Raw genomic sequence first — 60,948 nt, 5'->3', positions numbered from 1 at the left:
AGTTATGAACACCGAATCATAATTGAAGAAATAAAGTTGAAAGAACTGCATGTCTCAATTGAAAAATAATAGAAACAAATTCACTCATATAGATACAACTAAAATGTAATATCACGTAAATCATGTTTGAGAAAATCAAGGGTTATAAAGTGGTCCCAACATTCAGAAATAAGATAACATAACCTAACTAATAAATGAAGCAAATGGTAGGAGAAACTTGGTAGAATTAAGATTTAAATTGTTTCATAAGTGGAGAGACAGTAATAGATATTATGTTCAATGTAATTATATTCTGATTTATGACATAAGATTTTAGTCTATATGCGGCTCAAATGACATTGAAATATAAAATATAGATCAACAAGAAACAACAATATACATGGTTAAAACATAAAACTACCACCGGATATTCCGTCAAACTTCACATACCCAGGTCAATCTTCGCGATTTTTCTTCTTCTCTTTAATACCTCAAAACTCAGGCACCAAATGTCTTGAAGGGAATAGAGAGGACACGCTCATATGATTCGCTCTTCCGACTTATTTATGCCCATCACTACCTTGTAATTACCTGCATACCGCACATTATTCATTGAACATGAAGCAGTTGAAATACTGAACCTATTGATAGAAAATAAATAGAAGGAAAGGTAAGTTTATAGAGAATAAAGAGTAGGAGAAAGACTATACTTTCTTTTGGTCATTATCGGAAAACTCATTATACTCTAGAAAACCGTCTTTGTGCTCAGAGATGACAACTCGGCCGTAGACCACTTTAAAATCATCCTTTCACCGAAGTGCTTGGAGTCTTCCATTTTCTTCCTCCTTAGACCTTTCACTCCTACATCCTTCATTTCCAACGAATTTGTATCATGTTTTTTAAGGTACTCGGCAGATGAGCACCGTCAATTCTTGCACAGTAACTCAATCTTCAAATTTGCCTTACTTGAATTCCACCAAAGTTTTCAAACTATTGAAGATCTATGTATAAACTGGTTTATTCATATGATCTTTGAGATTCGAAGTTCACTCAGCAGGAGCTCCAACCTTGCAAGCCGATTCTCACACCAAAATGGGTAAGTAATGTTCGACATCCTAAAGTAGGAGACCATACAGGAAAAACATCCAAATACTCCCCCCCCCCCCCCCCCCCCCCCCCGCCACCACACAAAGCCTACTCGGAATTCAATCCAATCCATTTTAATTCATAGTAGTTAAAGCACAGTCCCCTTGGTCTTATAAGCGGATTGAGTGATTTATATGACCTTATGACTCCAAACTGTGGGACTTCAATGGAAAGAGATAAGTCAACAATGGGAATTGGTATCCATTTCTTAGCAATCTCTAGGTATGGTAGCCCCATCATCATCAAGGGAAAATCTGCTGATCTGCTGCACCAGGAACTAAACCGTTACCTATGTATGTAACAATTGTGATGTATAAGTGACAGCTGAAATATCTTTGTATCCTTACTTTCATGATCAACCAAGTTCTAATCTGCATATCGTGGATAAATATTTACTATCTAATATTTGAGCTAGGTAGAGAATAAACAATACTGTAAGAAATTGTACTAAATGGATTGCATATAGTATAGTCAGAAAGTAATGTTGCTAATAAACACATAGTGACAGAAAATGTATAAACTATTATCTCATATTATACTATTACGATAAAAAGTAGTTGGGAAGAAAAAATTATCACCTCAATCATAGACATGTCCACGATCTTGTGAAGAGTCATTGTATTGGTTTTGTCATGCATAGTACATCCATCCGAGGAGAAGCTTATAACCTCAATCATAGATGTGGTCTCAATAGATGTTTGTTATTTATTTAAGCTCTCTCAATAGATGTTTGTTATTTATTTAAGCTCCCTGTAAAAAGTACAAACAGAAAAAAAGCATATTAGGTTAGAAATCTCCATCTGTATATAGACGAAGCTTGGATGTTTTCTTCAATGTAACATAATTACGCCGTTCGCATTCTAATACTCTGAATGTAGTTTTATAGACCTGCTAAGAGAGGCAGTAGAAACCAAAAGCTTGGATTCCACCAATCAATAACACACCGTAGGTTGTCAATAACATTCATCACGTAAAACCACTAAAGATGAGTAAATACGAAAAAAAGCTGCAACAAACAAATTACAGAATGGGGCAGAAGATAAACCAAAATTCAGTTGGTAATAATAAATAAGTTAATGTGAAAGGCAAAGTCCAATGAATTAACTTTGTAGGAGGCAAGGCAAAGCTCCGAAGGAACGAAAAAGAAAAACTTTGTTTTTTGAATAATCGGGGCATAACATCGGCAACTGCATTATCAACATTGTTTTCTTGATAGAATTGACAATGGAGTTATATCATATGCCTAACAATCACAGAAAGAACGAATCATCAAAATATAATCATTTGAGATAATGAAAAAAACAACTGAGGAGTGATGATTGGTTACATTGGTATATAATCACAACCCAAATCACTAATCTTGAGAGAGACATACATATAAAGCAACTCTGAACTTCTTCTTTATCTAAGAAATAAACGCATTTCTTTCAGAACCATAATTTTTAGTGACCGTCGTCATCTCTTGAGACATACATATAACGTTTATTTATATATTAACATGTAAATAGAGATGGATAGAATAGTAAGATTAGATTTTCCATCACCGATGCAAGAATGCTTATCTTCTTGTGATTGTTAAGCATATTATTATTTTTACGCTTGCTGGATGCAAGAATGCAAGAATGTTTTATCTTCCTTTGTTTGATAAACTTCTGATAAGAAAAAAATAACAAAAACAATCACAAACGCAATTGACTTCAAACCTCTATGAAACATTCTCTCAAACAGTTAATGTGTAGATAAATTTAAGTGGTCGAAATCTATTTAACTTGCAGAATTATAATACCTTAAGACAGAAATTCATTTTGAAGAACTGTTCTCCCCCTCAAAATAAGAAAAGAAAAACCTTATTAATTTTTTTGCGACTATCATTCATTAGTTTGAGACTTTAATCAGATCAAATCAACATAAAATAACTAAACAAATTAGATTTAGATTAATCACAATCTCTCTAATTTGAACTACAAATTAGAAATTATGAAATAAACCAGTAATTCTCCCATTCAAGATAGAAGTTATCAAATAAACCAGAGTTAAGGAATTCATGGGTTATTGGCCATGGTTGATTGTACCCCTCAAATTTTGATTTCTCCTGGAAAAGAAATTAACCCTTATTTTGATTCCTTATTTGATTTAGAAGGAATGGAAGAGAATAAGTGAGGAACAGAGAAGGAAGATGAGAGAATGAAGGAATTCTTTGATAAATAGACAAAAAGAATTTTGACAGAGACGAAGAGTTTCCCGTTATGAGGTAATAGAGAGAAAACGAAACTTCGTTTTGGAGACGAATGGTCTTCTCAATCAAGGTCTAAGGTGGATTGGAGCCTCATTTATTTTGTCCTAGTCAGCTTTGACCAGTTATGTTTTGTTATATAGACTATAACCCGTACCTTCGGTACGGGCGAAATTCATCAGAACTTAATGATGTTCCATTAATTCAATCTTTGTTATAAACGCACAACTTATTTATGAATTGTTAACACTGAAAATAGAATATTATATTTGATTGCAACATAAGAAACATTAATAAATATTGATAGTGACGAAAGAAAGCTTGGGGGTGGCAGAGCAGAGTATTTGTAGCAACCCAAACTTGTATTCAACTATTAAGTAATCAAATATGAAGACAAATGTGTAATAGGCCACTGATTAGTTTGAGTTGTTACCGACTGTAAAAGAACTTTGTTAATATTTTACCCAATCCAGTATTTCATGAACTTTTGCTGATATTTCTCGTCTCATATTTATGATTTGGTGTTTTCCTTAAACGCACGCATATTTATAGATATAGTTAGTCCATATAAATTGGCAAAAATTAGTACAAATAAGTGTAACCATGGTTAAAATCAACAAAATTTCACACCTAATTCTGCCAAATTCATAGGGTCCAAAGTAAAGAAATAGTGTCTTAATTGATAAGAAAGCAGCACTTATGACTTCGGATAGAAATCTTGACATACGTCCCAGCTTAAGCTTTGAAGAGTGTCACTACTAATACATTACTGACCATACAACAATTCTCCACCAGGACCAATAACAAATATGTAAAAGAGATCAAAACACACTTGTGTGACATATAACTACAATTATATATAGAGAGATCTGTCATAAGTGTAAGCTTTCTACTTTCTCCACCAACTTCTCGTTGTCTCCACTACCGTAGAACTTGATTAAAAGAAGATACCTTTGAAGAGTGCATCTTGCCTGATAGTTAGTCCGGAGTTCAGCCTCTAGGCTGCCTAACTTCCCATTCACGTTATCCAAAAACCTTCACAAGCTCTTGCTTAAACTCCTACAACGATTTGTATTGAAGACGTGGCATATAATATCCGCCATATTGTCTTATATAAAGTTATACCACATACCTGCCATTTGAGCATGATAAAAAAGACTGTGTTAAGATGATATTATTCCTAATACTACCACAATGGAGACCAAAAATATAAAATAAATGGAAAAATTACAAAGATGTAATGATAATAGAAATATATATTAGAAGCAACTATGGACAATGCAAAATCCTTTTGTCAATATTTTAACCTTTGTTGTGACCAGTTTTTGTGAGAGAACCACAACGTAATGTTAAAGTAAACAGATCAAAGGTAGCGCCTACTGCAGTTAAAAAACAACAAATCAGAGCATAGATACATGTGTTGCTTTAACCTAACTTACGAGCTACTCAGAGGAACGATCTAGTATAAAATTTTTTAACTATGCTTCTTTAGTAAATGATAGTACTGCTCCTTTCGTTTCCTTAACTTCCTTCTCTTGCCCCTAGTGTATCTAGGTATTACTTCTAAGCTACAAATGAGATAACCAAAACCCAACTTTACGATTAAACAACCACAGTAGAGATTTACAGTTGCCTTGCTTATTCGAGGATTCTCAAAGAGGAAGAAACAATGGTGATCGCGGAGAAAATCCAACACCCATCTCTTCAACAATTCACATGCTAATCACAATGCAGAAAGACTACCACAGACCTCCATTAATCGAGAAGCTACTATCCAATTCTCACTAAAGATTAAGACTCAATTTTCATGGAAGAAAAAAAAAATACTAACCCGTGGTTGTCCAGGTCAAAGATTATGAAGTCCACAGAAAAGCTTAACTCAAGAATGCTAAGGAGAACAAAGAAGATGCGCCTATAACAAATCAACTAAAAAGATTAGAACGTTATATCTCTGTTAACCAACTTACGCCCTCTACTTTCTATATGGGGGTAAAATTGATGAACTGATACAAAGGATATAAGCCCATCATTGTTAGCATTAAAAAGCATAAGAATTGATTATCAAAAGGATAGTCAATACAGACCATCTCTTCCTTCTCTCACTAATACAACCCATTTCTCTTGTTGTCAACAAAATTGACAAGTTATAATTAGTCAAAAAAAGAAAATAGCAGTTCATTTTTGTACACTCTACACTTGACTATCCAGGTGGTGTGAAAGAAAATCATGTCATGAAAATTGTTATACAGGGTTTTGCTTCCCGAGAACTTCAACGAACCACGCCTTCCAAGCTTCCAGTTAATGACTAAAGAGATAAGAAACTCATGGGGAAAGATTGACAAATGATTGATTGGACAAACATTATCAAGATAATTTCATCAACAGGATAGCTCGGGTGGATGAGAAACTAATCTCAATCTGAACTGAAATTCTGGGAAACTGATCATTCTGAAATCATTTGTGCCAGGATGCTCAAAATGGTGGATTTCCTCAGTTTCGAGGGAGTTAGTGACGGAATAGTATGTAAATGGATTCTCAACACCCATATGAATAGTTTGCCTCCAAAACGATTTGGAACTCCAAGTTGCATCAAACAGTATTGTCCTTTCAAAGGCAAGTTTGTCAATTATCACTATCACTTCCATCCTGAAACAAGCTTACAAAAATTGGCAATTATAGTTTGAAATTAAGCAGCAATCACAAAAGTACGAAGGGAATGCTTTTCTATGGCAGGGTACTTAATCTAGAAATGGACCTAACTCAGTTGCTAAAGAGGCAAAAGATTTACACAACTGAACCTTTGAAAAACTTCCTACTCGATGACTAACATTTATACTTTTGTTCAACTTGTCATGTCCTAGGGATACTTCCTTTCGATATAAATGTTTTACGAAATGAATTTGATAGCATAAATATACTTATTTGCAATCGAGGAGAGAAAATACTTTGGTTATGATATTTTAGACGGTAGGAAGCTGATAAACTCTCAAAGCCCTGGACACTTTTGAAATCTTTCTTTTCAGCCTCCCCAACGTTCGGAAACTCGGATCGGCTGAAAGGGCCAAATACAGAAACGTCACGCACCTATACTTAAAAACATATAATGAATGAAATAATAATACTATAATCGAGGGAAAACATTCTGCAATTTATAAGAATATAGAATCAAAGAACAAGATCCAGAGACAGAGTCAATTGTAATAACTCTTTCATTTCACTATAATGGATGAATAGGTAATGGTGGAAAATTCGAGAAAGTGCCTGCTAATCAGTACTTTTTTATCAAGAAAACAATACAAAAACGAAATAAGCTTATAGAGATTAAACCTACTTGAATGAAGATCATTTGAGCAAAATTTTAAAGATGTTCAATAAAAGAAAAATGAATCAAATAGTAATTAAAACTTCACAATCTAGGTTTCATCCAGACACATTGAAAACACCAAAGATTATAGAAACTTCTGTTTTCAGATACCTAATATTTCAAATTAGCATATCACCAACCGTAAGCAGCCGCTGCTTACAATTATTATATTTAGTAATTTCGGACCAAACCCATGTGCCAATTCAACATATCAGGGTTAGAGGTACATCTACTCTCATCAACTACTTGGTTTTCATATAAGACCTGTTTCATAAGCCACGAATATTCCTAACTTCTAAACCAGGAAGTGATGAAGGAAAAAAAATGTTAAGCCGTTGAATGGAATCGATGAGCACTAATGCACATCGAATATACATCCATGAATCCATACCTATATTAAGAGATACGAGCACAACAAAGACAAATTTGAACCTTACAATACTCGATTCACTCTTCCGTTTCTTTACAAGTATCAAGAACAAAGAAGATGTATACCCTTAATGTATGAGTAATACAGTAATAGACAGCAAATCAGTAAACCTTTTACCTAGACGAAGACAAATAGATTCTCCTGTGCTAGCATATTTCGAGGATCAAAACCCGAAAAATCAGATATTTAGGCAATTAAGAAGGTTAACAAATCAATATTCAAACATGGGAAATGAATACTACGAATATCTAATAACCATGAAATAATCTTAGAAACTCACTATTATAAGAATATAAACTAATTAAGAACTAAAAAAATACAAACAAAACTCGAATTACTTCAATCAAATCAGACCTGGTATAAACACCGACAATCTTCACAGCCATGTAATATACAGTAGAAGAGCAAATTCACTAAAATTTCAATACTATATAATATAAACTAACCTCAAATCATCCTCAACAATCTAGGTAGTCATAAACACAATAAAATTTAGCCAAGGGTGTAAGCTATTTGGGGAGTTTTCTTAAACATGTTATGTGCTCATGTTTGAAATTGAATATAAACTCTATAAAGACTAATCCTGTTTATGTGTAATTTCATTTAGGTTATGTGTAGATGTTTGAAACTCAATGGTAACTCTACCATACCTGAAATACAGATGTATAAAAATCAGAACCAAATAGAAACTCTACAAACTCCACAGAACTCCAAATAGAAACTCTATAGAAATCAAACTCCACAGAAACTCAATAATCACCAAAACTCTATAGAAACTAAATAAAAACTCTATAAAAGTTAGTTTTTTCTTACCGATGAGGGTACTTTCCAACAGATTTCGCAACTCCATTTATCTCAAGTCGAGATCAATAAGAGGACTGCACCTACTTCTTCATAGATACTTGGACAAATCTGTGCTTCTCACACCACAATGTGTACAAAATTTAAGAGAGGGTCAATTATATATAAGTAAAAAAGCATAGGAACCACTCGAACTGATAAGATCCCACCTCCCTACCTTTCTAATATAAGCATAGGGTTAATTATATATAAGTAAAAAGTTTCTCTATTTAATTCTAGGACGTCTTGAAATAAGTAGGTGGTATAAATTTTCATTTTGGAGACGACCATATGTAACCATAAAATTGTTCATGAACGTTTCTTCTTCCACCTGAAATATACAAAAACAGATTGAAAAGAAACACTTCAAAATCAGATAACTTAAACAACAGTTTAAGGGGAATACAGGGTTGCTTGAAGTTGATGATATGAATATATTTAAAGCCCTAAATAGAACAAACTGAAGGCAAAAAACCTTAGGTGGCAAGGAAGAAGCATATTGATCCGATTTGTGAATCCCCAGCAAGAGAAAAAGGAAGAGATGTTGAGGTAATACAAGAGAAAATAAAGGCAAGCTCCTAGAGGATTCATGAAGAATTTAGAAAACCTAGTTACAAACCAATTTTGCGTAATGATAAACGAGTTCCCATTAGTTAAACTTACACTATTGCTGTCTTGCTAAATGAGTTGGTGAACACAACTGTAGAGATGGGAAGAGGGCGTCGACAATAAGCAACAAATGAAAAATTCAGTTTAATGTGTGAAGAAAAAAATAAGATTACTGTGGAGATTGACGTTTCAATTGATTCCACACGGTCCAGTGTTTCACTGATTGGAAGAGATTCACAACGTCTAATTTAAGTTTCCGGTTAAATGAAGAAAGTGAAGGGTTGAAGAAGAAGCAATGGGCAAAGTCTTTTAAGAATTTTAAGGGAGAAGAAAAGAAGTGAATTCAGATGAAGGCAGTTAAGGTACGGAAGGAAGAAAATACAAAGAAATTGGAACGACAAGGATTTAATGTAGTCGTTTCAATTACCAAGTCAAGTAGGATTTAACGGATACGATCGATGTTTTCTTATGTGATATTAGTCTGAACGGCCCAGATTAAAAGAGAAGGAAGTATCTTCTTGTCCAAGTCATCATCCAACTCAGCATCCAAATCATCATTTAGGAGCATTTATTTTGTCCTAGTCACAACCTATCTGTTTTGTTATATAGATTTAAATATATTATTTAAACATTGATTATTTAAATACTGATTATTTAAATACTGATTATTTAAACATTGATTATTTATTATTTAAACATTGATTATTGATTATTTAAACATTGATCATTTAAACATTGATTATTGATTATTTAAACTTTGATTATTTAAACATTGATTATTGATTATTTAAACTTTGATTATTTAAACATTGATTATTGATTATTTAAACATTATTATTGATTATTTAAAAATTATTATTAATTATATAAACATTGATTATTTAAATATATTATTTAAACATTAATTATTTAAACATTGATTATTTGAACAATTCGACCTAAATCTTACAATTTTCTATTTGATTATTTAAACATTGAGTATTGGTTCTCACAGTTTGTATTATTTCTTATTTGTAGAGATGGGAGAAAAAATTGAGCAAAAAGACAATCATAACTATAATGGAAGGGGAACTTATACGGCAGTTAAACACTTGGGAAGTATTCAAGTTCTTGTCAAACAATTAGACAGAGAGATTAAATCTTTAGTAGCAACTGATTTTTCTCTTAAAGATGAGGAGGCAGTGAAAATTGAAATCGAGGAGATAAAGAAGAAGCTGAGTGTATTTAGTATTAGAATTAAAAATTAAAGTGAAAAGGGTGATAAGTACAACAAAGATATTAAAGAAGCAAGGAAAGTGGTTTTTCAGGAGACCATCAAACTATTGAAGATGTAAAGATACTAAAGAAGCAATGAAAGTGGTCTTGCAGGAGACTATCAAACTATTGAAGTCCAAAAGAGACTTCCTGGTGATTCGAGATATCTCTTCCACCATATTCTATTCAGTTAAACACTGATTATTTAAACATTGATTATTGATTATTTAAACATTATTATTGATTATTTAAACATTGATTATTTAAATATATTATTTAAACATTAATTATTTAAATATATTATTTAAACATTAATTATTTAAATATATTATTTAAACATTAATTATTTAAATATTATTATTGATTATTTAAACATTGATTATTTAAATATATTATTTAAACATTACTTATTTAAACATTATTATTGATTATTTAAACATTGATTATTTAAATATATTATTTAAACATTGGAATCGAGGAGATAAAAAAGAAGCTGATTGTATTTAGGAACAGAATTGAAGATTAAAGTGAAAAGACTGATAAATACAATATAGATACTAAAAAAACAAGGAAAGTGGTCTTGTAGGAGACCATCAAACTATTGAAGATCTAAAGAGACTTCCTGGTGATTTGAGATATCTCTTCCACCATATTCTATTCAGTTAAACACTTATTATTTAAACATTTTTATTTAAACAGTGATTATTGATTATTTAAACATTATTATTGATTATTTAAACATTGATTATTTATATATATTATTTAAACATTGATTATTTAAATATATTATTTAAACACTCACGGTCCGCGCCTATTAATCTTTTCAAAATGCATTATTAGCAATAGGGACGGATTCAAAATTTTCATCTAGGGGTGCGAATTTAAATACTTAAATAATTTTTTTTACAAACACGCTAATTAATAAAATATTTATATTCGTTAATTATATTAATACACCAACAATTACAAACGCGATTGACCTTTGCGAGAGTTCATATTTTACCAAAAACTTATGTTTCAATAAAGACTCCTTTAGTTTAAATGGACCCCGTTGTAGATAGTGTCTACGAATTTTATCTCTATATTTAGATTCATAACTTGAAATTGGTAGATTAAGTTCCGGATCAATTGGGAAAGACGATAAATTAAATCTGAGAGAACTCACCAATGTCGGAGTCAGTTCCGGTGTTGGAGTCGGTCCTGGTGTTGGAGCGGAAAATATCTTACAACACGGTGACACCCTCATCATTCCACCAGTTTATATTTATCTTATTTATAGTTTGCTGACTTGATCGTCGGAGCGTCCTTGGCAAGACACCATCCCGGTGTCCCCAAGACTTCACGGTCTCTGCTTATTTTTGTCTGTCTACAGGTCCAACCAGAACTTCATCCGTCTCGAAGTCTAGAGCCCAAGTTGTCGGTGGCCCACCAATCGACCTTCTGTTTATTGTGTGATTTTCTACCGTCCACAATGATGAAAAACATTAGAAAGAAAGATTAAACTTGTTACTTTAACCTTATAAGCAACTGTAGATCTTAACAAAGGTACGAACCTGAATCTTTTTTATGGAAATCGAAATAAACAATGGAGTTTTCAGCTGGTTTATTGGATTGGAATGAGATTTGAAGCTTCTTAAAAAAGAGAATGAATATAGGTTTCGGTTTTATGAAGAGAAAAAATTTTGTTTCCGATTTTGATTAGAAATGAAGATAATGGTTTCGGTTATTAAGATCGTGATTGGAAAGAGAAAGAGGGAGATAAAAATGGAAACCGAATATTGGTGGATTTGATTAAAACGTAAGTGTTTCGTTATATATAAGGTTAGATTAGGTATTATGAAATTATAAGCATCCTAGAGATTTAGGTTTTCTCTCATTAAATATCTCTTCACATAAACCAATCACTTCATCATCAATTGAGTAAGTAAGAATATTTAATTGATCTTTTCATCTTCGTCATCAATTATAGAGCATGGTCCATATTTCGGAGCTCTACAAAAATTCTAAAATGATTTATATTGCGCCAGTTGAATTTTAGTGGAGGCCCCCCGAGTTTTTCGTCAATATTCTATTACAAATTACATCTTTTCTTTGTGAAAACTATTACATTTCTTTAGTCGTTTGTATGAAGATGATTTTTCTACTATGACTAAGACAAAATAAATGTCTACCATGCTTATTAGATAAAATTCATCTCATCTTCCTTCCTCATTAAATCTCTCTCCACATAAACCGATCACTTCTCCATCAACTTAGTAAATAAGAACATTTAACTGATCTTTTCATCTTGACGTGGTGGAGCTGAAAAGGCATATAGAGCACGATCTATATTTTTGAACTCTAAAAAATATTCTATAATGATCTATAATGTTAGCAGTTGAATTTTAGTACACGACTTCCGATTTTTTTTCGTCAATATCTTATTACAAGTTACATCTTTTCTTTGTGAAAACTAATACATTTGTTTAATGATATGTATGATGATGATGATATTTCTACTTAAATTTTCTAAACGTTGTAAACAGAAATTGCAAAACATCAAAATTCTCTCAAAATCAAAACGAAAATTTATATTATTTATAAATGTGTATTTCATGAACCGTTATATTTTGTTATATCTTCATTGTTAATGTGAAATCCGTAATGTATTGTCCCATCTTTATAATTTTTTCGTAGCCTACCATTATATACATATTACATTTAAACAGGTAAGCGTCTAACGAATACGTCGTGCCGTAGGCACGGGTTATGACTAGTATTCAAATATTACAAGTATAAAGAGAAGTTTTTCAGCTGGAAGACAATCCATAATCTTTTGAGATTCTATGTGTATAAACAAGTAAATTTTATTACATGGACACAGGAGCGGACCTATGTAAAGACCAGCTTGGCCATTGCCCATGCTAGAATTAATTATTAGGGGTCTTAAAGAAAAACCTAAAAAGAAATGAATGTTAGCTTAGTGGTTAGGTTTCTGCCTAAAGATCTTAGGTTCTGGGCTCGAATGTCTTGGAAAGCATTTATGACCTATTTATGCTGGTTTTCTTTCATTTTAGCTCTACTTACAATCAATTCACAAAATACCCCCTAAATTTTTCCAACTTCTAAAATAGCCCTTTTGTGTTGCTTTTTGTTATTTTTCTTTGTTTTGATAGTGACGAAATATTAGTTTAATTCCAATTATACCTTAACTTTTTAGTTCTATGATATATAAAGGGTTATTATGAGGGAGAATAAAAGATGTGGTATTTTTATCATCTCTCTGAAGTTGTTATATTTTTTATTTCGTTAGCGAGTTTCGTTGTATATTTTTCTCTCTCTCTTTTTTTTAAACAACAATCTACTTTATTTCAAGTAAAAAAAATTAACATTTGTATATATATCTATATAATAAAACAGGTTGAAGAGTGATGACTAGGACAAACATTGGAGATAAATCCAGTCGTCCGTTCCATATCATCACTAATATCAATCGTTGGATCATTTTCGTTATAATAAACGTTATAATTAGTATTAATATCAACTTTCAAATCAACCGTCGGATCATTCCGTCAAATCTAACGGTCAAGATTTACATTTTTTCTCACTTCTCTTACATCTCTCTTTCCATCTTCCCCTCCTCTCTCTTACACTCACACTGCTCATTAACATCCATTCCTACCAATCAATTGTCCACATTTATGATGAATCAGTTTCTACAAATTAATTTATAATCCAAAATAATGATGGAATCTGTAACCACATTTCATTAATTTCTCACTTCCTTTCTTCCTTCCTTTCTAGCAAACGCCTCGTGAATCGATTGCTAGAATTTCTCACTTCCTTTCTTCCCTCCTTTCTAGCAAACGCCTCGTGAATCGATTGCTAGAAATAAAACGCATCCAAATTCATCCCACCATTCTCACAATTTCCAAATTCGTGGAAATGAATTATAAATTGATCAGAGTTTATTTCTGATTTTCATGGAGAAGAAGAAAGAGTATAGTTTCATCAAAATTCATCCCATCATTTCCCTAATTTCCCAATTCATAGAGTAGAAAAAAGAACATCATTTTCTTATTTTCCCAATTTTTAGAAATGAATTATAAACTGTTAAGAGTTTGATTTCTGTTTTTTCAGACTGCAAGCATGGAGAAGAAGAAAGAGCACAACAATGGAGCCATAGTTACAACCAGAGTACTATCAGGTAAGGTTTATAAATTTAACAAATCGGGTAAAATGTGTGTTAAGTCAAAATGACGCAGAAATGTGTTAATTTTGATCAAGAGTGACAGAGGTCTTAGATACAATATTCATTTTTTCCATGGTTATGACAAACTGGTATTTTTAGTCGAGAGGAAATAGGGACTTCTGGTATGATAAATTCAGTGTTGGTCATATCTGTGGGAGAAGAAGTGAACATTCAGTTGTGATTTTTGTGAAAGGAATTAAGCTTATAAGCCTGTCTATACTGTTTAACTGCAATTTCAATTCGATTTAGGTTTAGTATACGGGTTCCCATGTTTCTTCTTCTCTTCAACACAAATAGATCAATTGTGAATAACTCCATTAACAACACCAAGAAGATGATTACGGTTTGATGGTTGTTTACCAACATACATCTAATTGTTAGAAAGCTTTTTGTATAACTATTGGAAGCTTCTTGTATAACATTGAGATATGCTTCCTGAATGTTAGATAAAGTGGTGAGTTTCTACTTCTAGACATTGTGTATGACTGCTTGGACCTAATTTTTTTTGTTCTTGAAGTAAATATGTCATCCGTTCCACACATTGTTAACCCATCTTCTTCTTGATCAATCAAAAATTCGTTAACCCATCTTCTTCTTGACCCATCTTCTTCTTAACCCATCGTCTTCTTAATCAATCACAGATTCGTTAGTTTCCTTCTTCTTATAATTCTTCCACCACTGAAAATTACTCAGTTGAAACCCATTAAACCCATCATCAAGAACCTGATTCTAGACTTCATCTTCTCCTAAAGTAGGTATTTCTTCTCATCAATTCATCACTAACCTTGAATAACCTTTGAAATTTTGAAAGCAGTTGTAAGGGAAAGACGGGAAGAGAGATGGTAGAGAAAGACGGAAGAGAGAGAGAGCGTGTCCTTGGTGTGTGAAAACAGTTTTCACATGTATTTTGTGGGAAAAGAAAGTCAGACATTTTCCCACTTTATTTTACAATGGGAATGTTATTTTCTTACTCAACTTGACCAACCAAACGGTACGAAAATCGATTTTCTCAGCCTATTTTTACACGTATCAAACAGACCCTTAATGAGAAATATATTGAGAGATGACTCAAAATTAACTATCTTCAATTTCTAATGGACTATCACGCCGACTACGTTATGGAGGAGTTGTATTACCATATGATATACAGTGTCTAACCTACCTAATGATTCAAATTAATAGTTCTTATTTATATGATTTAAACGTAAGAGACACTATGCAATAAGAAAAGAAGTTAAATGATGGTTTTAGTTGGTACATTGTTTTTCATTTTAACCTTCGACGATGTCATAAAAGCACATGTTAATGTCCTGCTCTACGCAATCTGGGAAAAGAATTGAATGGAAGCTTTAGTTAGTACATTTTCATTCGAGCCTCCTGTGATAAAAGCATTTGCCCGTGCCCTTAGGGCACGGGTTATACCTAGTACATAATATAGTAAATTTGTTGGATTTTAGGTCTCTTTCATGTTGTTGGGTTTTAAGCCAGTTTTATTATTGGTTTGACTTAGACAGTTATCGTCTTTATCACATCTTCATGAATGCTTACTTTGTCTTCGTTAGTTATCAATAGACTAATAAAATGTTAAAGTTATGGAGATTTGTGGTTAACTAAACCACCAAAGTTGTCCATTTTTCAGGGAAGATGTTGCCAATTTTTTTTTTATGATATTTGGAAGTCGTATATGATCTTCATCTTTATGTATAGAGTTCTTGTTTTGTTTCCTTAAGACTAAAGTTACTAACTGAGGTGTTGGCTCACCGATAAGAAGATTAACATCCCGGAAATTATTTTAAATTATTGTTTCTTTATGTAATGGGAGATCATTTTTAAACTGAATGAATCCAACTATGTACAGATTGTGATACTTCAGTGAAAGAAGTATCGACTAACATTGACTATCCCATTGACAAACAGGCAATTAATATTTAATAAACTCAAATTCAATAGCAACAGAGAGTTTTAATTAACTCTAAGTGGGGGTGTGCTCATAGATATTAGTTTTGATTCCACATACCCTGTCAGAATTCAACTACAATTGTGGTTGGTTAGTTAGTCAATCGTTCTTGTAAAAAGAGATTGTCTACCGCCGTGCTAAAAAAAACGTGTCCCAATGGTCGTTGTTCGACATTACATCACCTTATTTTTCCAATTAAAATATATGATATGAGATATGCAAAATATGAAAGAGTCCCACAAATGGGAAATTTGGAAATCCCACGTGAAAATGGAAAAAATTGGATTTTGCATGAGAAAAATAGAAATACAAGAAAATTTACACTTGAATAAAAGTTAGAAGTGACATCTATGTTTATAAACCCACTTTTATTCAATAAGGGCTTATTCAAATCCACTTTTGATTGACTTGATTTATAATGAGCTTAACTCACATGATGTTTTACTTTGAAAATGTCATTTTTGTACAAATTAAATGGATAGTTTTTCCCATCTTCTTTTCTTCCTCTGCAAGTCACCCAAATCATCTACTATCTTCACCACAAATCTCTAACTTTTAGTAATTTTTCTCAGATCTGGATAAACGAGCTTGAACTCTTTCAAAGATCTTGATTCAAGCTGTGAAGATCAGGAGTTTTTTTTTGAGAGAACAGTCAGGAGCAGTTACTACTTGTTTCATCCCTTTTCCACTCTTCAATTCCACATACTCAGTTAACCCTGAATCATCCCCAAATCACATAAATAGTTTGTGACAACTTCTCACCCACTTTCAAATCACATACACAGATCAAACAAGCCCTCAATCCCAAAATAACTTATCTAGTTAGGACAGGATTTCAATAATCCCAAAAACCACAAACAACTCGAACAAACCTGTAATCCCATCTATTCCTTCCCACTCTCCCACCAAACATCAAATCCGCTAGTATTATACAATTATGAACTTATAACAATTTCCCAACGAAAATATTTTAGATAAGAATTTCTTGGGCCAATTCTGATATCTTACCCTTAATTTTAGAAATCATTAAAATAATTTGTTGAGTACAAATAACTAAATAGGGTAACCCAGAAACATCATATAGAGAGAAACTGACAATTTTTTTCTTATTTCCACGCATAGAATGCAACATAATGATAGAAAGTAGAAACTAATTAATTAAAGAATATGTAATGACATGTTCTCTTTTTCTTTCTTCATCACCTTCCCCACAACCATATAGAAATCCTCGTATGTTACATGAATTCTCCTTTCACTAAGAGCAAATATCCCTGCTTTGATGCACAGCCTACAAGTACAAGTAGCCGAGTACTGAGATTGGTATATGAAGGAAAGGAAGAGCTAAAGTAGGAAGTTGGGACAATATGAACATAATTATTTCCTTCGCATAAAAATAAAACAGAGACCAGGATAATATGAACAAAATTATTTCTTTCGCATAAAAATAAAACAGGGGTCAAATAAAATTTGGATTCAAGATCTATATAACCAAAATTATAGTAGTTTTGCTTGAGCAAATCATACAAACCATATCACTTTATGTTAGAGCAATTCATACAAACCAATTAAGTATTAGTACAACAAAAGTAGAGAAATCTTACTCCAGAGATATCACTGGAAACTTGGATTAGAGAAACTCAATATATATAATAACAAAAAGTATGGGAGGCTTGCTTGAGAGCAAATTTGGATGATGACTGGAAACTCAATAGGAGGTGTGGGTTTTATGGAAAGGGGGAGTAATGGAAAATATTGTAGAAAGGATCATTTTAGAGGAAGTGTTTGGTAACTGTTGCCCTTTGTATTCAACGTTTTGTTTTGTTGAAAGTTGTATGCAACCTTTGATATTCCATGTTTGTAGAGAAAAGGAAAGACATTTAAGAGGACGAATAGGAATAAATAGCGTTGAAGAGGAAGAGGGCGGTTTTTGTTATATTTAGAGTTGGTGAAAGAATTATCTTTGTTTTTAGGTAGGTGAGAGATCAAAGGGTCAATGTGTTAGAAGAAACAAAACGGGTGGCTAGATTAAAATAGCCAATGTTATTAGCAATAAATTAGAGCTATGCTCGTATTATTTTCTTTGTTAAATAAAGAGTCAAGATTTATCACGAGATAACGTACGACTAGATTTATCCCAATGTTTGTCTATTGGGTTTGTCTTTGAGTTCATCCCAATTAGCACCCACCATTCTATTTTATATAATAGACTAGGGTATAGCCCGTACCCGTAGGGTACGGATTTTCTATAATGATAAAGAATTTTTAAATGGAAAAATGAAAGAGGAAAAGAAATTCTTTTAAAGAGAGAAGAACAGAGAAGATGATTGTTTTGAAAACAAATTGATGAGATCATTTACGGGTGGGAGCGAGATTTATGGGTGCAGAGAGATAATTTTGATTGTGGGTAGTTAAAATCTATTATATTAAAACAGCTCAGTCGGTTATCCAGGGGATAAGTCTGACCGTCCATTTTTATTGGGATTTTCATAAAGATCACATCTGACGGCTGTTATGTAATTCTCTTTCGTGTAAATCCAGTCAAAATAGAAGGATAATAGTGTCAAGAATGAAATATTTTTGAATAGTTGGTTACAACCTCCCTAGAATAACTACACCCACAAATCTCTCTCTACTTTTCTTTCCCACGATTGCACACACTTCCCATTAATATCAATTCGGTTAGACTTTAAATCCTGTTCAAAATTCCAACTCCTATATTCTCCCTCATAAGCATGCGATTGTATCTCTCTCTCCCCCTTCCTCTCTTCTGTTTTGGATTTTAGAATTAAATTAAAGTTAATTAAATTGACTGTAATTAAATTTAGACTGTTTTTAATTTGCAGGGGATAATTTTGAAGGTGTTAATGTCAACCTCTTAGCCGTAAAATCGAGAGCCGACCTACTACAACAGCGTTAGCCAAGAGAGATCTACCGCGCCCGTAGGGCGCGGTGGGAACCTAATATAATTAGCAGAGAGATTTTAGGGAGATGAAGACGTGGGCAGTTTAAGACATAAATAACCTTTGATATTATATCTAATTACAAAATTTGTTCTAATCATCCGACGGACTTGAATATCTCATACATAAATCTACGGTCCACTTAGAAAAACACCATTGCGTTTTATATAATAGGTTTAATAGGTTGTGGTTTAACTAAAAAAAAAAAAAAAAAAAAAATCTTGAGGTTTAGTGTCTCCGTTACTAGCTGTTAGTCGTTAAAAGAGACTTTTTTCCTTGTCAAACTCAATCCCATCCACAAATTTTATAATGAGATGCTTACGTGTACAGCTCAGATTTGAAACTGATAAGTTAACAGCAAGATATGAAACAGCAAAATCACTCATCTAATACGTCGGAGATCGATTGACCAACTCACCCCCCTCGCAACCTTCCGCTTAGGTTTTCAGGGTTCTCTCGCTAGTGAAGATTTTAATGGCGAAGGAAAACGATACATTACCAATGGAAATCGACGAGAAAACCCCCCAAATGTCTGATCAGATCAACCCTAAATTCTCAGTCAATGGTTTGTATCTTAATCCATGAACTACTTATTTGCTTTGAAATTTTCCCTTTTTTTGACCTAGTCCATGATCAATTGAATCTTTTGGAGTTTCAGTGCTGCAATTATTGAAATCTGCTCAGATGCAACATGGATTACGCCATCGGGATTATACTCGTTATCGGTACATTTTCTGTAGTTTTGATTTGATTACTTTGAAATTTGGGGATCCGTTTATACCTATTTTCTCAAATCTATTCTGAATTCTGATCCATTATAAGTTCTTATTTTTTCTGGATTGGTTCACATTTCCTCAGACGATATTGCACAGCGCGATTGAGGAGGTTGTATAAATCTCTAAAGTTCACTCATGGTCACGGGAAATACAATCGAAGGGCCATCACTGAGTCTACCGTTACCGAAGTTAGGTATTGATTCTTATAACTGATCTAGAATGGTTGATTTTGAAGTACACAATGTCTCTATGTATATATATCAGTATAGATTGGTTTAGGGATTTTGTAGAAGCCATTTCTACAGAAATCTGAAAACAATAAGCTTAGGTTGGCCAGGACTTAACCCGTGTTTGGAAGAAAATTAGTTGTGTTTTTCTTTTTTACTTCATCTGAATTGACTGAATTAGCTTACGAGTTAAAATGTGTGTTTTGAGCCCATTCAGATCTCTAGTCTTCATTCAACCCAACTTTCTGATTTTGGTAAAAGAAAAAAAACAAACATCTGAAATCTGAATTGAGGCCCCGCTTAGATTTCAGATCTGAAAATTTTGAAAAACAAACACAACCGTAGACTAGAAAAGGCTCTCTTGATTAGGCAGATAGCTAATGCCGTTACCATGCTGTTGGTCAGGACTTGACCCGTGTGTTAGAGGAAGAAAGTAGACTGTTAAACGCCCTGTTGATTAAGCAAATATGTAATGCCTTTACAATACTGTTGGTCACGATTAGCCTTTCGTCTTAGACGGGGAATCCAACAACTGAATGTGATATGGACAAGTTGCCTTTCGTCTTAGTATCCAAAAGAAAAACTATTGAATGCAATATGGACGCCATGATGTAAAATGAGGTAGCGAATAGAGATTCGCTTGTTTAGTTGTATGTATCACGTGTATTGAATGAATCTCGGGGCACTTCGCAAGATTGTGGTAAACCACCATCATTAAGCTACAGAGTTGTTATGTTCTTGGTGATTTTTCTATTTCTTTAATTTTTTTGTAAACCCAGAGAATGTCAGTTGCTTGCCTTTGATAAGAAATAATAGTTGGATAAAAATGTATGAGTAACTAAATCTTATGAGATGCCTGTCAGCTGTTGCAGCTAATTTTGGTATTTACGAGTAACCAATTAGATACCTAGAGATGTCATGTTGTCGGTTTCCGTGGTTATGTTGGTTAAGTGATGCAATTTTGTCGAGTGCCACTCAAACTTGTAGTTTGGATTTGAAATAGGTATCTCCACATCGTTCTTTATACAACAGAAAGAGCTTGGAGCCATGCTATGGAGAAAAGGCAGCTTCCTGGAGGGCCAAATGCACGCCAGCGCATATATTTGATTGGTCGTTTGAGAAAGGCCGTAAAATGGGCTACACTTTTTGCACAGTTGTGTTCCGTCAAAGGAGATTCCAGGACATCACTAGAAGCTGAGGTGCCTTCTATAGTTTTTATTTGCTTGTATGTGGTTTTGAAGTTGTATTTGAAATACTTGTTCTTATTTGATACCTTCATACAGATTTATGTCCTGTCTGAGTTGCTGTCATTTGCTATACGGGTCCTAGAAAACGACGTGATTTCATTTTCCTATTCTCTTTAACAATACTGTTTTTGCAAGTGCAGGCCTATGCTTCTTATATGAAGGGGAACCTACTCTTTGAACTTGATCGCAATTGGGACACTGCGCTAATGAATTTCAAAAGTGCCAGGTGCATTAATCTGTTAGACATCTTTTATTGTGTTCTATATGCTGATAGAGGATATTCCTTAAGCAAATGATTAGTGCTTTGTTCCTTCACTTTTTCTTTTGTATTTCGTTTATCAGAGGTGACTAAATTTTAGACTTCTTTTTGCTGCTTCTAGTTCACATATTAATGTTTGCTAAGACGCTAACATAGGTAAGAATGACAGGGCTGTTTATGAGGAACTTGGAAAGTATGGTGACCTAGAAAATCAAGTATTATGCCGTGAACGTGTTGAAGAGTTGGAACCCAGCATCCGCTACTGCCTACACAAAGCCGGTGAATCAAACATACAAACATCTGAGCTTTTGGATATTGGAAAGATGGAAGGACCTGCATTGGACCTCTTTAAAGCTAAGCTAGAGGTATTATTGTTTGTGAGCTGATTCTTTCCCTTGTAAACACTAAGCTTGCATGAACTATATTCAGATTTTAGTAATAGAATTTCTCTTAATATTCACATGATAACATCAGCTTCTTCCTGCCTTAGCCTCCAAATATGTCAATCAAACTTCATTGATCTTTATCCAACTATGTGAAGCCCCAAAACTAAAGTTCCTATTCCGAAACCTGTGATTTTGTGTTCTTACTTCAGATGACTTGAATTGGATTGTTAATAATGTACAAGTAACAATTATTGGGTGCATAAGTCTGTATGATGAGTTACCCTTTCATCCAATATATGAGTCTAACCCTAACCATTTTTGTGATCTGCAGGCTGTTATGGATGAGGCTAGATCCCAACAAGCAGCATCCATGACAGAGTTTCATTGGCTTGGGCACAGATTTCCAATTGCAAATGCTAAGACTCGAGTCTCCATTCTGAAAGGTTAGTCAAAATTTTCTTCTATTAGGAGTTACTTTTGAAAATCAAATAGTTTTAAATCATTTGTTATTTAAATGTGACAAGTATATTTCTCCTTTGCAACTCCTTATATCTCATCATGTTGCTATGTCTCATTTAAATCAATGATGGATTGATAAGATGTAAGTTTGAGCAGAACCAGACGACCAGTGAGGTTCTGATTGTTGTGCTCTCTTTGGTTTTATTTGGCATCCATCATTTTTATGAGTTCATCCTTCGCTTTATGTTTTTAACAGTAACCTAGATCCCCAGCTTAGATTTTATGCCTTCTAACATTAGAAATTTGATCAGCTCAAGAGCTAGAGAAAGATCTACATGGTCCTGCAGCAGATTCACTGCCTGCTGAGAAAAAGGTAGTCATGTTTGACAAAATCTTTGCTGCATATCATGATGCCAGGAGCTGCATCCGTAAGGACTTGGTATGTACATTAATTTTCTAATGCTGTCGTGGTATGCAATTCTATTTTGAGGCCTCACGTTTCTGATCAGTTATCAAACAATGTTGCTTTTCACAGGTAAATGCGGGCAATGCTGAAAATGTGAAAGATGATTTGAATGGTCTTGATAAAGCTGTTAGTGCTGTCTTAAGCGAACGGACAATAGAGCGAAACCAGTTGCTGGTTAGCATAGCGAAAAGTAAATTTTCGAAGAACCGTGATGACAAGAGTGAAAAAGGCACAAAGCCCGAGGGACTTGTTCGCTTATATGATCTTTTAATACAGGTAGAGGAAGACTTCATACTGAATCACTGATTTATGAGTACGGCTTGCCATCCTACAGTTTATGCTTAGATCTCTAAGTTTGCATCTTAATGGCTTCTTACAGTTCCATTACTATCTTAATACTATCTAGTTACAGTTTTGTGGAGATAACATTTTGCTATCTTCATGATATATTAGATTCATTCTCAAAAGAGTGAAACAAAATGAACTATAATTAATTTTTGTCTCAAATTTTGAGCTGTATTGTTTCCTATTGCCAGAATACAACTGATCTGACTGATTTAGTGACCTCTGGGAGAGATAGAACGGCCGAGGAAGTAGCCTTTGCTGAAGAATTCGAAGTTAAGAGTTTGGTGTTTCGAGCACAGAGGTTGGTGTTTGGTTTTCCCTATTTTTTCCCTTAAAAGTGTCAGGTTTCTTATTGATTTATTTGTCAGATTGATATAGCTATAGCTATAGCCTGTAGTTCTATGATGATTAAATAGAGTGCAAGAATTTGTGTTGTTCGGTTGTTCCTAAATCACACCTGAGTATTTAGTAGAGGTTTGAACTCAATTTGATTGGATTTCCTCCAAATGATATTTCCAGGTGTTTCTACTTGGGAAAGTCCTATAGCTTGGCTGGTAAGAGGACAGAAGCATATGCATTGTATTGCCGTGCTCGCACTCTTGCTGAAAGTACCCTTAAGAAACTCGAAGATACAAGTAGTTCTAACAAGGTACATAATTTCTTTTGCATTTACTTAGGCTTTTCCTTTACCCATCGTACAGTCAACCTTTATAGTCTAAATTGAGAAAAATACCCTTCACGAGATTCTTTAAGCATTTAAGACATCTTCCATGTGATCTCCTATTCTCTTCCACAACAATTCTGCGTAGAAGAAAAATGTTTATTTACATTCTATGTTATATTTCTAAAATTACTCTTGACATTTCGTTATACTCTTGACGCGACTATTCTTATTTATCTCAATCGCGGATTTAAAGAAATGCTTCATATTGGCGGTAAATGCAAATGCAGCTAACAATAAAGAAAAGTTCCCACTGACAGTATACTTAGTGTATGCGAGCTTTAACATCGCATCTTTGGAATGGAATCTAGTTAGAGAAGTAATTCCAATTAGAGATAAGCTGCCCCATTTTCCGCATATATTGCTCATCCGACATTGCATATGTCATTGAGAATTTCTCTCTTTCAGAGCAGAAAAAACACAAGCATCTAACCCTGAAGCTTTCCGTCAGATCTAATCTAGATATTGTTTGGAAATTTGTTTGAGAAACTGCCCATCTTCTATTAAGAGTGTTCAATCAATCTTAAAATACATTCCTCCAATGAATGCAATCGAGAGTAGGATAGTGTTGCAGATTTGAGATTTCCTTTTCACAATGTGCGAGGGCTTAGTTCAGACTGCCATTAACCTGATTTTTTAAATTTTTTAACAGCTTATGATCCAAGAACTGAAAGTGCTGTGTGAGAACAGTAGATCAAACATCTGCATAGAGCATGCTGCTGGGATTATGGAGGAACAGAAGGCACCAGAAAAGCTCTCAAAGGGGGTATCCTCCATTTCACTAAATGAAAGCGCAAAGAAGGTAATGGTTGGCTTTCAACTTATTTACTGGTAGAAATAGTAGTCATGACTCACTACAACAGTGTTTGTTTCTCCAAACTGATTTGGGTTCTGTCTTAAGATCTAAACTGATTCGAGACAGATTTCAAGGATGTTTGTTTCTTGTCTGACTTGTCTGAATGACTGACTCGGCCGATCTTGAGCCCATTTGAATGAGATATAAAATAATATTCGTTAAGAGGCCCATTTTCCACAATAACCTGAAGTGACTACTGTGGTCCTGAGATCTGACCGTGACTATCTTGTATGTTTTTCTTTTTTTCTTTTTTGCATTTTTTACCTTTCTTTCTTTTCCCCCTACAGATGGAATTTGTTTTTAATTTTGGCTAATTGCAGGCAGAGAAATTCCTTCTTGAGAAACTTGATGTTTACGAGTCGTCAGTTGGTGATGCGACCACCAAAGGAGGTGCCCGTATTGAAGCCTTTCCACCAGCATTCCAGCCAGTTCCTCGGAATCCAATTGTTCTTGATATCGCGTTCAATGCGATTGAGTTCCCATCTCTTGAGAATAGAATGAAGAAAGACAAGAAAGGTTTCATCAGTAGGCTTTGGCGGTGAGGTGTTATTGATTGGACGACAAGTTAATCTTTTCCCTTTTCATACTCTTTCCGATTTTGCTACTTTGTGATGCCAAGCGGTAGTTATAGATAACTATGTCTAACTTTTTGAATTGGATTCGTTTTTTAATGAAAATCGATGAGCATTAACTTTACAATCATTACATGGGAAAACCATAAATTGTTAAGGATGATAGTTATTTGAATTCCGATTGTGGAGGTTTTTCTATTGCTTATGAAATAAATTTCCAGTTAAGAACATTTTTGCACCGATTTGGCAATCGGAATGGAGCTATCGATCACTCCACTATTTTCTCTCTATATTTTGTCATATCGAGAAACGGGTAAGTGTTAATATGTCCAACGTATGAAAATAAATACATAATTAGTTACATCACTAGCGAGCTCTACAATTATATGTACTTAGTTAATGATTACAAATACGGCTATTAACAATAACCCTTTCTGTCAAACCTTTGAAATGGTTTACAATTAACTAATGAGAAATGGCAGTTGGTTGATCCCTTCTGTTTTCTCTGTCTAGATTACATTAAGTTATGTAACTAGCATGACACAAGCAAGACCTGAATCGAACTGCATTACTAGACAGTAGAAGAAAACCGCTACAAAGTTGAAGTGTTCATCAATTTAATTCGCTGTTAATCCACATCTTCATCTTTGAGAGGGTTAATTAGTACCAAATCAGGCGAGAGATTTAGAAAAGAGTGGATTGTTATCTTCTCTTCACGATTCATCATCCTAAGATGAGAGGTGAATTTAAATGTGAATCACCAAGTGGTTGGGTACCTGAAGGCTGAACAAAGCAGCTTGGTGACATTATCTTATGATCTCCCACACCATCTGTAACTGCATCTTTAGTATCTCCAAGTCGAGCAAACTCCTCTTCGCTTGATTCATACTTCCCCGTTTCAGACATCACTCTTCGAAATTCCTTAAGCGCTGCACGCATCCAGTCATATCGGCATAGTCTGAATGCTTGTTCAACACTTAGCTACAACAGGGGGGAGGTGAGTTAAAAACTTCTAAAATGTTAGTTAGATTTACTAGTACCACAAAGATCGTATTTTAGAGAATTTCGGGGAAACCTCCATCAAATTCTAGCACATATCAGGGTTTTCTAAGGATCTAAGCTTTGGTTTTTTAGCTTACTTACCCATCTTCTACCGTGGTTTTTCTCATCCGGCCAGGTATCAAATTCCTCAGTCACTTCCAAAGCAAACATGTAACCCCTGCAAATTCCTTCTCTGCTGCAGCTATTCTCCCTACTCTTGCTTCTAAACTCCCACATTCCCAAGGGATTTTCCTATATAAATGAACTAGCTAGATCAAAATCAAGTGTTCAGAACTTTTAATTCTATGGAGAAAAAATAATACTAATTAAAAGAAAATTTTGATCTTAATTTTGGGACCTGAACCAAGAATAGCTTGGATCTTGGGCTACTTATCTGGGTTCCAAAGGAGGAAAAAAATTACCAAAACTCCTATGCCATGATTTTCTTTGTAAAAAAGAATGTATCAACTTTATAAAGTTTCCACAGAATAAGGTTTGCATAGGTTTGCTCAGAGCACGCAAGGTTTGCATCATCTGCCTATTATGTTGCACAGGCTACAAAATATTGACATGTTTTCTAACCAAGACCAAAAGGAAGTTGGGTCTATGGCTCGATTTCCTGTTCAAACAAACAAACAAACAAACAGTGGCATGATATGAACTTACATCTAGTTTTCCTTTAACTCCTACTTCTTCCAAGGCTTCACGACAAGCCGCTTCACAGATAGTCTCATCATCTTCCCATCCACCCTAAGAAACAAATTGTGAGGAGAACATCAGACTGAATGCTTTGCCTGAAAAATCAAATCACATAATGTAGAATAATTACCTTTGGGAACACAAGGTCTTCCCGATCAGGTGAAGAAACCATTAAGACTTCCAACCTACTCTTCGAGTCAACAGTTTCATCTTCAACATCTTTCTCGATTTTATAAGGAATACACCTGTTTGTGTTGAATGACGACATGGGTAAGGAGAATATTCCAAAAGTAAATTTGATATGCGGGCAAAATAATAATAGATCCTATAAACAGATTATATGGATCACATGGAGACAAGAAAACGTGCTCTCACGACAACTGCAGGGAACCATAAAATCATCAAATATTCTTTTAACCGTATCAAGATCTTGGTTGGGCCAAACCAATGAAGACAAACCACTGGACACTGATTTCAATCTTCAGTTCTGAGATATAACTGTGATGTGTCTTTGTGTCGATGCATCATATATCTTGCAATAGAAAACAAGATATCTGGTTGAAATTTGGTTATATAAAAAACTCATTTAGCATTTAGCTAAGATCAAGCAGAAAGGATATCAATTAAACAATTCAAGTTCCTCAAACAGGCAGCCGCCAACATGGCAAAATACATACAGGAAAAACACCTTTCACGAGATCTACCGAAGCATGTGACCATCTGGAACAGAAATCTAAGGAAACCTACTGTTAAGGAATGTGAAACACACATCTATATCTTCATATCTCAAGTTCACTGGACTACTGGAGATCTCAAAGAATCAATTAACCTGTCTTTCCAATCCAGGAAACAGGTCCAGTGACAGTGAACCAATTTCCTCCCGTAATGTTTATGGAATCACAGCGAAGAAGACAATTTCTTTTCCGAACAAATAGCTCTTGTTTAGTTTAACAGATTAGTTTTTCAAGATCTGTCAGGATGATCATCAACCAAAGGGAAGATGATCTAATAAACTCGACCAAGCCACTTCCTAGTTTGAACACAAGCATATTTCGATAATCCGACCTCTATACTTCTAAGCAATTCTCCCTATTCAAAGCAATCTGTGTCTCAAGTTGTACTTACAAGAAACTGCTTATTTTGTAACAAATTGTACTTACGAAATCAGCTTACGACCACCAATAATCATTTCCGCATGATACAAGAACTTCAATCTAAATTCACCTACATCTTAGGGTTCAATTTTTTGTCGTAATGAGAATAGTCCCACATAGACACACAAAAGTCCCGTAACTAAGAATATGAATAATATATAATATCTAGGGTTATCCACTCACGATTAGTTTAACTTGCAAGTCCACTATCTTAATAACAAACATCAAAGGACGACGAAATTTGAGTGAATTTGTATCTATCTGTGTACCCAAAGAAAAATCAAAAACAGGAGCACAGGAATTGTGATAACCCGCTCAAAGTATTATCAGAAACATTTTATTATGGAACCTAGAGATGCTGTTCATCAGAATATATCTAAAACAAAACCTAATTAACAAAAAGATGCCTTTTATTAGTCAAGCTTCTTGAATAAACATACTTTTTGTGAAACACCTGAACTTTACCTTCAAAACTAATAGATACAATTTGACAAAATTAAAGATGAAAAAGTGTAAGGAGGAAACAAGATGACTAATTATGAATAACAACCAATCAAATAAGTCAAAAGTAAAAGCAAAAAAACTAACATAAAAGTAGATAGAAGATAAGAAAGAGAAAGTTGTTGTGGGGAAATGAATAACAAAGACTTACCCAGCAACAAGACGAAATTCTTCATCATATCGTTGCCTTTCTCGTCCAGTTCGAGCTATCAAAGTCGTCATGGTGATAATAAAATTCAAATTTATCTATCCTTGAAACCAATCAGAAACCCTAACAATCAGGGGAAAAAACTCAACACAACCCAAAACGTTTTTACAGATATCTGTTGCAAATCATGATGATTTAAACCCTACCCTTGTTGTAAAATAACTCTGATTAACATAAACCTTTTGATCCCAGCACTGAAACTGCATTAATTGCGAAAGAAACAAATGGAGAAAACCTAAGAGAGAGCATGAAAGACGGTGCTTGGGAAATAGGAACGAATAATATACAAAGAGGTATGGTTATCGAGGGTTTGACGACCGACCAGTGGAAATTGCTCAAATTTCATGCTCTCTATCTCTCTATCCCGAGAACTGAATTTTAAATGCGAGATGGGTCAAAATTCTGAAAATTTTGATTGTTAACCATTCAAATCGTGATTCAAAGTTAATGAATTTCCACAGTAACAAGAACAAGATCACAAATAAATTTCCTTTCCAGATGATTCTTCCAAGAACAATAGATTAGTTTCAAAACAGAGAGGAGGGGGAGGGAAGAGAAAAGAGAGAGAAACAGAAGAGAGAGAGAGGGAGACAGGACGAGAGTTTTTCGCGGGACTATATCAGCGACCCATTTTTTTTTTTTGTTTTTCTTTTTTAAATCCACCTACCCAAAATTAATACTCTTATGGTCTGTTTGGTTGCAGGATTCCTAAGTAGGATTCCTATCAAAAGTAGGATTTAGTAGAATCATGAATCCTTGGTCTGTTTGGCTACCAAGAATCCTAGGATTCTTGAATTTTAAGGATTCCTAATTCTAAAATTTGTATTGGACCAAAATCCCACCCTACCCCTTGAAATTTGCTAGGATTTTAATAAATTAATAAACTTAAATCAACAAAAAAATTATTTTAAAAATATTAATTTTTTCAAAACTCATTTTTTCATCAAAAATCAGTCTTTTTTTAGAAAATTCTAGAAAAAATCATTTTTCTCCCAAAATTATTTTTTTCTTCAAAAAATTGTTTTTCTCCCAAAATTGTTTTTTTCGACAACCATCTTTTTCCCCAAAACTGATTCTTCCCAAATTATTTTTTACTTGAGATCGATTTTTTCCAAAAAATATATTTTTCTTTGAAAACAGTTTTTCCTCCAAACATGTTTTTTAAAGAAAAATCGACTCGAAAAAATCAGTTTTCGGGGGTCAAAATGATTTTCGTAAAAAAAATTGTTCACGAAAAAAGTTAAAGAAAACGGTTCTCGAAAAAAATTTACGAAGAAAATGCAGAGTTCTCGAATGAAACGATATTTGAAAAAACGAGTTTCGAAAACAAAGTTGATTCAATATTTAAAAAAAAAACGTTTGAAAATACTTAAATAATAATAAATCATAGGATTCCTATTAGTTGCCAAACAAATCAAAAAATGTTACTTAGATTCATGAATCCGCGTTCCGCCATCCAAACACACCATCATTTTTTTTTTTGAGTTAATTCCAAATTGGCCCAAAATTTGTGACCAACTACAATAGCCCCTCTCTCAACAAAAAAGAAGAACTACAATAGCCCCCATATTTGTCAAACCATCAACATTTTTACCCCCTTTCAAGAGTATGATCTTGCTCACGGTAGAGAAACCACTCATGGCCATGGTGGGTTTTAGGGAAAAGTACATTTTTTCTCCTCCCTCTGATGACCACCAACACCACCGCCACCACCACCACTACCGCCACCACCACCGCCAGCATATCTCTATATTGTTTTATGACAGTTATGTGGTTATTTCATGCTAACATAATGCTAACATAAGTACAAGTTTTATTATGTAATATCTCATTCGAAAAGAAAAGGAAGAAGACTTAATTTCACTTACCAGTGAAACGAATTTATGTTGAGTTGAATATTGTGGCTATCCAAGCATATGACCCTATGTATACAATAAATTTGGAGAAAAAGATTGATGGAATTTTAGAGAGAAAAGAGAATATAGAGGCGGAAACATATTTGTCCTTCAACAAAAACAATAATAATGATAAAAATAGACAACGAACCGATACTCACACGAAAGACAGAGTGAGAGGGCCCCAGTTTTTGACAAGGAGCAAATACAATGTTGGGTAAGTTGTACCTATGCTTCATTCAATACGCTTTTTCATTGCACATGACACATTTATTTCATGTTTTCTTTTGCTCTTCTCAATTTTTAATGGAGCTCATCTAATCTCAAATAATACAACAAGCTCATCTAATCTCAAATAATAGTATAAAATTAACTACTCACTTTGTCTTTCCCTTTTTCTTATTTAAGAAAATAATCATAGTCATCTTATAGGGGACATGAAATTATTTAGATTATAAATTTCCAAGCAAATGTGCATATGTAATATTCCCCTTCCTTACAAAAACTCATACAACAACAAACGTTCAACAAAAAAAAAAAAAAAAAAAAACACAAACGTTCTTATCTTTGTTTGTCACAGTGATGGAAGTATTTGATTATTTTACATTTTCAATGTGATGTAGATATTGAAAATGATATTTATACTATTAAAATGTTAATCAATTTTAAGAGGGTTAACTCCCAAATAACCCCTTGACATTACCTGCACGACCCGTTAGCTCTTAAGATTGTAATTCCGTTGGTCAAATTTAACTATCAATATTTTTCTTCTTCTTTCACTACAATAATGAAGAGTATTTTTATCAATCGAAACCGCTGAAAAAGGAAAATCGTCAGAAAAGTATTTCTGACAGTGAAACGTCGTCGAAAATAGTGATTTAGAAATATTTTTCCGACGGCGCTATTGATATATGCTGTTGGAAGTAGCATTAGTATCGTGGCAGGAAATCATACTGTTTTTTATGGCATATATTAATAGCCCCGCCCGTGTTTTATACTATTGTCGATGGTTTATTTGCCATTCAAATATATCTTCTTATTCTAGTTTTCCTATTTCCGCTGCTACTACTGTTGCAACCTCATAATTATCAATCACGCAAAACAAACCCGCAACATTACATAACAAAAAAATATATAACTCGTAACTGTAATCATCCAGAAACCATACAAACTAATATTTTTTGGGTTTTTAGTATATGCCCCCCATTTATTTAGCTATATTAGGGCTACACCCCTAAAAACACTTTCGTTTAGGCGTTAATCTCCAAAGCCCATTTTCCCGTCAAATAGCCATTATGTGAGGAGCGTGCGAGTCACATGCTCGATCTCGGAACAAAATACCCCGTCCTAATCCCATGGTTGGAAATATTTTTAGTAAATAACCCCCATTTATTTAGCTATATTAGGACTACACCCCCGACCAAAATACCAATTGGAGCTTCACAACCACCTATTTCTCAAGTATCTTCTTCATCTTAGCCATCAACTTCACATCTTGCAGTACATAAGGAAGGTTGTCTAACCTACTTTGGGAGGAAACTAACTAGACCTATTGGTCAGGTGTTTAGGCCATCCATGAACATGATGAGTTTGTAAACATGATGAGTTTGTAAACATGATGGATTTTATACATGGGTTTTATATGTCATGGCAGGAATCGGTCGACTAACACTTGCTTTTGCTTCCCAATATATCTAAAGATTTCCAAGTGAAGGTGAATGGCATGTCCTGGGTTTGGATTTTATAGAGGATGAGTTATGACCGTTGAAGGGGGTGAAGGGCAATATGGGAATGATGTTGCAACAACTAAAAAAAAAGGGGGGATTAGATCAAAACCCTTTATCATGTTAGTTTCCTCCCAAAGTAGGTTAGACAATCTTCATTATGTACTGCAGGTTGTAAAGTTGATGGCTGGGAGGAAGAAGATACTTGAGAAATAGGTGGTTGTGTAGCTCCAAGTGGTATTTCGGATGGGGATGTAGTCCTAATATAATTAAATAAATGGGGAGTCATATACTAAAAATGTTTCTAACCGTGGGATTCGGACGGGGGTATTTTGGTCCGAAATCGAGCATGTGATTCACACGCCCCTCACATAACTACTATTTGACGAGAAAATATTTTTAGGGGTGTAGTCCTAATATAGCTAAATAAATGGGGGTCATATACTAAAACCCCATATTTTTCTAAACATATTATATATACATACGTGTATATATATATATATATATATATATATATATATATATATATATATATATATATAGATAATAAAATGGGTGGATGGGTGCTGACTGGGACAAACCCAAAGATAAATCCGGTCGTCCGTCCCACGTCAGCACTAGCATCCACCATTGGATTTGACCACTTCATTTGAGGAAAGGATTCAGCCACTTAAGTTGGGGAAAGGATTCAGACACATCTGTTTCCCAGGACCAACCCATCCGTTTCCCGCCGGATACATCTATTCAATCTTTTTTCTATTACAACAGTGGCTGCTCCAGTTCGAGAATTTGTCATTCGTTTCACCTTCCATTGTCAGTGCAGAGGAAGCGAGGTAAGTTTGCTTCTGTTCGTCTTTTTTCTCATGTTCGTCTATTCATCTAATCTATTTTATTGGAATCAAAATTGAGAGTAGTTTTGTTGAAATCAGAAATGAGTTCTTTTGGTCTGTTTTGATTTGGAATCTAAGTATGTAGTTGCTTCATCTATGTGAGAAATAAGTCTTGTAATCTATTTAATTTGTTCATCTATTGGAATCAAAATTGAGAGTAGTCTTGTAATCTATTTAGTTGTCTGGGAATTTTTATTTTGTTGTCTGGAGTTGATATGGTACTTTTGTGATAAAAATCTGCATAGACTTCATACGCTCACAACCTGTTTGATAAAATGTCTCAAACAAAATGTCTCAAACTTTGTTATATCCAATTTATGTTTATGTTTACTGCTGTTTCACATGATAAAAAGTTGTTTGTATGTTGTAACTTGGTACCTCTCAAACTAGGAACCTCTCAAACTTTGTTAAATACAATTTATGTGTTCTATTGTTTTAAATGATAGAAAGTTGTTTGTATGTTGTTGTAACTTGGTACCTCTCAAACTTTGTTACATCCAATTTCTGTTTACTTATGTTTTAAATGATAAAAATCTCTTTCTGTGTTGTTGTAACTTGGAACCATCTATGTGAGTTGATAGAAATTAGTATTTGGTTGTATAGAGATCGTATGCCCACAAAGTGTTGTAACTTGGAACCATCTATGTGAGTTATATTACTGTTGTTCTTTTAAATTCTGGAGTTCAAATGCTCCATTGCCGACGCTTAGATTGGTGATTGGAGATGAAATGAATTGACCCTCACCATTAATTGTCTTCCTTTTTTACGTCTATGTGCCTATAAGGTACACCTTAAGAGGATCAATATAATCCTCAAACCATAGAGTAGCCATTGCCCATAAAAGATCATCACCATTAATTGCCTTCCTTTTTCTCTCTGGCACTTATCACTGGCCATACACGGAATAAAACTCACCAAGCAGAAAAAATAAAACAGAAGCCCTGCTTAACACAAACCCACCTCCTGATTTCAAGTTTTCTAGAACTTTTGTGTACGTGTGCCAAGTATGTCCTTCATGAAACCCAGTTAGCACTTCGAGTCATGACAATATTTTCTTCATTCATCTTCATCTCGCATTTGGCCGATATTATTTATTATGAACCAATTTGTTATCTTTTTAAGAAATATACTAATATCATGTTGTTGTTTTTCAGTTTTGACTCTTCAAACTACGCTTGAACTCAGTTTCGGCTCTTCAAACTACGCTTAGCCTCTTTTGCAAATCACTTCGTCAGTAATTTCAGTTTCTTACTTCCATACTTATTGTTGTAAATCTCAAATGATCGCGTATGGTTACGTTATGCCTAGATTTCCCAGATTTTTCCGATGAACTACAGAAATAAACATGTTTAGAACATACTAGAACCTCAATATTGTTGTTTTGTGCCTGTGAACCTCGATATTTGGATGTCGAAACGTATAAAAAAATTTAGCAGTTAACTGAAAAAATGCTACGATATGTAGGTCTTCGAGTTCGTTCCCCTTAAGCCATAATTTTAAAAGCCTTCAACTTATCTCTGCCTGCACTTTGAAGTTCGAAATTACCAATTGTTGGTCTATTCTTATATATTCAACTTTTCCGTCCAAATGATAAGTAATGTCTTATCGTCCTCAAGTGTGATTCCATTTTTCTGCTGTGATATTTTCATGATTATAACGATGCTATAGTAGAATGCGTCTTATTTATATACAACACAAAATCCTCTTCTTCTTCTAAAGTGTCGCACTTATCTCTGTCTACACTTTGTTGTTAAATTTTATCGGTTGTTGGTTCATGCTTTTGCTGATTGCCTCTTTCTAATTGTTGTTTTAGTCCTATAACTATGCCTGGGATTATGGTCCGGCATAGAGTCGTATTGCTTATTTGTCTGAATTGGCATACTTACGTGTTCTTGTATGTAACTGTACTGTTTCGAAACTAACTATCTGAACCTTTACTGTGTTCGCACAGAGTCAAATTGTTATCTTATCTGAAATGGCATTATTCGGTGTTTCTTATCTAACTATAACGTTTCAGACCCAGGATTCTAAATGTTTATTGTGTTTGAAATGACACTTTAGGTTTAAAACACATGCTGGCGACAACAAAGTAGTAGTACGTGTGTATATATATATATATATATATATATATATATCTATATAATAAAACAGGTTGAAACATGCTGACTGGGACAAACCCCTGGATAAATCCAGCCGTCCGTCCCACATCAGCGCTAATCCCAACCATCTGATTCAGCCACTCAGATCACCCGGCCCCCTGAAGCAACATCTCTTCTCAGTGCCTATAGGCGCTTCTCTTCTACTAGACAGACGCATCTGTTCTCAGGGACATCTCTCTTCACACTTCCCTCCATTAAAACCAAGATTCTCTGCTTCAGAATTGTTTCTGCTTCGTCTGGAAATTTTGTTCTTCTAAATCAATTTGTGTTTATTTGAATTTTTTTTTTTTTTTTATCTTCTACTTCCCTCCATTAAAACGATTAATTCTCCGGTTCAGAAATTATTTGTCTTCCTTGGTTTGGTTTGGAAATTCAGTAATCGCCGGCAAGGTTAGTATTATGTTCTTATAAGTCGCTTTCTGTTTCTTTGAAATTTGTTTGTATTCTGTGAATTTTTTAATTTCTTACTTCCAATTTTTGAATTCTGTGAATATGTTTCTTTCAATTTTGGTAATTTTTTTCGTTTGAGTGCAACAAGTAAAGCATAACAGGCATAATTTTCGATTGAGTTTAGATTCATTTTAGTGATCTTCGTGAAATATGAGTTCTGCTTATGAGGTGTTTGATGAAATGTCTTAACGATAATGTACCTCTTTAAGTTTCTGTCCAACTCCCTTTAACCTCATCTTTTAAATGTCCGGCATAAATTGTACCTCTATAAGTGTGTATAGGACTAATGTACCTCTTTAAGTTTTTGTCCCAATCTGTTTAACATCATCTTGTAAAATGCCAGAAAAATTGTACCTCTTTAAGTGTGTATGGGATTAACCCTGTGACGGAGAACAATGACCGGGTTGATCCTCCATTTGAACATGAATATGGATGGATTATATACAATAGTAAGCAAAAATTGTACCTCTTTAAGTGTGTATGGGATTAACCCTGTGACGGACAATAATCGGGTTGATCCTACATTTGATGAATGGAGTATTTACAATATAGTAAGTAAATGTGATGAATTTGATTATTAACAAACCAGATTCGCTATTGTACGGCAACTCTCAGTTTTTTTTTTTGTTTGATGTGATAATAAGTCCTTTACTACTCTATTCCATCTATTTCAATTGAGCCGCTCCGGTTCTAAATGAACAAATACATGAAAAGGATATAGTTTTCCGGATACGTCGGCAGAGATTAGTTATATAATTCAGATGTCATAAGTCATTAAGGGTTTAAAATTGATTATTGTAGCTAATGATTTCTTAAAGTATCTAAAGTTTTAGGGTTTTCTTCTTCTAACTTTGTTTATGTTAGATTTTAGGATCTTAAATAAACTATTGTAACTACTGATTTCACAATTTAGGGCTTTCTTCTTCTTCTAACTCCGTTTAGCTTTTTATTTTTAATAGATTAAGAGGCCGTCTATTACAGTAGATTAGTTATTTTTTGGTTACTTAGTATTTGGTTTCATATAATCAATTGACTTTTATTTAGCCTATGCATGATGGATTGTTAATGCTATACTAACTTTTTTAGACAATGAATTGTTACAGTTTTAATTTCAGAGAGAGAAGTAGAGAGAACTGAATTAGGAGGTTTTGGTTCACAGAAATAAGAACAAATGATCTAGATCGATTTCATATTTCCAGGTTTTTGTGATCTCTCCCTCTATTTCCTTAGTTGTCAATATTCTTCGGTTTCACATTAATAATTGTTTGTATTTTTTACCGATCCATTTTCTTCTATCCATTATAGAAACTCTGAGAATATAATCATTAGCTTTGATATGAACTAATTCAGATGTCATAAGTCATTAGCTGATTATGCTGGTATTTATGAGATTCTTTAGTTTTCGTATACGTAGATTTTGATTTAGTTTTCATGAAACAAAGGTTTTATAACGCTTATCACAGAAACAGGAAGTAACAGGTTTTGATGCAGACTCTGAGTCAATTAGTAATATTAATGAGCTTTCATATATGAAATATGAATCATATAATGGATTCGAATGAGGAAGAGTTTTTACCGAAAAAATATTTCGGATATGAAAATGCTTAGTGTAGAGCAAGATGAAGATATTCATGAGAATTTTGAAGCTTCATGTTCTGAAGACAACCTGAGAATAGTGGAGATTGAATTGAATGAACACTTCGAAAGTTCTTTAGTTTTGAAGGGATAGATTTATAGATTCAAGTGTGATTGGAAGAGAATTGTTTACTAAAATGAATTTGAAGAGTAAAAAAGAATTAGTGAAGAAATGGAAGACTATCCTTTTAATTATGAGCTTAAGTCTCGAGATTGTGTCCGAAGAATTCACCAGTGTCCGAGTTTGAGGACTTGGATGAATTGGAGTCACTGTGGGAGCGCTAATTATCCGAGAAGAGTGTGAGTCCCAAAGATGGTTGAAGATTTTAAACCATCTACACATTCTACAAGATTTACAAAGAAAGGATGCGAAAATTTAATACTGTCAATCATTAAAACATTTACTCTTCAATTCTTATCTTTGTTAACTATATCTATATCCATGATTTTCGTATACCTCATTATTCGTTTGGTGTTGAATTGGCGATCGATAATGTTAATTCAAACACTTCGATCATTTGTTATCTCATCTTTAAAGTGTGTTGATAATATATAGGTTTTCTCCAGCTTAATTATCAATTTCATAAAGCTTCATCAAGAAAATCAGGAACTCGAACTCTCACATCAATTTTTTCACAAAATTTTTGATGAGAAACCTAAAAGACTCGAAATGGAGTCAACGGCGAAGTCCACTTTAGAACATGATTTAGAAGTAGTTTATATTGGGCAACTTTGTCTTTCTCATTATTATTACATAGAGAAAGCTTATATTTGAGGTAGGAAATTAAGATTCTTAATATTTGGTTTATTTTACGGTTGCTTTCACTATTTTTATCGATTTTTCAAAGGCTAACTTCATTGAAATGCACAGGATCCAAAGGATAAAGATGGAAGGACAGAGAAGGAAGGAATTACTTGTACTATGTTCGGGTCTTATTATATATATTCTGAATTCATTATGAAGTTGGTAATGAGTTTTACATTTTTTTTTTCTTGTGCAGTTTCATGTGGAGACCATGAAAGATGATGGAAGTTTGGTCTTTGATTAATACAAGGTAAAACTGATCCCACATTTCTCTACTCCTATGGATTGGAGGAAATTAAATGTTGAGTATTCATGTTATGATATTTCATAATGCAGGTGTTCGGTGTGAATTTATGTTCCATTATATATGAGTTAATCTTTGAACTAAAGATATAGATTGAAGTAAGACCTCAGGTTAGTTTTAGTTACGTTTCTGGATTGGTTAATCTAATAAAAAATTAGAAAACTTGGTTTCTTTTTTGACATAAGCAGTAATAGTGACTAAGAAGAATTTAGAGGGTTGCTTTTGAAGCTGATTATAGAACTCGGCTTGGAAAGAGAAAATTAAAAGTTACAGCTAGCTTTTTTCTAAAAGTTTGACCCGTTATGTCCCTGTTATTGTGCCTTTAGATTCCTATTCTATTGGTACACTAAAATCCATACCTAAAATATCCATGTAACAAACATAAAGGTAGTTGACAAGTGTTACCCTTTTTTGTCGAAATTAGGGGGAGTTATATGATGGCTTCCGAAATCTTAAGATGTTTCGTGACAAAACTCAAGTTGACTTCCAGGTGGTGGAAGAAATGGATAGGAGGTTGTTAAACTAGGCATTTTTTGCATTGATGTTTCATAAATTTCTTTTACTGTTTTGATCATTTTGGGGTTCATACTTCATAGGTAACGGGCTTAATATACTTGTATGGATTCTTTTTTTACCTTTTAATTGTGTTTCAGGAGTAACTGGAGGAGGATGACAAATAATGCAGTTTGGTGTTTGCGAGTTTGAGGTATTTGCAGTAATGCCTGAACGACCTTTTCATGGCGGTGTTCTTTACTAATAGTTTGTTCTTCACTAGAGTTCTTTTTGTTGAAAGTTACAAATTATTTTTTGCAAACTGTAAAACAGTCGCAATCAGTTATAAGTTTTTAGTTAATTTCAATATTTCAATACTCTCAAACATTTGATTTGGTTCAGACAATTGTGATAACAAAAGTCTATTTTTGCGGACTGAATGTCTTTTGATAACAGGTTGTCAACAACTTTATATCGTATGTAATGCTTAACGAAAGCGCCCGTGCCAGAGGCACAGGTGAATACCAACAAGACATCCCACTTTCATTTTATTGTAAATTTTTTATCTTTTCCTGTTGCTTTCCAATAACCAGCTTCTGTTGCTCTATTTGTTCTCATCCTGTTGGATATTTTCTATCTCTTTGACAGGAAAAGATAAAGATTTATCTATTATGATAATTAACGAGAGTTATCCATTGTGCATGAAGGTGAAATTTTTAATTTTCTTTCTTGATCTTATTTTCGTATATTTGTATATGTTGTTCTCCGTGCCGGAGGCACGGGCTATACCCTAGTATATATATATATAGAACATTACGAACAACAAAAAACTACGTCTAAGCAAGACATATAAAAAAAACCCTTCATCTTACATTACAAGAAGTCAAGTAAGCAACCAAAAATTATGTGCATGAATAACAACTTTGCTTAAACGACCTTTAGACTTTGTTGTATCTTCTCATTATGGGTTTTTTAGGCCAAGACCCCCATTTATTTAGCTATATTAGGGGGACATCCCTAAAAATATTTTCGTTTAGGCGTTAACCCCAGAGCTGATTTTCCGTTCAAATAACCGTGAAATAGGGGTTGTGCGAATCACATGCTCGCTTACTGACCAAAATACCCCCGTTCTAATTTTTAGTATATGTCCCCCATTTATTTAGCTATATTAGGACTACACCCCCAACCAAAATACCACTTGGAGCTTCACAACCACCTATTTCTCAAGTATCTTCTTCCTCTCAACCATCAACTTCGCAACCTGTAGTATCTTCTTCTTCATTTGGAATAAGTGATGCTTCTAATTAAAATTTTCACTATACAATCTAGATTTTTCTTCACTTTGTGGATCTATTGAATCTAAGCAAATGGGTTCTGGTTTCAATCTGGAGTTCACCAATTTCTTGTTTTTGCTCTTCTTTATTGTCAACTTGGGTTCTGTTTTTTGCTCTGAATCTTGGTTAGTTGTTGAAAGACAATCTGAAAACCGATTTAACATGGATGAATTTCTTCCTCGATTTCTTTTTCTTTGATTGCTTCTCCTTCTTCTTCAATTTCTTCTACTGCTATTCTAGATTTCAATTCTTCTCTAGCAAAATCTTCTAAGATTTCAGCTTTTTATTCGAAACCCATGTCTAAGAAATGTATACCAACTCCTCAAAACTTGACTAACAGATTCAAGATCAGATATTTGTGAGAAACAATTATAAAACAGAGACTTGAAACCAATTACACCATTTTTGGGTACAACTACAACTAGTTGTTCTTTTATTCTTTTTTGGGTTCGGTTTGGTGGATATTATAACTTGAACTTGACCCATACAAGTAATTTTTGGGTACAACTACCTCGGACTGGTAAAGACACGATCCACCCTATCATCGGAGTACAAGTGACACCTCGGCCAGAGTCACTCGCTGATTGGGTCTAGCTCAGGGAGAGTATGACCCAGTCTATAGCCGAACCTCAGACTTATGAGACAGAGAACGTAACAAGGGTGAACCAACCGGAGTGACTCGTGGAGTGGATCTAGCTCTGGCCTCTGGCTAGGGGTGAGCACGATCCAGTCTATGGGTGAACCTCGGAGTTAGTGGTTCGACATGTAACTAGGGTGATTCAATCGATCGTGAGATAGGAAGGTATTAGATCGGGATAAACTATTCGAATGGACAAAGTATTTTGGTTAGGGGTGTAGTCCTAATATAGCTAAATAAATGGGGTCATATACTAAAAATTAGGACGGGGGGTATTTTGGTCAGAGATCGAGCATGTGATTCGTACGACCACTACTTCACGGCTATTTGAACGGAAAATAAGCTTTGGGGGTTAACGCCTAAACGAAAATGTTTTTAGGGGTGTCCCCCTAATATAGCTAAATAAATGGGGGTCATTCTCTAAAACACCCTAAGAAATTTGATAAATCTCAGTCAAGAAATCAGAACCAGACAACTAGCAGTAACAGAGGAACCGTAATTGGGGGTTTGTTTCGATTTGGTGGAAGAAATCAGATTGTGATCGACAGAGAAATTTGGTTTACACTTTATTGTAGCGAGAGAAAGAAATAAGAAGATGATTAAGCGAGAGAGAGAGAGAGAGAAATAGAAGATGATGAAGTCGCCGGCCTTCGCCGGAACATCCGGCCGACGAATTTCTGCCGGCGACTTCTAAGGTGCATTTGATTTGCGTGTTTTGGGTTTTGCACCGTCTTCCCCGGAAACTTTTGTGCTTTCCTCAAAACAATGGCCTTATTTGAAAGAGATTTTAAAAATTACTTTTCAGAAATAATTAACAGAAGAAGATTTACATAAATAAATTAATAAGTCAAGGAAAGATTTTAGATATTACTTTGTAAGAATAATTAATAGAATATGATTTATATAAATAAGTTAACAAGGTTAGGAAAGATTAAAGTGATTTTAGAAATTACTTTTGTAAATATTTAATAGAAGGCTATTTACATAAATACGTCAATAAGTTTAGGAAAGAAGATTCGACGAAATTTTTTTTATGGAAATGAATCTTTTAGAAATGATTTTGTTGGAAAGAAATTTTTATTCAGTTTCTTATAAACTTAAGATTCTTACGAAATTTTTTCAAAATCTTTTGAAAATAAAATTATGGAATTTTTAAAAATAAGAAAGAAAAAAAAATGGGGGGTTTTGCCAGGATTTTTGAGTAAACAGTCCAATTAATGTGGGTGGGTGGGGGGGGGGGGGGGTAAAACAAAAAAAATCCAAACTTGCCAAAATATTGAGTGCAGGTCCAAATGTCAGGGACAACTCATTATTCCCTGGTTTTTATTTTTTCTCCCCTTCTTGCCCCTGGACGGGAAATTCTGGTGTTTTCTGAAAATATAAAGCGGGAAAGTAATTTTTTTTGAAAATTCGAAATTTTTGACCGAAATTTTGGGATCTCGTCCAGCAAACTCTGTCTTCTCGTCTTCTTTCTCTCTCTAAAACCTTAAGAGAGTCACTACTTTCGTTACTTCCCTCTCTCCGTTTCTTTCTCTCTCTAAAATTTCCCAGTTTTTCTGCTCCATTATCTCTCAAATTTTTCCTATTGAGGCATTTTTTCTAGAAATTTTGGTAAAATTATAGGATCCCGCCTACAGATTTTCGCTAAGATCTTTATCTCTCCAGATTTATCTCTTCCCCTAATTTCTCTCATAAATTTACGGTAAATTTATCTCTCTTTTAGGAAGGTTTTTTTTTAAATCTTAAAGTTTTTTTTGGATGGATTTAATTTTCAAATTTTAGATTTATCTCGAGATTTTCTTTCCCTCTTTATCATATTTCTCTCTAGATTTTTTACCTTTTGAATCAAATACTTTCATTTTATTTTACACTTTCTCTGTAAACAATAAAATTTCCAGAACACAATAAAATTTCCTAGTACAAAAATGTCTAGTACATAAACCAATTGGCAGTACACAAAACAATAAACGGTACATAATTTAATTCTCAGTTCGAAAAGTGTCTAGTACACAATACAATTCCCAGTAGATAAAAAAAATTCCGGTAAACAAGAACATTTCCAGTACAAAAGTGTCTAGTATACAAGAAAATTTTTAGTAAATAAAATAATTTCCAGTACACAAGAAAATTTCTCGGTACAAAAGTGTCTAGTACACAAGAAAATTTCCAATAAATAAAGTAACGAAAAAATTTAGCAAGAAAATTTCCAATAAATAACATAATTTACCAGAGAAAAATTTGAAATTTGAACCAATCTGAAAAAATTTGAAATTTGAACCAATGTGGAAAAATTCGAAATTTGAACCAATCATGAAAAATTCAAAATTTGAGACAAGAAACAAATCTTAAAAAAAAAAAAAAAGAATTTTGAACCAATCTGAAAATATTTGTTGAGATTGGTTAAATTTGGAGAGACAAAAAATCTAAATTAGTTAGAATTTGGTTAAATTAGGAGTGAAATTAGGATTTGGTTAAATAAGTAGAGAGAAAGTAAAAGAGTAGAGAGAGAAAGTAAATCCCGTGATTTTTCAGAGTGGCAATTCTGTAATTTTCTGGATGGCAAATTTCGTAAATTTGATGAAAAAATAAGGACGTTACGGTACTTTCGCTTGGGGCTCTGACTATTTGGACCTCTCTTTCATTTATGGGCTACCGTGGATGGGATGCCTATAAACTCCCTCTTTTTGGACCCTTGACCCAACGCCCCGTTTTGCCAGGCCTGCCATGTTGGGTCCAAAATATAGGCCCAGGATGGGACCGGAAAGGAACTAGGGGCAACCTAGCTCGCTTTCGTACGGGCCAGGCCGAACTGGGTCGTTCTCGGGCCTAAATTGAGCTGGTCCGACCTTTTAAACAAGACCAGTGATTGGTTAATTTATTATTATGATCAAAATGGAATTTCGCGTTGTCTAATGATTACTAATTCTAGTAATTAAAGAAGTGTGAAGTCGGCTATAATAGAACCCGTTTCACTACAAGTTTGTAGAGAAAGAAAGAAAAGTTCGCCTGAATTCTATGCTTTCTCCTTCTCCAAAACCCTAATACTGATAAGTATTTTCATCCTAAAGTTGATGTGTTCAGAATTAGCTCATAATTGTTTATAGAACCTCCATTAGAGGGCTCTGTTGACTCCATTGAAGTAGTCATGGCTGATTTGGTTTATGATTGTTTAGGTTATTTTGCTTCTTTATGATTAGGTACTTCAAAAAGTAGTTGAGTTTTTGTTTTTCTGTTTCCATTTAATAAACAACAAGTATACGTGAACCGTCTCTTTGGACTCCCACTTGAACCCTTGTGAGGGTTTCTCTCTCCTCTCACATGTTCAGTCACGTGGAGAGAGAAACTCTTGTTTCTCTCACATCGGTTCAAGTGGGAGTCCAAAGAGTTGGCCGAACCAAACCAAGTCGAACGCACCGATCGGTTTTTGGACCGAACCGATCACCGTTCGACTCGGTTCGGCCGAAAATCCGAACAACCTAAATTCGGTCTGGTTTGGCCTCGACTTGAGTTTCTAGAAACCACCCAAACCGAACTGACCAAACCCTAATGAAAAATGAAATAATAATCTTGTAAAGTTAGAAAGTGCTAAACTAAAAAGGAAAAGAATTAGAAGACCTCTAATCAAGTCTTCCATACTACTTTCTGTCTTCCTTCCTAGTTGTTGTTGGTTCCATCAACCGCCTATTCAACTTAATCGAAAGGTTTTAAAGGTAAGTCTTCACTGATTTTCTATTTATCACAACCGATTCTTAGTTAGTAACTTAAAATTATAGATTTTGTATTCGCACTTCTATTTTTATTTTTATTTTGTAATGGTGGGAAAGTACGATAAATTTTTAATTTTTATTTTCGGCATATGTAATGGAGGAAAAGTATGATGGATACTTAATTTTTATTTGGTATGTGCAATAAAATGAATAACATTAGTTTACAATTTTCTCTAAATTGAGTTGAACCATGTCGAACCATGTCGGCTGGCCGAATGATCGACTCGACTTCGGCCGACGATTTAGTCAAACCGCCACTTATTGGTTCGGCTTCGCTTGAACCAAAACCGAAAAAAACCGACCATTGCTCACCCCTTGTTTGAGTACACTTTTTGTTTGATAAATAAGTAGATGATTGTTTTGGTTTATAGAACTCTAATGTTGCTTTAATAATAAAGTTTATGATTGTTTTGGTTTATTAAACTCTAATATTTTTTTAATAAATAAGTTGATAATTGTTTTAGTTTATTGAACTATAGTATTGTTGTAATAAGTAAGTTTATTATTGTTTTGGTTTATTAAATTCTATTATTGTTGTAAAAATAAGTTTATGATTGTTTGAGTTTAACTATTATTGCTAAGCAAGTTTATAATTGTTTTGGTTTATTGAACTCTAATATTTTGTAATAAATACGTTTATAATTGTTGCGGTTTATTAAACTCTGGTATTGCTGTAATAAATAAGTATATTATTGTTTTATCTTTAATAAATAACTTTACGGTTGTCTTGGTTTTCTAATCTGCATTATAATTTTGGGTAAAGAGTATCAATTTTTTTGAGTTAATTATTTATAATTTTAATTATTATATTTTTTCTTTCTTTTCTTTTTTTGACCTTTTTTTAGACAATATTAACTATTATTTAATATCTTTATTTTCTTCACATGTAAAGAAGAAAATTATTATTTTTTAGTTTAGGTATCAATTTTTTTTAAAGTTGTAACTTTATTTATTATTTTTTAGTCAAAGTAGATACTTATCAAATTATAACAAATATAATATATAAATAACTAACTCAAAAACAAACTGATACTTAAATCAAACAACAAAGAACAAAGGTACATGAACAAAGGTGCGTAAAAGAGAGACTAGAAGCCACTAAAGAAGAACATAGAATGAGTGGTAAAACAAAGCCTTAATGTTATGATTATTATCAACAACCCTTCTTAACATAATCTGACACGAAACGCTCTTTTTGCATAAATTTCTTCTCTCTAGAATCTCTCTTTCTCTCTCTCTAGCATCTTTCTATGTGTGCGATTGTTATGGCGGCGGCATCGTAACTACCTTTTTGTGGGGTACTTATTGGCGTATAAAAACATTGAGAAAAAATTTAAGACGTATCAAAACATTTAGAATTAGCTCATGATTGTTTATTAAACCTTCATTAAAGTGTTATGTTAAACTCCATTTAATTGGTATTAATAAGTTTATTTAGTTTATTAAACTCTAGTATTGATGTAATAAGTAAGTTTATAATTCTTTTGATTTATTGAAATCTAGTATTGTTGTAGTAAATACGTTTATAACTGTTTAGGTTTATTTAATTTTAATATTGTTGTAATAAATAAGTATGTAATTGTTTTAAATTACTAACTCCAGTCTTCTAATAAATAAGTTTATAATTGTTTTTGTTGAGTAAGTTTGTAATTGTTTTAGTTTATTAGACTCTAATATTGTTGTAGTGAATATTTTTGTAATTGGTATGGGTTATTAAACTTTAGTATTATTGTAATAAATAAATAATTATATGAATTGCTTTATTAACTCTTGTATTGCTTTAATAAATAAGTTTATGACTGTTTTGGTTTATTAAACTCTGGTATCGCTAGATTAAGTAAGTTTATGATTTTTTTGGTTTATTGAACTCTTAAATTGTTGTAATAAATATGTTTATAATTGTTTAGTTTATTAAAGGGTTTTTAGAGAATGACTCCCATTTATTTAGCTACATTAGGGGGACACCCCTACAATTATTTTCGTTTAGGCGTTAACCCCTAAAGCTCATTTTCCGTTTAGGCGTTCAAATTGTCGTGAAGTAGTGGTCGTGCGAATCACATGCTCGGTCTCTGACCAAAATATCCCCGTCCTAATTTTTAGTATATGACCCCCATTTATTTACCAATATTAGGACTACACCCCCAACCAAAATACTTTGTCCGTTCGAATAGTTTATCCCGAGCCAATACCTTCCCATCTCACGATCGGTTGAATCACCCTAGTTACATGTCGAACCACTAACTCCGAGTTTCGTCCATAGACTGGGTCATGCTCACCCCTAGCCAGAGGCCAGAGCTAGATCCAATCCACGATTGACTCCGGTTGGTTCACCCTTGTTACTCCGGTTGGGTCGAGTTCAAGTTATAATATCCACCAAACAGAACCCAAAAAAGAATAGAAGAACAACTAGTAGATTATACCAAAAAATGGTGTAATTGGCTTCAAAACTCTCTGTTTTATATAATGGTTTCTCACAAAAATCTGATCTTGAACCTTTTAGTCATGTTTTAAGGAGTTGGTATCCATTTCTTAGACATGGGTTGCGAAGAAAACATGAAATCTTAGAAGATTTTGCTAGAAAAGAATTTAAATCTAGAATAGAAGTAGAAGAAATTGAAGAAGAAGGAGAAGCAATCAAAGGAAAATAAACCGAGGAAGAAATTCATTCATGTTAAATTCAGATTGTCCTTCAACAACTAACCAAGATTTAGAGCAAAATACAGAACCCAAGTTGACAATGAAGAAGAGCAAAAACAAGTAATTGGTGAACTCCAGATTGAAACCAGAACCCATTTGCTTAGACTCAACAAATCCCCAAACTGAAGAAAAATCTGGATTTTATAGAGAAAATTTTAATATTGGAAGCATCACTTATTCCAAAAGAAGAAGAAGATACTACAGGTTGTGAAGTTGATGGTTGAGAGGAAGAAGATACTTGAGAAATAGGTGGTTCTAAAGCTCCAAGTGGTATTTTGGTTGGGGGTGTAGTCCTAATATAGCTAAATAAATGGGGGTCATATAAAAATTAGAACGGGGTATTTTGGTCAGTAGGCGAGCATGTGATTCGCACGACCATTACTTCACGACTATTTGAACGGAAAATGAGTTTTGGGGGTTAACGTCTAAACGAAAATGTTTTTAGGAGTGTCCCCCTAATATAGCTAAATAAATGGGGGTCTTGGCCTAAAAAACCCTCTCATTATTCATTATGAATTTTTTTTAATATAAACAAATAGTCACTTCAAGACCTATAAGCAACTGACATCACTTAGATTAGTCCCTAAATATAAGATTTAGTTACATCACAAAGTGTGAACTCTATGTAATTATCCTAAGATAAACCAGCTAGGTTTAGGTCACCTATGACATAATTAACGCAATTTAAAAGAAGTAAATTATACCTGCGATGATGAACTAAAAATATGTGCTGGCATGAAATACTTTCATCTTTTCTTTAATAGTTTCATAATCAAATACATTTTCTTTAATAACTTCACAATCAACAATCTTCTATTTTATATCGTCAATATCTGCCGTCAATATTTTGTTTTTTCTCCTTAAGTTTTCAACAACGCTAGAAGATGACTCCCATCTAAATCTGTTAGTTTAACCATTGGCAAGCAACAAACCCGACCACCTCGCTCAGGTACAACGATGGTGCCAAATATGTGATTGAGACTAGGCGAGTCGATAAATTTTTTAGGAGTACTTTGCGTCATTCTTTTTACATCCAATTTTCCATTCGTCTCTGGGAAGCATCGTAAGGTTGATTAGTATTCACATATGGCATATACATGATAAAATATTACACATATAAAAGTTGATTAGTAAGATCCTCTTTAAACCCTTGAGCACCTCTGAAAATTCATAATAAGATATTACACATAAGTGACTTGCATTATTTTCTTTCGACCTACAAAAATTGAAGTGAATGGAAAATACTTAACTTGTAATAACATTACAACATAACAATAACGTAAATTGGGTAAAGTAAAATAAGAAACTTACAGTAAGTGAAAGATAAAGATTTACTACAACATTAATCGTGTATCGAACTTTGAAACATTTGTGTGAGCAAACTTCATGACAACATGCGGTGTTCTCATTCTTTCCTCAAAGGAATATGAAGGCCGGAGAGCAACACAAAACGTAGGAAACTCCTGGTTTCTTGGAAAAATAATCCAATTTTTCTTAACTTTTCTGCAACACAAAAAGATTTAGTTCGAAAAAAACTTACAAGAACGGAGAGGGAGATTAGGGTTTTCACGAGATTTTCTACCTTGCTTCTAGCTCCGGCGAGTGCTGCCGGTGCGGCAGGAGCATCTCCTAGCAACAACAATCATGGGAGAAGATAGTGCAAAGGGTGAAGGGAAGTTGCAACTACTCGGTTCTTCTCTGCCGAGTGAGGATGAAATGGTGGACGAGCCTCCACCCATGAATGATGAAGTTACAACTCCAAACTTGGAGGAAGAGTCAGCAGTACAAGTCGGTCTTACTTTTACAGGAAAAAGAAATCCTAATCTAATTGAGACATCAAATAAAGAAAGACCAGACGGAAGAGAGCATCGAGGGGAAGGGAACAACAAGTCTGGGGATGCAATGAGGCTCGACAATAACCCCTTGGCTGATGCCAGAGCCGTGGCTGACAATTTGAGGACCCTGGACGAAATTTGATTTTCGATCTTTTTTACAATAAAAAAATTACGAACAAAATGATAAAAAAAACTAATAATTTTTTCGTAGAATTTTTTGAATATGGTATCTTTTACATCATGATTATCTCATATGTATTTATATATTGTTGGATTTAAAAAAAACACCTAGATTTATATTTTTTAAAAAACCTCAAAAAATGCACTAAAAATAATAAAATTATAAGTAAAAGTATAATTGAGCAAAAAGAGAGGCCCATTTAGCAATTGAACTCTCGATTAAAAAAAAGAAGGAAAGAAACCAAGGAAGGTTGAAGACAATGGGACTTAAACCTGGGTGATTTCATTGGAAGCCCATGACTAGTACTAGTAGAGCTAACTAGGTGTTCATGTTATGCTATATGCTGTTTGGGATATATAATAAGAAAGACCTTTAGAATAAATGGGCCCCGCTGGGGTGGGGGCCCAGGGCAGATGCCCTGCTCGCCCCCCCTCAGCCACGGCTCTGCAGAAAATAAGTGGGACACTACGCAAATTTACCCATATTAGAACCGTCTTCATTTTCTGTAAATCCTTTTCGATGTGGAGACGCCATGGTCGAACTACAAAAAGTCTCCCGAAAATGAAGATATGCTCATGTTCCATTGCTTTTTGCCTATCTTCCGTCGAGGTAAACTCTATCACAAAAGCCGAACTGCCATGCACCGTGAGCTTGAGTTCACCTTTTGGATTCCATCTCTTGTTGAGTAAACTATGTACTAAACCATAACCAAATCGTTCTCCAACAAAACTGCCTATGAGGATGTTTTCAAAAGACTTCCCTTGATCACCATATTCAGCAATATCCAACTTTTTAATTCAGTCGGAGGAGTGCAGTAAAGTTGATTAGTTCGAGTGGAGGTTACCTTGCTAAAGAGGGTTGCCCAGTTAGGTTGTTGTCAGAGCCGTGGCTGAGGGGGGGCGAGCAAGGCATCTGCCCTGGCCCCCACCCCAGCGGGGCCCATTTATTCTGAAGGTCTTTCTTATTATATATCCCAAACAGCATATAGCATAACATGAACACCTAGTTAGCTCTACTAGTACTAGTCATGGGCTTCCAACGAAATCACCCAGGTTCAAGTCCCATTGTCTTCAACCTTCCTTGGTTTCTTTCCTTCTGTTTTTTAATCGAGAGTTCAATTGCTAAATGGGCCTCTCTTTTTGCTCAATTATACTTTTACTTATAATTTTATTATTTTGAGTGCATTTTTTGAGGTTTTAAACAAAATATAAATCTAGGTGTTTTTTTTAAATCCAACAATATATAAATACATATGAGATAATCATGATGTAAAAGATACCATATTCAAAAAATTCTACGAAAAAATTATTAGTTTTTTTTTTATCATTTTGTTCGTAATTTTTTTATTGTAAAAAAGATCGAAAATCAAATTTCGCCTAGGGTCCTCAAATTGTCAGCCACGGCTCTGGTTGTTGTCCGTCTCTATGAGATTCCGTGTGACCTGCTCCTTAACCCATTACGTGTGGAGTCTGCTGGCCCATTGGTACCGTGTGGCCCACTTCTCCCAAAACCCTGGAGATGGTCGGAACCCTACTGCTGACGGGAAAACTCCTGTCTTATTTGTAACTTCCTGCTGTGACCCGCGACTGTTGGTGAGAGTTTACCATTGAAATCGATTGCTGGTTTTCCAATCGTTGACGTAGAACACTCGAGAACAGGTTGTTCTTTACAGCATCAGCCAGAGCCGTGGCTGAGGGGGGGCGAGCAGGGCATCTGCCCTGGGCCCCCACCCCAGCGGGGCCTATTTATTCTGAAGGTCTTTCTTATTATATATCCCAAACAGCATATAGCATAACATGAACACCTAGTTAGCTCTACTAGTACTAGTCATGGGCTTCCAATGAAATCACCCAGGTTCAAGTCCCATTGTCTTCAACCTTCCTTGGTTTCTTTCCTTCTTTTTTTTAATCGAGAGTTCAATTGCTAAATGGGCCTCTCTTTTTGCTCAATTATACTTTTACTTATAATTTTATTATTTTGAGAGCATTTTTTGAGGTTTTTAAAAAAATATAAATCTAGGTGTTTTTTTTAAATCCAACAATATATAAATACATATGAGATAATCATGATGTAAAAGATACCATATTCAAAAAATTCTACGAAAAATTATTAGTTTTTTTTATCATTTTGTTCGTAATTTTTTTATTGTAAAAAAGATCGAAAATCAAATTTCGCCCAGGGTCCTCAAATTGTCAGCCACGACTCTGATTTTCTGGAATTCAAAAGGCATTAGTCGTATAGCGAGTGATCTTGCTAAGCCCATTATGCTTGATAGCCACACCGAATCGAAAGAAAGAATGGCTTACGCTCGTGTGTGTGTGGAGGTTAATGCCGAGAGGGATTTAACAAAAGAGCTTACTGATGTGACACGAAAATGTCACATTTGGAGAGCCTAACTTGGACTAATTAGTCATTTTCGAGTGTTATCAATAATATTTTATGTGTTTTTCATGTTAGGTACTTATTTTGGAGTTAAGCATGTAAACCGGAATAAAGGGAACGAATTGTCACTATCATTTCATGTGCCGAAAACGAGAGAAAAAGATTTCAAGCAAATCATATGACAAGAGGAGTCAAAGACGAGTCTAACGATGAAAACGGAAGTCAATTCCGAGTTCAGATGGGGAAGTTGTGGAAGAAAGAAGTCGAGGTTCGGTCTTAAAACAAAGATTCTATGAAGGCACCCCCCTTGATTTCCAAGTGAAGATTAAAGCCCAAGTCTAAAACCCAAGAGCCTAGATATGAAGGAACAAAACCCAAGCCCAAAGAAGATGAAAGAAGGAAGAGATTTTGGAGGCACCCTCTTTATGGACTCAAGTTTGAGTCAAAGTCAAGTCTTGACTAAGTCTAGGGTTTGAGTAAAAAGAGAGGGTCAAGACACTATTCACCATCTTCTAGCTTGAGAAAGGAGGAAGAGAGAGAAAGTTAGGATTTTCTTGGTTCTTCATCACCAAAAGCAAGGGTTGAAAGAGGGTTTGGTAGAGAAAGAGAGAGCAATAGGGAAAGAGACAAGGAGGGTGCCGGCCAAGTTGGCCGGCACCACTAGAGCTCGGATATGGGACGGCAGCAGCAGCGACGGCCAGCAGCGACAGCAGCACGGTAGCTCGGGACGTGCACCCTTGGACGCGACCTGCAGGGCGGGAAACTCCCTTGGACGCGACCTGCAGGGCGGGAAACTCCCTTGGACGTGGCTGCAAGCTTCCTTTGGCCCGGATCTAGTGTTTGGCCGGATTCTAAGCTATATTGGCCGGAATCTTCATGGTTTTGGTCGGATTTTTCATGGTGTTCCGGCCACTTTCTTGGCCGGAAACCTTAGGGCTTTTACTCCTCATGTCCACGGCTAGCTTCTCATGTGGTTTGATTTGATTTTGGGTTAGAAATTGGTAGAGAGAGAAAGCTAGGGTTTAGCTTTAATGGAGGTTTGTGATAAATGGAGAAGATGATGGTGGTCGCTATGGGGAACCCAGAAATTTGCTAAGGGGAGATCGGCAGCACCTTAAAGACTCATATTTTCCGACGATCTTAGCCTCGAACCACATCGAAAAAGGGGGAATCTCTCACCATTTCCTTTCCATTTCTTATTCAATCACCATGTTTGGCTAACTTTAGTTTGTCGATTATATGAGATGAAATGTGATGAATTCGTGACTATGTTTAATATGATTTGATGTTTTGATTATAAATTGATGTTCATTTATTTCGATTATCGTTTTGATCGTATTTTCATGTGTCTTGTCAAGCACTTCGCATAGTTAATAGACGAAACGAAGTATTCGATATCGATCGTAGTCTAAGTCATAATTTCATGTGTCTTGTCATGCACTTCACATAGTTAGGCGACTAGACGACACTTTCGATGACTCGGGATTAACCGATTTAGACGTTTGTTTGACTAAGTATGATCTCTGGATATACATAGTACTTAGAGACATCTACTTTAGGAGTCGAATATCGATTATACTTAGGAACATTAGATCGGACTACACGTAGTTGTAGGTTTATCATTATGGATTCCCGGACTTCGACACCTCTCTCGCTTATTTGTTGCCCGAATTGAGTCTTACCGTCTCCCGACTCTTGTTCCTCCGACTCTTCTCTCGAATCTCTCTTTCCCATTTACATTTATTGTTTAGTTAGTTTTACTCGCGTTATCTTGTTTTGTTACTCTTTCAATCAAATCCCCTTATTCATCTTTGTTTCCTTTCCTTTTTAGTCTAAGTTAGCTTGAAATATCTAGACCGAGGGACAAGACCCTTCGATATCCAAACTACCTTCCTATCCTTGGATCGATCCCGGCTTTGCCGGATTACTACTTGATACCTCCGCTTGGGTGTGTAACCTTTTCGGGTGCATCACTTACTATTCGTGTTAAAGATGGACATCAAGAGGTTTTGGTTAAGGTGGAAGTCGAGTACTCATGGTTACCAAGCCGATGTGCCTCGTGTAAGGTTTTTGGACATGATGACATGGGGTGTCCTACAAAACCTAAACAACACGAAACTCCGAATGTGACCCAAAGTCAAGCACATCAAACCAAGGAATTAACTCGAGAAACATTGGGAACACAACAGGGTAAGAACCCACGATATACGCAGCCTAAACAAACCATTCCCACTACTAGTCTGAATAGGAAACAAAATGGGGGACGCAAGAGACCAGCTAATAATAGTAATGATACACAAGGTGCTTGTACTAGAGGTATTGCAAATAAGGTAGGAGAATGGATGGTGGTGACAAACAAGACCCGACATTTCCAGATGGGCTCGGGACAGCAAGAAAGAGCGGACCAGCCAAGACAAAAAATGGCTAAACGACTACCTGTTCAACCTCAAGCTAACGTGTTAACTCGAAAACCAACAAGTAACTCTTTTCCTGCTTTGTCATCTATTTAGACTCTAGAGTATAACTTGCAGGAAAACCCTAATGAGAGTGATATTTTATGTGACCACGGGCACAAACAAGTGGATGTTGATGGGCCTAAGAGGTTACCCTAAAAGGTCACCACCCGCAAGTATACGGGCATCAAGTAATAAAACCCGGTAAGACCGAGATCGATCCTCAAGGATAGGGAGGTAAGTCAGATATTGAGAGTGCCAAGTTCACCGGTCCAAGAGTGACTGACTAACTTAGACTAAAAACGAAAAGACAATGATTTGGGTTTTTTGGATTGATTAAGATAAACAAACAAATCAAACCAACTAAACTGGAAGTGGGAGCGATTCAGGAGAAGATCGAGTGAGAAGGATACTTCTATTCACAAGACCGATAGTGACAATAACTAATTATCTAGAGCATGAAAGTTTAGTTAACTTCACCCACATTGACAATCCTAAGCATAATATGTCAAACCAAGCATAATCGATCAAAAGTTACTAAACATCGACTATCTAATAACATACTATCAAATGAGTCGACACTGAATAAGTATGACACTAATAAGTATAATACGTCAAACTAAGTATAACCGATCAAAAGTTACTAAGCATCGGTTATCAAACTAAACACGTATTATCAAACTATACGTCAATGGATGATTAAGATCAAGGCTTCTAATTCATAAAAATTAGACAAAGTCAATCAAACTAACATTTAATAAACAATGAGTCATTCATCACATATCGAATCATGTTTCACGAGTATCCGGATACAAGAATTGGCTAGACATGGTGGAACACATAACAAACGAGAAGAAAATAAAGAAAAACAAAAGTTAAGATTGAAACCCCCTTTTTTCAATTATGACACGAGGCTAGAATTAGGGTCGGGTTCGGACGGGCTCAGACATAATATAGCCGGACTCGGGCGGATCGGGCACTACCTCGCCTAGCCCGCATCTAATTGTCGGGCGGATCGGGCCGGACAAAAGCCACCAATGCAGAGCCCGTGGCCCGTCCGAGCCCGCCTGCCCGAGCGGGCTCCAGCGGACTCGGGTCGGACGGGCTCGGGTAATTTTGTTAAAAACAAGTATTAGAAAAAAAAAATTGTCTGAGGTTTTTTTTGTCAAGCGTCAGAGATTTATTACTACACCAATAAAATATACATAAAAAGAAGGGATTACATGTACAATTAACAAAATCAAAAAATTAAGTTACAAAAAATTGCATTTCAATCTGCAAATTCCAACTTTAAAAATACATTGGAGAGATTTATCTTCAAGTTCCAACTTTAATCTGCAATCCAAAAGAAATTGTGTAAGAAAAGAAAAAATTTAACACCAACATATGAATCATATAATATAACATCATCATATATATTTAATACATCAAGATATAGATCTATCTCAGAATATAGATCATAAAAAAAAAATAACAAATCTGATTCATAAGAAGTAATAGTTGAAATTTAGTCAACAACCCTTGGTTGGAGTGGCAAGAGGTATAGTCTACCATCCCAGAGGTCAAGGGTTCGAGACACGCTGACCAATTCAAAAAAAAAAAAAAAAATAGTTGAAATTTAACCTTTCATAAAAATAAATCAAAAGAGATTTGTTTATATTAAAAAGGTTTCTTTGTAATTAATCAAGATCTGAGTCATTAGAAAAAAAAACCTTCATTTATAAATCTAGATCTGATTCAAGAGTAGTCTTCATACCTTTTTTCTATGTCTATTTAGAATTTCTTTTAATCTTCATCTCGACATTGAGTTGTTGAAAGCAATGGCATTATCCTCTTTAGAAAACAAAGTTAAAACTAACAAAAACCCTAAGGTTAAACTCTACAAAACCCTAGAAGGTTAAACCTCAAAAAACCCTAGTAGGTATATGAAGCTTCTCATCCTTTCTTTCTCTTTCTCTATCTTTGGCTCTATCTCCTTCCCCTTCTCTTTCTCCCTCTTTCTCTCTCTCTCTAACTAAAAAATGGTCTGGAAAACAATAAGGGATATGCAAAAAATGGCTTATATAGTGTAACCCTAATCCTAACTCCCTAAGTTTATGATGGGTTAAAGAAACGGTCCCCAGCCGTTGGATCAATAGATCCTACGGACCATACATCGGGTGGGTTTCGGGCAGTATGGTGGCGGGCTTTCGGGCGGGTATGACGGGCCGGACCACGGGTAAGACACCTTACCCAAGTCCCGCCCGCGCCCGACCGAAAATTCGGGCCGGGTCTGCCTGGACCGGGTTCTTCCCGATTGTCGGGCGTCACGGGTCCGGGCCGGGTTTCGAATTTTCGGACCGTTTTCCCGGCCCTAGCTAGGATCGTCGGATAATATAAGAGCATCTCCACTGCAGCACTCAATCTTAGAAACTCTGAGTGTCATCTAGGATTTTAGAGTTTTTTTTCTTAAAACTCATCTCCAATGCAACACTCTATTTGGATCTCTAAAATGACGTGTCGAGGGTGGAATAGAGATATCCCAAGAGGACACTCTATTTATAGAGTGTCCTCTTGAGATATCTCTAATTGTCTTTAAAATAGAGTGTCCTCTTGAGATATCTCTAATTATCCAACTCATCAATATTTGATTTTCAACCAATAGAAATCGAGTCTTCTATATTTTCTAAAATAACTAATTATTTATTCACAAAAATAACTATGCCACATAAGTAAATAAGATAAGTTTAGTGTTTTGCATTGAAGACAAAAAAAAATTAAGGATCTCTATTGAGGCCACGTAGGAGTGAGAATCTCAATTGGAACTTGACACATATGATGAATAGAGATTTTTATGAGTTTTGCATGGGAGATGCTCGAAGTCTTCAAGTGTTGTCGATCTCCCCGTAGCAGAATGCAGGAGCCCCCTTAACAGTGTACAATAGGTGTCCTCTCAATAGAACATGACCTCCCCTTAACAGAATGTCATCTTCTTCCTCCCAAACCAAACCACCATGAAAGCTAAACTTCAAGTTTTCTCTCTCTCAAAATTCAGCACCAAAACATAACGAAATCACAAGAACATCAAGACAATAGGATCCCCACTAAAACCCATAAGTTTTCCGGCCAAAAGAGTGGCCGGAACAACCTAGAAAATCCGGCCAAATCAAGGTGAAGTTCGACCAAGAATGGTTGCTGTGAAGGACCAAAGTCGATTCCCTCTTTGTCTCGAGCTAGGTCCTTGCTGCTCCGAGCTGTTGAAGAAGCTCTCTGTCCCGAACACTTCACAAATCCGATCTGCTACTACTACCGAGTCTTTGATTTAATTGTGGCGACTGAAGACGCGTCTCTTGCTGTTGTTCTTACTTGAAGGCTCGAGGTCCGGCCAAGGATTCAAGCTGCCTGAAAGTCCCGAGTTGTTCTTCAAGAGGAACCGAGCTGCTGTGCAGAGAGAAGGCTCGAGCTCTTTGCTGTTCCGTGTCGGCCTAGCTCTGGCCGACCTTGAGTGATTGCCGGCCAAGCTTTGGCCGGCAACCTCTATCTCTAACTCTCCCTTCAGATTTTCCTAAACCCTAGTTTCTTGACCGAGAAACTAACTCAATCAGACTCTCTTTTTCTTTTGTGTACTCAACCCAATCAACCCCCAAAGACCAAAACCCTTGACTTGGTCTTAAGACCATTTTGACTCTGGCTCTTCAAGGGTGCTCATAAAATATCTATTTGTCCTTCTTTTTTGGCTTGTGGGCTTCGGGCTTTGGGCTTAGGCTTTGAGTTTCATTTAGAACCAAGAGGGTGACTTCATCATTTTCTCTACACATCTAATTTTAGAAAAGACTAAAATATCCCACGGTTTTTTCTTCCATAACTTTCCCGTCCGAACTCCGATTCGACTTCCGCTTTTGCCGTCGGACTCATCATTGACTCCAAATGCCATTTAACCTCTTAATTTCACAAAATTACCAAAATAACCCTGGTGATCTTTCCTCCGGTCTCTTGTACATGAGATGAAAATGTGATGAATTGTTTCGTTTTATTCCGAATCAAACGTCAAACTCCAAATAAAGTACCTAACAAGAAAAAAGACATAAATGATTAGAAATAAAACCCGAAAGGAGCTAACTCATCAAAGTTAAGTGATCCAAATGTGGTATTTAAATGCCACATCAAACATCCCCAAACTTAGAATTTGCTAGTCCTCGAGCAAACAAATCAAAACAATAAAGTAAAACCTAACTCACTTTCGGAGGAATCCTGGTTGCATTTAGCGTATGCAACAAGCCGTTAAACCCTTAGGTTTTCCCTAGAGGACAAGTGTTGTCTCGTGAGGGTTTCCAGTGAATATACCCACAAAATTCTAGATTCCAAAGACATAAAAGAATTCAACATTGATATAAATAAGATAATGACAACAAATGACACACTCAAGCATGTTAAACAAGCGAATCAAAATCGATAAACGCATATAAATGCCAAAAGTCTCCTCACTAGTAGGCTCATCCTAAAATGTAAGTGTTCAACCACAATGAGCATCATCTAAGTCCAAAGTTACAAAACCTCGACTCCAATCTTAGTACATTTCATCTTGACTTTAGCCTCATGGTCATACACTCTTAAACATGAAATCACTCAAAAATAGATAATAACGGCTCACTCTAATGTGTGAGCACGGAACAATGTGAAACTCAACACATACAAAACAAATGAGGATAAAAAGTTTTAGAACGAAATGATCTCTAAAGAATGGAAATAACCACTAAAATGGAGTGAGGACGCTGACTCACCCTTCTCACCCACTTTAGCCTCTAACAATGTTTTCTAAAGATTAACGGATACAAGTAATGAGATGGAAGTGATGAGATCCCGAGAATGTCGATGTCTTCAATAGAACGCTCAAACAACTTCTAAACTTAAAATCATGTTTTGAATACTTTATTTCTCACAACTCTTACACACAAATAAACACAAAATAACACATAAACTCAATTTTTTTTCTTTTTCACTTTGTATTTTTTTTTCATAACAAAACAAAAGTACTAAAACTAGTATGTGAATGGGTGGAGTATCCGTCTCTCTAAAGTAGACACTGTTATCGGGTTTCATGGACTACAAGAATAAGGTCGCTATCCTGATGTCATTCTTAGTGGCTAAGAAAGTTGATCCAGAAGATCGTCTAAGCTCTTTTAAAATTTGCGAGGTTGAGTAGCTCTTCACTCTACTCGGAGTTAGCGTAGAAGAGTACACTCGAAAACAATATAAAGGCTCAGATATCTTACATGGGTTTAAGTCTCCACTAATGACTATTTTGGGTCCCTCAGAAATGTTTCTTCTTCCTTAGGATGTTACTCACGTGATCAGACAACAAACGCTAAAGGACTTAACATTCATGAAAAAGACTAAGAGCATGCATAACATTCACCAAAATCGAAACACATGCATCAACATACTTAAGCATACCACTAAAGTCATATCAAATCTACAATTTTTTTTTTCAAATTTGGTCGAATTTATTGAACCCTCTTGTCTTTTGAAACCCATGGTCATAAGGCCAAAATGTCACACCCCCATCCCCAAACTTAAAACTAACATTGTCCTCAATGTTTCAAGCATATACTCACCAAAAGATAAGAGACATATTAATTTAAAGAGGAGAGTGGAAAGATATTACCATAGCCGGAGGAGATAAAAGATGATACTACCGAGACTCGTGTGTGAATAGGTTCCAAGTTGATGTCGAGCTCGTCGCCATCCCCAAACTTAGAACAAACCATGCTTCAAAATAAAATAAGTAAGAAATGCTCCTATGATCAACAAGAAATGTGAGAATGACGCAAATAAGATCATGACCATTAAAATAACCACTAACGCGGATAAACACGATTGCATTGAGCTATGCAATTAGCCGTTGATTCTCTTGCTTTCACAAGAGCACGAGTTATGTATCGTGGAGGGTTTCCAGAGATGATACCCACAAACATCAAGACCCCACTCAATCAGTCAAACAATCATACAATAAGAGACGAAAATTTTGGGGGTCAACCCAAAGAAAGCTATATGCTGGTGCTAATCGTCTCACAAAAAGATCAAAAACATGAAGTGCAAGTGAGACGATAAAAGAAAACAAGCCACCCCAAACTTAGGGGCGCACAGTCCACTAAGTAGGCATAAATACAAGGAACAACAACTAAGAAGTCATCTAAAGGATCGACATACACGTGAAGGATCAATATATCAGTCGAAGGCAAAAAATCATTTGCAAGCTTAGTAGATAGAACATCCACTATGTTCATAGATGTCTTCGGAAAGACGTCTGAAATGTCCCAAAAGGGATCAACAGCCGAGTTTGAGATCATGTGGAAGGTCGAATTAGACTCTAAAGGTAAGACAATAGGCTCGAGGACCAAGTGAAGGT

The 60,948-nt window shown here is 34.8% G+C and overlaps 2 protein-coding genes and 1 long non-coding RNA gene across 6 annotated transcripts; 1 reads left to right on the top strand and 2 right to left on the bottom strand.

Annotated features, from left to right (window-relative positions):
• Positions 1-19,251: 19,251 nt before the first annotated feature.
• LOC147567346 (signal recognition particle-related / SRP-like protein) lies at positions 19,252-25,547 on the top strand. The gene is made up of 13 exons (XM_086653965.1): positions 19,252-19,568; positions 19,662-19,728; positions 19,862-19,972; positions 21,010-21,205; positions 21,394-21,479; positions 21,682-21,877; positions 22,230-22,341; positions 22,669-22,796; positions 22,893-23,099; positions 23,360-23,469; positions 23,688-23,817; positions 24,542-24,691; positions 25,066-25,547. Exons 1-13 carry the CDS (start codon positions 19,478-19,480, stop codon positions 25,285-25,287), a joined length of 1,806 nt encoding a protein of 601 aa, XP_086510091.1. The 5' UTR covers positions 19,252-19,477; the 3' UTR covers positions 25,288-25,547.
• Positions 25,548-25,620: 73 nt separating this feature from the next.
• On the bottom strand, positions 25,621-29,530 carry LOC147567345 (nudix hydrolase 13, mitochondrial-like). Of its 4 annotated transcripts, XR_015230739.1 has the most exons (7): positions 29,067-29,420; positions 28,864-28,983; positions 27,188-27,302; positions 27,025-27,108; positions 26,461-26,610; positions 25,798-26,298; positions 25,621-25,732 (listed from the first exon to the last, which is right to left on the bottom strand). XR_015230739.1 is itself a non-coding variant. In XM_086653966.1 (6 exons), exons 2-6 carry the CDS (start codon positions 28,932-28,934, stop codon positions 26,041-26,043), a joined length of 678 nt encoding a protein of 225 aa, XP_086510092.1. In that variant the 5' UTR covers positions 28,935-28,983; positions 29,067-29,530; the 3' UTR covers positions 25,621-26,040. The 4 variants fall into 4 exon arrangements, 3 of the variants coding, with proteins under 3 accessions (XP_086510092.1, XP_086510093.1, XP_086510094.1); XM_086653966.1 differs by having other exon boundaries at positions 25,621-26,298; positions 29,067-29,530; XM_086653967.1 differs by having other exon boundaries at positions 25,621-26,298; positions 28,864-28,963; positions 29,067-29,505.
• Positions 29,531-55,716: 26,186 nt separating this feature from the next.
• LOC147567344 (uncharacterized) lies at positions 55,717-56,595 on the bottom strand. The gene is made up of 2 exons (XR_015237650.1): positions 56,317-56,595; positions 55,717-55,895 (listed from the first exon to the last, which is right to left on the bottom strand). It is a non-coding gene; the product is annotated as an uncharacterized LOC147567344 (long non-coding RNA).
• Positions 56,596-60,948: the final 4,353 nt, after the last annotated feature.

This window comes from Eschscholzia californica, unplaced genomic scaffold (genome assembly GCF_041429995.1).
Source record: "Eschscholzia californica isolate CP2 unplaced genomic scaffold, dmEscCali1.0.p SCAF_1, whole genome shotgun sequence".
In the NCBI taxonomy this organism is placed as follows: domain Eukaryota; kingdom Viridiplantae; phylum Streptophyta; class Magnoliopsida; order Ranunculales; family Papaveraceae; genus Eschscholzia; species Eschscholzia californica.
The sequence above is the reverse complement of the archived record's forward strand: the minus strand, read 5'-3'. Positions and strand labels throughout refer to the sequence as shown.

Bases quoted from the DNA above. Each gene is read 5' to 3' on its own strand.
- LOC147567346 (XM_086653965.1), top strand. From the start codon at position 19,478: ATGGCGAAGGAAAACGATACATTACCAATGGAAATCGACGAGAAAACC. The intron at 22,797-22,892 runs GTATGTACATTA...TGCTTTTCACAG, and splicing joins GCTGCATCCGTAAGGACTTG to GTAAATGCGGGCAATGCTGA. The intron at 23,470-23,687 runs GTTGGTGTTTGG...TGATATTTCCAG, and splicing joins TTGGTGTTTCGAGCACAGAG to GTGTTTCTACTTGGGAAAGT.
- LOC147567345 (XM_086653966.1), bottom strand. From the start codon at position 28,934: ATGACGACTTTGATAGCTCGAACTGGACGAGAAAGGCAACGATATGAT. The intron at 27,303-28,863 runs GTAAGTCTTTGT...CAACACAAACAG, and splicing joins GAATTTCGTCTTGTTGCTGG to GTGTATTCCTTATAAAATCG. The intron at 26,299-26,460 runs GTAAGTAAGCTA...CCCCTGTTGTAG, and splicing joins AAAACCACGGTAGAAGATGG to CTAAGTGTTGAACAAGCATT.